Genomic DNA, 69,034 nt, shown 5'->3' on the forward strand with positions numbered 1-69,034 from the left:
CCATCTGCTGAATTAGAATCACAATCCACTAAACAAACACTGTCTTGGGATAAAAACGTGCTGCTTAAGGCAAGGAGGTATTTCTGCTGCAGGTATTGCTATGACCTGGGAACCCACCACGGGGATTTGCGGTGCTATCAAGAAGCACAGGGATAGAAATGAGTCCTGGGAGCTGCATCCTGCCTGTGCGCCTGTGATTATGGAAGCACACTGGGGCTTGTGCTGTATAAAGTGCTGACACTTTGGGGAGAGGCTGCTCTGGATTTTCTGCAGCATAGAATGGGGGGAAAGTGAAATAAAAATAGGTCAAATGACCATCATGGGGGTTTTGGTGGAAGGCAGCAGTTCAGCCCAGCGTGGGAGATCAAAGAGATGGGCAGCGTGACACAGGGCAGCCCTGACTCCCTCCCAGGCATTGTCCTTGGCACAATGACAAATTTTATCCTTGGGAATTGCACCCGGCTTGCCAAGATATCCCTGTGCAGAGCAGAAGCCCTCGCTCCCACACCAAGCTGCTGTTGGTCCCACAGCCTGTCTTGCACCATCAGGGCACAAAATGCTGTGTGGGAGGTCAGGATCTTCCCCCAGTCCTGATCCACCTCAGCACATGCAGGTAATACAATCCTGCACGGACCTTAAAAAAGAGAATCATAGACTGCTTTGGGTTGGAAGGGACCTTTAAAGGTCACGTAGCCCAACCCCCTTTCAGTGAGCAAGGACACCTCTAACTAGATCAGGTTTCTCAGAACCCCATCCAACCTGACCATGAATGTTTCCAGGGATGGGGCACCCACAGCTTCTCTGGGCAACCTGTGCCAGTGTTTTACCACCCTCACTGTGAAAATACCTTCCTTATATCTAGCCTAAATCACCACTCTTTCACACAGCAGGCTACATGTATATGCACCTCAACTCTGCAGTCATCCAGAGGGGTACGTGCAACCCGCAGGGCTGCAGGTGTTTTTTTCCCCTGGGCTGGGGACAGGTACAGCTGCTGTTCACCCAGGGACACCGCGGCTTTTGGCAGCACAGAGGGTCCTATCCAGCCCCTGCTCCCTGGAGCTGGCGCGGCCGCTCCGCAGCTGCGAATCCCGATAAAGCACGTCCCGGCTCTCCGGCCGCCAGCTCACGCCCGTGTGAGCCCCTCGGTGCCGGTGCTTTGTCACAGCTAAGCGCTCACGCCGGGTTTGTCACAGCTGAGTCGGCTGGCACACGCTCCCCTCCGCATTTATCCCTTCCAATTTTGGAGCAACCAGCCGCTCGGAACCGTTCGCCCGACTGCAAACAGCCCGGGGCTGAGCTCGGTGCCTGCTCACCCCGTCCTGCACCGCCCACGCTCCGCAAGGATCCATGTCCTGCAGGCCAAACGGGGTACATGCTAGAACACGTCAAAATCCTGGAGAAACACAGCCTCCAGCAGGCCTGGGGGTCTCCAGGGAGTTCTCTTCTCCCTGGGATACAGCGATGGGATGAGTGGGAATGAATCATAGGATCATTAAGGTTGGAAAGACCTCCAAAATCACCAAGTCCCACTTTTGAATGGTTCAAAGGTGTGTTAGAAATGTTTAGACCGGACATTTGGAAGCATTTCTCTCTGGAGAGGATGGTCAAACCCTGGAACAGGCTTCCTACAGTGGTGATCAGTGCCCCAAGCCTGTCAGTGATCAAGAAGCACTTACAAAGTCACTTAATAACCTGCTTTAGCTTTTGGTCAGCCCTGAAGTGGTCAGGCAGTGGGACCAGATGATCATTGTAGGCCCTTTCCAGCTGAAATGTCCTATCCTATCCTATCCTATCCTATCCTATCCTATCCTATCCTATCCTATCCTATCCTATCCTATTCCATATTTCAAAACTCATTCCCACTGCCACCTTGAACCCCCTTCCTCTTCACATATCTCCCTCCTCCCTATGCCCGAGCTCAGGCTGCTGCGCTATTTCCATCCCTGCTGGACGATTTGTGGCCTCCTGCCACCGCTCAGAGGACGGAGATGCTCAGATGAACCATCCAGCATCTCCCCCACACACCCCCCCAGAGTAAATCAGCGCAGCACAGGCGATTCCAGCCAGGCTGAGCTGATTTATGCCGGCAGAAGGACGCTCCGAAGCACGGCTGTGATTTAGCGTTCCCATTAGGACCTGGCCACTTCTGCAGAAGAGGTGCAGCAGGTCAGTTTGTCTCCTCATGGAGAGAGGGATGCAGTGATGAGCAGTGATGGCACTGGCAGCTGGCTGTGCCGCTGTTCCCTGGCTGACTCCAGCAGGATCAGTGCTCTGAGAGCACGGCTTCATCCCAGGAAGGTAAAGCCTCCTCTGTGATTTACAGCAGGCAGGAGATGCCAGTCCCATCTGCTACCCCAGGCTCTACTCTCTTTTTTATTAAAGCATGAAAGCTAATGTGAGAAACAACAGAGATGCAGGAAAAGTGTCTTCTGTGGGGACGGTTCTTGGGGAGGGAGGAGCTGCAAGGCAGTGGGAGCTGAATTTACCTCCACGGGAGCCCTGAAGAAGATGAGAATCATTTTGTAAAAGGGAGAATGAGGCAGACAAGCCAAAAACATCACCTAGAAAAAAAAAATCTCCTCTCAGCTCTCTCATCCTCCTTTCCTGATCCTTCCTCTGGTCTCCACACACACTCAGGGCATTTTGCCCTATGTGATGCTCTGCAGCTGGTGCTCAGCCACATAAATCACCCCTTGGCCTGGCTAACAAATGACTAAACAACTACAAAGGCACTTTGCAGCATCATTTTTTTTTCACCAGCTTTAGCAGCAGACTGGCTTTTACAGCACAGTTCTCCCTTCCGTTGCTTTATCCAGCCTTCATAATGTACCACCCCCTCAAGAAAAAAGAGGAAAGCAGTTCAAAATCAGGCTATTGCAGAGAAATGGCTCCCACATGGAAAATGGCTCCTTCAGGGGTGCTGCAGCTCCCCATGCTCCTGTGGAAAGGCCAATTATAGCTGGGAAAGCACTCATGGGAGTGCTCAGGTAAGAGGTTTGCTGCTCTTTTGGGGTGCCGAGGCTTGGAGCAGCCAGTGCTCAGCTTGGTGTGGAGTCTGCAGGTCCCACCGGTGGGAAGAGGTTGCTGGAAATGAGGAAAACCTCTCTGGAGGATGCCTCTCCCACCTTTTCTGGGCACCCCAAAGGCTGTTTTACTCCCTCATGGCAGCATTGCTGCTGGGAGCTGTGCATCTTGCACATCTTTCCTTCCTTCTTGTCAGCACCATCACCAGGATGCTCCATCTTTATCCCTGGAGGTGGGGGACCCAGAGGGACACAGTGTCCCTACCACCACTCACCTCACAGGGCCCTCCCAGCACTCTCTTCCTGGGGCAATTTAGTGATGTTTCAGTACCTTTTTGCAGCTTGTTGTGACAAATGTCCCCAGGTTGGTTTTTTAGTGCTTAAACATGTTATATATATGCTGGTGTGCCTGTGTGGCAGCCCACGGTGGGGTTTTGTGGATTATCCATCCTCCCTTTTCTCTCCCTTCTGCTGATGGCAGGATCAGGCCAAGCCACCAGCTCCTATCCCCAGTTGTCCCCAAGCTCAGTGCTGTCACTGACTGTGTTTGGAGGGCAAGAGGGGAGCTGGGGGGGAGAGGAGCTGCGAGTTCCGGGAGGACACAGGGCATCCCAAGGACATCCCTCGCCCCACGGCAAGGTTTGACCTTCACGGGCCAAATCTCCTCTCTTTTTCCACCTCCCTCATCCTTCCATTTCTCCAAGAAAACAAAACTTCAGTGGTTTGTCTCACACAGAGGTTGGGCTGGGGCGAAGCTGTGCCAGCAGCCACAGCCTTGGAGAGCCGGGGACACGCTGTCCCTCCAAGGGAACTCCCTGAAAATTCAAGGCCAGGCTGGCACTGTGTCTGGCATGCTCAGAGGAGGCTGGATTTACTTCTGACCATAATAATCATGTAATGCCACAGCCTTGCCATGTGCCCTTGGTCATATCCCTTGTTCCCGATGTTCCCCAGTGCTGATGATGCTGTTGGAGACCGTGGGTGAAAATATAAGCGTGATGGAGGGATGGAGCAGGAGGCTGCTGGCCACACACTGTGCTCCTGGCAAGACTGGGAGCCGCAGACGTGTCACACCGCTTCTCCCTCGCGGTCTCCAGGATTAGCTTAATAGCACGGGGAAATAACAGGATGAAAAATTCGCTCCCCTCCAAGCACTAAAAGCCAAGTTTCAAGGTTAATTGTCTGCCCTGTAGGAATAGCTTTTACACACTGCGAGGGGCTTAATTAGTGTCATTTTAGCCAAGCAGAGAGAGCGTGCCCTGGGCCCATACTGCATGCCCCCAAGCCTATTTTCCTCTCCATGAGAGATGATGGATTGCAGGCAGCTTCCCTCCACCAGCACTCAGCAGGGACAGTTTTGGGGCTGATCATGGAACCCTGAGATGCTCCTTGGCAGCTGCTGCAGCCCCGAGCCCCACCCCTGCACCCACTGCACCCTTGGGTCTTGCACTGATGTGCTGCAAAGTGGCTGGATCCTGCTTCTGTCCCCACATGCACCCCTGCTCCCCCCTGGTCAGGAGCACCCATCCCCATGGAGCACCCGCCTGGAAGAAAAAGCACATGCTGCCAGGCTTGGCTTTAAGGAGAGTACAAGGAGATGGAGGAAATTTCTCTCCCCAGTTAGTGTTGTCCTGCGTGTCCCTACCAGCTGCAGGAAACGACCACTCTCCACGCAGCCAAGGTTTGTTTTCAGCCCAGCACCAACCCCCAGCAGCCAGAGCAAGGCCAGACATCATCCGGCACCAAGGGAGGAGGAGAGGAAACTGGATACCAGGGCTGTTGCCAGCAGCGGGGTCTCTGGTGGCACAGGGGCAGCCAATCCATAAGGTGATCCAGGGCTTTCCCAGCCCAGGGTAGCTGCTTCCCATTGGAGCATCCTTGGCAGCGGGCAGGGAGCTCCCACGGAGGGTCCCCGTGCCCTGGCATGGATCCACCGGCAGCCCCCGAGTGAGGTTTCCCATCAGCCATCTTCCATCTTTGCCTGGTTCCAGCTTGCAGATCCCACAGGGACAGCCATGACCCTCTGTGCAATCCAGGCCAGGAGGCTCTCCTGGACGCCAGCCCATCTGGGCTGGAGCAGACCTTGGAGAAGAGCAGCCTGTTGGGATTTAAAGTTTTCCCCATGCTGCAGAAATCATGGCAGACCCCACTAAACCCATCTGGTGGAAAAGCTTCCTCATTCCTGCTCCAGCCACACTTCCAGCTGGGCTGTCCTCTTCCCACCCCTGTCGTGCCCACATCCCACACCTTGCCATGGGCCTGGTGGGTGCTGGATCCACCCCATACCCCCAGCCCCGCTCCAGCCTCTCCTTCCCCCTCTGCCCTTTGGATTTAATTTCTCCCTGGCAGACGATGTCCAAACAGGGTCCCAGGGGCTCCCCACCAGCAGCAACAAACCATGGCAGAAAACATCCATCCCGACAGACAGGGCTGGCACAGAGCCCCCACACCCCTGCCCAGGCAGTGACCCACAGCCCAGCTGCTTCCCTTTTTTATGAGGATCTGCAAAAATATCCCAGTTCTTGGCAAGTGGGGGATTCTGCAGGCAGACACCCTGGCAAATGGGACGTCTGGGGTAAGCTGCCTCCAGCCGGCGTGGGAGGGAGGGAATGGAGACAACATCTTTAGCAACAGAGGGATTAAACACCTTAAACCTTAAACAAGGTGCTTTGGCTTAGGTGGGGAAACCCCAGAACTTTTGCTTCAGGTCCTCTTTTCTACAATCAAAGATCAGTTTGGGCTGAAAAGGTGAAGGAAGAGGTAAAAAGTTGGCTTCAGCAGTTTCTTTTTGCTGAAGCCACTTGACACCCAGCAATGGCACCCAGCAAAGACACCCAGCTCCCAGTCTGCCTACAGGGAGGATTATGGCAGCAAAAACTGGTTACTCAGTTTGGGGGGGGGAAAGGGGGGTAGGGGCAAGGGCCAAGGCAGGAGCCCTCCCGTCCTTTGGCCGGGCTGGTGGGGCATCTGGCACTCATGGCTCACCCTCCCCTCCTGCCACTGCAGCTCAGGACTCACGGTGGTGAGGAGTGATGTATTTTTAATTTGTTTAAGGGAATTAAGCTCATCTGTGTCTGACTGCTCACATCACCTCCACTTTCATTAATTTCTGAGCTGCTTGCCTGGATTCCTCTGGCTCTGGCAGGGGTTTGGCATCGCAGGGAGAACAATTTCCTGCAAATTCAACAAATGTAGAATCTGGAGAGCAGCAGGAGATCCCATTTGCCCCATCTGCACAGTGGGGGTACTTTTGGTTGCTCACCACATCAGCTCCACGAGGACATTCTGCCTCATGACCAGCCAGTGCTTCAGGAATGGCATGGGGAATTCGCTGTGCCAGCAGCTGACAGTGCTTGGCCCTGGGCTGCAGCCGAGCGGGACCGGTTCATCCCGACAGAGGAAAGTGTCTGGCCAAAGGTTGGGTGGAAGTGGAGCAGAAAGCTCCCAGGATGCAGCAAGGAGAAAGTGGGAAAGGCTCTGCTGAGCTTCTACACTCCTTCTCTTTTAATATCAATCCAGCCTGGGGCAAGCACAATGCCCAGAGTGGAGGAGCTCCCTGCTCCAGGGGCTGCTGTGTCCCCCACCGGTGGAATGCAAGAGCAGAGCTCCTGCTCATCCTGTGCTCCTGGCATCCCCAGCCTTCTTTTCAGGTCCTCAAACTCCTTCCTGGGGTCCCTGACCCTCTTCCCAGGGTCCCTGACCGTCTTCCCATCTTCCTTTTGAAATGCTTCTGTGATGCAGCTCGTAAACAGAGACAAAAGCAGAGGGGAAAGAAGAGATAAGATAAAAATAACTGCCGCGGGAGTGGGTTTGAAGTAAATAACAGGAAAACATCAAAGAGGAGGGAGAGTGATGCTCTGAGGAGGTATTTATAGCCGACTCTGTGGTTCCTCAGGACAGACCCGTGTGCCCCCCATGGAAGCCTCTTCCCTGGCCCCCACAAGTGTGCGTCTGTGTCCCAGACAAGCACGTCAGCCCTTGCACAGGGTTTTTTCATGTGGATTCAGAGGCAGAGCACATCCCCACAGCTTTTAGAGACCACTCAGGGAAAGGCTGATGCCCCGTGTAGGCTCTGAGCCCAGCCCTCTGTGGCACTGAGCACTGGGATCAGGTACCTGCTGTGGGAGCTGTCACGTGCAGCACGAAGCAGCCTCCACTTCCAGGCTTTTCCCCCCTCCAAGTCCTCGACGAGGGCTTTTTTTTCTCCCCAGAGGCCTCCTGCGTGTCACATCTGAGAGCAAGGCTGATTGCCTGGGAAAAGCTGGTCGCCAGTGGAGTGAGGGATGAGAGATGGCCGTGGAGGGGATGCTGGGTGCGGTGACTCAGCTCCCTCTATCATCCCTGCTGTGCCGAGCATTAGGCATCTGGATGGCTCGGCATCCAAAATCTGGCTGCTCAGCTAATGGGGACACCCTAATTAGATGTCTCTGGAGCAATGCACCATATCCCTGGGCTGATGATGTGCAGAAATGTTTCTGGAGGCTGGTTCAGCCCTCTGCAGCTGGCACCATACGGGCAAAGGCACCGGGGGTGCACAGGGTGGTTTGTAGGTGAACAGAGGACCTGGAGGTGCAGGAAGTGATAGGGAAAGCTGCTCAGCCAGTTTGGATGGATCCAGGGTTGTTCCCACCCCCAGCACGGGACATGACCCTCCAGGGGCCAGGGGACATGGTAACAGTGACCTTTACAGCTGCCTCCTGCTTTGGAAAGTCCCAGCTTCTCTTACAGCATCTGTCCCCGTGAAAGGTACTTTGGAGGGATTTAAAAGGTTTGGGGGATTTAGGGCTTTGGGGGAGAACAGATTGGCAGTAAACCCTCCAGCCAGCTGTGCAGAGTCAGGACCTTGTCGAGAAGGGAAAGCTGGGGGATTTCCACCCTCCTGGAGTCCCAAAATGTCCTCCCTTCTTGCAGCCATCTCCCAGGCTCGGGGAGCAGCCGCTGCTCTGACGGGGCTGCAGTGCCTCTGCACACCCTCGCTGCTGCTCTCTAATCAGATACGGGGTTTGCAATTAAGCGACACAGAGTACCCTGGGGACAGAACCTGCTGTTTGAGCCCAGCTCAGATGAGTTTAGGGAGGGAGAGACCTGATTTCCCACTTAGCAGACAGGTCACGATCAGTGGATTCATTGATCCCAGAAAGCAAAGCCTCCGCTTCATTAGAGACATGCTGGTGATGAACGTGACCTTAGGGAGCAGGGAAGCTGTGTGAATCCTTCCCTAAATGTTATCTCCACAAGGCTCAGAGTGCAGATGTTGGGAAGCTCCTCCGACAGCACGGCTTCTTTAGGAGGGAGCCTGCTCCTTCCCACTGAGCCCATCACACATATGGCTCCAAGGGGCATCGGAGCTCACTGGAAATGCTGAGGCTGGAAAAATGCACCTTATGCCTCTGTGCCTGTCCCGACCCTTTCTGTGGTTTCCTCACTGATGTGTGATGAGGGCAGGATGCCCTGGGTTAAAGCAATGCAAGCTGTGGCTGTGCCAGGGCAGAGCACCTGGGTGAGACCCACGGGGTGCTCCAGAGCTTCGATGTAAGGTGTACCTGGAGTCAGCAGGGGATCCCCAGAGTCAGGGGGTTGGCAAGGGATGTTCACCCATAAGCAATACCTTGGACATGGCAATACCTTGCAGAGCTGGTTGAGGTGCAGGCAGCACAGGCAGGGCAGAGAACAGGCAGCCCTGGGCAATCGGGCACACTGATGCCAGGCAAGACCCCAGTGCAAGGTCCTGCCCGCTATGCTCTCAAACCAGGACCATGTGTACACAAAATGTTCTGGCTGTAACAGCCAGATCCTGCTCTGTCCTCTGCTGCATTCCTGATTTTCCCTCCCCAGGCTGGCTCTCACGGACGGACATTGCCTTGCTGGCTCCTGCCAAGAGTTACTGGCAATAACTTCTCAGTGCCCTTCAGTGCAGCTGCTCGAGGCAGCAGATGGGGAGAGGGGCTGTAGCTGTGCCAGACTGGCTGCTCTGTGAGCCTGTTTCAGGATAAGCTGGGCTTTTATGCAAGTAGCTCCCAAAGTTCCCATTCCCTCTTGTAAATTCCTACTGAGATACTGGTGTAGTTACTGGGAGCACACCAGGAGCAGCTTCACTGAGGTGAGTGCTGCCCACGGGCTGGAGCAGGGCCCTGCACCATCCCCTTCCCTGAATCACGACTCTGCACGATAACAACACCCACAGGCGAAAAGCAAGGGAAGGACTGTGAGCCTTCCACATGGAAATTTTCAAGGTTTTCCTGGTTCTCTGCATGAGGGGAACCACGCAGGGGATGTGGCTTTTAAAGAGGTTTGTGCTCCAGGGAATCACACTGTGCTGCTGGTTCGGGGCAGGGATGTGTCATTCTGTTCCTGCAGGTGTTAGGACTTCTTTTTGCCAGTTCTTCCAAGAAAGCATTTCCCGTGGGCAAACCTGCCTGGCAGGATGCCCCAACGCCAACACAGGCATCCTCAGCTTTGACAAGCCTCCCACGCCGTGACACGTCCCCTTTGCAGGGGCAGATCCTGAGCTCCCAAGCATTTGGCTCTGGTTTTTGGCTCATGCTGATCAACGGACAAGCTGGAAGCAAAGCATCCTCTTCTGAGCTTGGCTGCCAGTTTGGGAGCATCTCAGGCTTTTGGAGAATTTAGGTACATGGAGGTGGTGTTGGTTGTTCTCTGCATCCCTTGATATTTAAGGGAACTCAAGGAACAGTGAGGGCATGGGAACAAGGAAAGGAGCAGATGCCTCTCTCAATTTACTGGGATCAGCAACTGAGTGAGTCCTCAGCATAACCAGGGTGTAACTGGGAGCAGAGTCTGCCTCACATACCATATGCTCCCAATCTACCACCTTCAATCAAGCCTAATAAAATTGATAGGGGAACATTGAAAATCTCGTGATTAATTCTTTATGATCTGTAATAGGGGAGCTGTGTGCCAATTACTCGAGTAAATCATTCATCAGAAAATAAATAGAGCTAACCTCCAGCACAAACACTAGAGGATTTCCACCAGGATTGCAGGTCTGGATTGCAGCATCGCACCGCTGGTGACAGCACGTTATCTGATGGAGGACAAGAGAGTAGCTGCAATTTTGCTGCTTCTCCCCAAGGTCTCATCTCTGTGCTCCAGCACTATTTGTCGTCCTTCACCGTGTGTTTCAATGCTCCATCCTTGATCTCCATGACCCACCAGTCCAGGCCCTTGCAGGTTTGCAAGGGTTAAACCCATAGGGATCAGCTTTATTTCAGGGCACATTTGAACACTGGGACCATGACACAGGAAAGGTGGCACAAAGGAATGGGAAAAAGGCCCCAGACCCATGCTGTGCCCATAGGACTTCTGTCAGCAAGGCACAAAGCTGGGGTGGGACCAGGCAGATTGCAAGCTTGGATACAAGAAACCAAGACTGCCAGCCAAAAGTGGCCCTTCCAGGATCACTGGAGATAGCCAGAAAGCCTGGCTCACTTGGCTGGAGCAAGGGGTGAGAGGGCAGCCACAGGAGCCACAGGCAAACAGGGGAGTTCTTCAGCATGTCCTGCATCAGAGGATGGCAGCAAGAGTCACCTGTGGAGAGTGGAAGCCGTATGTCCTTTATATCCCTCATTTTCCTTTTTTTTTTCCAGCAAGGAAATCAATCCTTTGGCCTGGAAACTTTCTCCTGAGTTTGCAAGGAGACATGACCCTCTGTGCTGAAGTTACCTGGATGCAGTTTCCTGGCCAATGTCCCATTTCTAAGGGAAACCCACCCAAGAGCACTCCCTGCCCTGGATTTCCACATGTTGGGAATTCCCTGGGCTGTGTTTGAAATGCTCCTGAGCAAACTGCAATCTCACCAAGCCAGTGTGTCCTGCTAACACACATGTAGCATCCTTGACCGGACTGATGCAACTCCATATTCACCAGTGACCTCTTGGGACCATGGTGGGATTTCAAAGGGCACTGGGGAGTTCAAGCTGAGAAGAGATTTGGGACAGCTGAGGCATGCCCTCTTTCTGAGTTCAGTGCTTGGAAACGGAGAACTGGATAAAAGGCACGCCATGGGGAGAAGAGGAGGGATGGGGACACAAAGAAAAATCCAGTCCATGAAGAAAGCCCTCTTTATCTCCTTCACAGCTGCAGGGATCTATCTAAGGTGGGATGAAGGCCAGCACGGAGGAGCCTGGCTGCCACAAACATCCCCTTTCCCTCTTACATGGAAAATCTTCCCTGGGCAGGGGATTTGGCAGTGGGAATGGCGTAAGAGCTCAAGTGTCATTTCTTGCCCTAAATACTGCTGAGATGGTGGTAGGACACTGGGTCCTGCAGCACATGCCTCCACTGGGGTGACAGGACAGACGTGTCTGTGACAGCCCAGCTCTGCTGGCCTCAAACAAGGAGCCAGTGAGACAGCTCATCCCTCTGCACCTCCTCACTGTCCTCCATCCCTCAGCCAGACCCATTCCTCCTCCCACTGTGCCACAACATCCTTGTCCTTTCCCAGCTGGCAGCACTGGCATCACCAGGACATCTTCCCCTTGCAGCCGGGAGGACAGTTTGGAGGTTTCTCCCTGCTAATTCCCTCCTGGAGGGGACATTCATTGCTTTCCCCATGGCATCCCCATCACCCTTCCTGCTGCTCCCAGCACCCAGCTGGTGGGACTCACAGAACAAACATCCTCCCACCTGCTCCAGAGGCCCAGCCCGGGAGATGGCAGAGGCAATAATTATACACTTGGCACAGCAGAATCATCCAGCGTGAGGGAGAAGAGGCCGGAAGCAGCCGGAGGTCATCCATGGGAAACACTGCACCCACGCAGAGTGCCTCGGTGTGTGCCTCACCCCAAACCAGCCCAGTTTATACTGTGAATGTGCTTGACAGGCCTGGGGAGGTGGGGGTGTGCTGGTACAGTGAGGTGTTTGGAGCAGCAGAACCAAGGAAAGCCAGTTTCCTGTGGAGCTGAGCTGGGATCCCCTGGCTCTGCTGAAGCATATCCTCCAAGGATGCCATTTTCCTGGGGAGGGCTTCTTGGGAGCCATCACTCACACATGCTTTCAGTACCTGTCAGGGCATGAGCACTGGGACATCCCGTCCGTTCCCCACTCCCTCGAGTCCTTGGGAGGGACACTTGCAGCTGATTCACACCAAATTCTTTTTTGAAGAAAATTTATTTCCTTGCAAAGCAGAGTCTGCAAAAGCAGAGACCCTCAGAGGTCTGCAGGGATGATGCTACCTGATTTCCCAGGCACAGGCGGGTCCGGGACTGCAGCCCAGTGAGGTGCATCAACCACAAACATCCCAGAGAGGAGCAAAGAAGAGAAATAATGAGCAGTAATAATAATAACAGCAATTAAAAATATACCACACTGCCTGAAGGGAGAAGGCTGCAATGAACTGTCCTTAAAATACATCCAGACTTGATGGCTTTACATTTTACCCTGAAATGACAAGTATCAGTCAAGCAACGTTTAATTTCCAGTGCCAGGGAGCCACTGGAGTTGTTTCCCAGCTCCTGGCTCTGGTGGGAGTGCTGATCAGAGGCAGAGCAAGGGATGGAAAGGGATTGGGCAGGGGTCGGGCAGGGAATGGGCAAAGGTCATGGAATCATAGAATCCCAGAATGGTTTGGGTTGGAAGGGACCTTAGAGATCACTTAGTTCCAACCCCCTGCCATGGGCAGGGACACTTTCCACTAGACCAGTTTGCTCCAACCTCACCTTGAACACCTCCAGGGACGGGGCAGCCACAGCTTCTCTGGGCAAAAGGGAATGGAAAAGGGGTCGAGCAGAGGTCAGCAGGAGATAGGGCAGGGACGGGCAGGGGACAAGCAGGGATTGGCAGTGCCTGTCTCTGCCCCTGCAGCAGCGGTGGCCCCTCTGTTCTCGCCCGCTCTCCCCCCGGGGCTGTCCCGCTCCCACTCCCACTCCCATTCCCACTCTCAGCCCCACTCCAGCTGCCCGGGGGGTCGAAGTCCAGGCCCGGCGGCCGGACGCGCCCCCGCACCCGCGGCAGAGGCGAGATCAGCGCCGTGCCCGTCCCGCAGGCCCCGGGCCCGGCGCGGCTCCTCCCGGGGAGGCGGGACCGCGGCTCCGGCAGCGCCTCGGCGGGCCCCGCGCTCGGCCGCGGCCATGGCGGGGCGGCCCGGGCCGGGCTCGGGGCGGCGGGAGGAGGTGGCGGCGGGCGGGGCCCGGCGCTTCCCGCGGGAGTGCTGCGAGGGGCTGGGCGGCCTGGACTACGGCCAGGTACCGGCGGGCCGCGGGCGGGCGGGAGGGCGGCCCCCGGGGAGGGAGCCCGGGGGTGGATCCTGCCCCCTCACCCTCCTCCCCCCCGCCAGTGCCACCGCGGGGCTCGGCGGATCCGCTGGGAATGACCCGCGGGTTGTGCCCGCAGGCGCAGCAAGGCCCGGGGCGCTCGGTGCCCGGTGCCCCACGTGCACCTGCTGCCCTCCCCAGCCCGGTTCCGCCCAAGCCGCGCTCCGGTCGCGCAGCAAGGGCAGCACCGGCACCGCGCAGCACCGTGATGGCTAACGCAGGTGCCCGTGCAGCTCTTGTTTGGGTGTCTGTGCAGTTCTGAGCCAAGTGCCCGTGCAGCTTTCGTTTGGGTTCCCATGCAGGTCTCACCTGGCTGTCCATGCAGCTCTTGCCCAGGTGCTTGTGCTGCTCTCACCCAGGTGCCTGTGAAGCTCGCTTGGATGCCTGTGCAGCTCTCAACTTGGGTGCCTGTGCAACTATCACCCATATGCCCCTGCAGCTCCTGTTTGAATGCCTGTGCAGCTCTCACCGAGGTGCCCATTTATCTCTCACCTAGGTTCCCATTTATCTCTTACCCAGCTGCCCGTTTATCTCTCACCCAGGTGCCCATGCAGCTCTCACGTGGGTGCCTGTGCAGCTCCCACCCAGGTACCCATATATCTCTCACTCAGGTGCCCATGTATCTCTCACCGAGTTGCCCATTTATCTCTCACCCAGATACCCATATATCTCTCAGGTGCCCATGTATCTCTCACCGAGGTGCCCGTGCTGCTCCCACCCTCCCTGACTTTGAGGCTGTGGACAAGCGGGCAGTGCCTGCCACGGTCATTGATTCTCGTCGGGGAGGAGGGGGCAAAGTTGAATGTTCTGTGCCTGTTACGTGGCTGTCCCAGCAGCTCGCAGAGACAGCTCATCCCATTAGGGCTCCCCTTTTATCCCGAAAAGCACACACCAGGCACAGGCCAATCTGCCTCCCGCTGGCAGCAGCCGCGAATTTGGTTGTTGAGGAGCAGAAAAGAAGGTGAGTGCAATGTTAACGATGTTGCCAGCCGGGAGTTAGTAGGTCAAGAAGCTTTTGTTCAACCCGTGCTGGCGGTGTGCTCGGCACCGTACAAAACGAGAGGAAAGAAGCTGTCCTGGTCCTGCAGGATTGCAATTGAAGCAGGATTAGACAGTTCGGCCCCGGTGCCAGCAGCTGTCTGGGTGCTTGGGTTACGGTTTGACAGTTTGAAGGGACAAGGTCTGGTGGGAGAGGGCTGCTTGGGGGTGAAGGGAGGGGAGGAGAGGCTGGCAAGTGTGGGAACAGGGGGAGACGGGTCAGGATCAGGCCCTAGGGCTGTTCCCATCGTTTCTCACCCGCACCCTTGTCCCCAGGGCTCAGATGAAGAAGCCCGGGGGGGCTGGGGTGGTAGTGGTTTGAAGGGGGCTGCGGGCCCCCATAAAGATCCCCCCTTTCCCCGTTGTTGTACGGCCTTTTCTCCTGCACTTTGCACTGTGGGTGGTCATGGCTGGGCAGGAGGCACTTGGAGTGACTGGATGTGCCCTGGGCCAGCACGGGAGCTATTCCCACAGCCTCTTCTTCGGGCTAGGAGCGGTGCTGCACTTACCAACCCCTCTCCATGAATCATGCTGTGGCTCTGGTTCTTTCCAAGAACCTTTGAGGAGCCAGTGGGAATTTCTCTCCCGGATGGGCGAGGTGGAGCCGATGCCTTTTCGAGCCATTCTGTCCCCTGGCATCCAAAGGACTTGCAAACACAGCTGTGTTGGGGAAGCAAAAACCTTCCACGTCTCAATGTTGTCTTTGATTTTGTTTCAAGCAAGGGAAGGGCTTGGGCTGGGCTGTTTTGTCTTTTGTTTTCAAAGTTTTTGGCAAAAAAAAAAGGCCCTGGCTGTTTTTCATCAAATACCAGCACAGGGAGAGGGAGTGAGGAGGGAGAAGTAGCATGGCTTACTGCATGTAAAAAATGCTGACAATGTCATGAGCCATCCTGGGAAAAAAAGCTCTTTCTTATAAGGAGAACAACGAGTTTTAAGGGTTTTTTGTTGTCATTAAGACAGGAAATTTTTTTGCAGCTTCTTACAATGCAAATGCATCCCCCTCGCTGTGGAAGGGGTTTACATCACTATTCTTTCATGGAAGACAAGTTTAAGGCTGACACAGTTCATTGCTTGGAGTTTCCATGCAGATCAGCATCCCTGGGGCAGTTCTCTGTCTGCAGGGACACCGAGGTGCTGTGGACAGTGCTCCTTTTCCTGAAACATACTTGGGTTGGCAGCTGCCCTGTGAGACTGTGAGCAGCAAAGTGAAAGCAGCAGCGTCATTGCAGTGCCCATGTCCTTCTGGGCACTGCTGTGAGTGTGGGGCTCCCAGAGAGCCCAGTGCCCCTGGGGTTTTTGGGGAATGGCTTGGAGGAGCCCCCATTCTCCTGCTGGGCTTTGCACCCTGACACAGTGCTTTGCAAGCTGTAGCATATTGCTTTGGGCCATTAGAAGATTCATCCACCCTTGGGGCAGCTGATGGATTTGATTTGAGGTGAAGTGCCCCATGTTCGGGTGTAATGGCCAGTGTCCCATGGGAACCTGCACTCCAGTAACCATCTCTCCTTCCCCAGGTGGATGTGGCAGCCATGGCACGGCTCTTTGGCTACGTGGATGTGACTGACACTGGCTTCATTGTGGCTGTGCTCTCCATCGCCTTCAACCCACTCTTCTGGAATGTGGTAAGAGCTGCCTGCACTCCAGCTGCTCCTTCACTCTCAGCCTTCCTTTCCCAGCTTCCTTTGGGATGCGCTTTTGGAGGAGAAACCTCTTTTGGGGAAGTCTGGTGGGCTGGGTGGAGGGAATGGTGCTCAATTAGACATTAAAGATGGGTGAGCAAGGAGCTGTGCTGCAGAGTGAGCTCCTGGGGCTGGAGGTGACCATGAGGGATGTCACAGAGGAGGTGAAGGTGGGAGCCAGCACAGGATGCAGCAGGAATTAGGAGCTGAGCTTAGGAGAGGGGGGAGAGCAATCAAACCCGTCCTTCAGCCGCACCTCCCACCCAGCAGACAGGCACTGGTCACCACTGGGTCTGAGCATAAACAGCATTAACCCCCATCAGGGGGCTGCACTGCGTACGTTGCCCGCTGCTTCCCCTTGAAATACGTTGGCAGCTGTTTGTGTGGATGGCAGGAAGGAAAAACACTCAGCCAAAAGTTAACCTGAAAAAACATTCCTCCTCCACCGTGCTGCAAAGCCTGGCAAAGAGCTGCAGGGTTGGCAGCAAGCCAGCCCCAACGGGAGCAGGGTATCTGTGCTCTGGTGGTGTCTGTGGAGGACACAGTGCTCTGGGAACCCTGGCTGGAAGAGTGTCCACTGCCCTGCCACCACTGTGGTTTGCTACCTCCCTGCAAGAGCAGCAGGAGTCATTGCTGGCCCCGTTTCTGAGCATTGCAGAGCCAATGTGCCAAGCAGGGAGAAGCTTTGGGCAGGCTGGCTGCAGGATGAGGGGACTCTCACCCCACTGCACCCTCAGCAGCACAGCTGAAGTGTGGGGTGAAATGTCCCTGCCAGCACTCATGGGGATGGGATGTCGTTTCAGCCATGATTCCGAAATCTGCCCACCGAACCTCCCGACAGGGATTCTCTCCCTGGAGAATTCTCCTTAAATAGGCCTTATTTTTCCAGAGGGGGAGGACTCATCTCTCTCTGAGCATGGGGGCTCTTGAGATTGTCTCACGCTGGGCTTTGGAAAAGCGAGGCTCTCCTGGCTGTGAGTCACTTTGGAAACCTCTGTCGGAGCTCTTTGTTGCAGCCTCCCTAATTTTTCATGCAACTCGTTATTAAAAAGTCTCACGGTGTCTGAAATGCGAGCTGGAATATGCCACATTATTTCGACTGCGGAGTCATCATTTAGCATAAAGAATCAATGAACAAGAAGATTCAGGATGTGGTCTCTGGGGGGAGAGACTGGCTCTGGCAAAAAAACTGCATGAAAGAGAAAGAAAAAAGTACTTTATTAGCATCTGCTGCTGCGCCTGCGACTCGTGGGACGCCTGCAGCTTGGGAAATAGCGTTGCTTTTTGGCTCAGGAGTTTGGCTGCTGTTAAAGGACAGGGAAAGCTGATGTAACTGCAGGAAGTTCGTTGCTCCGCGTTGCTGTTGTCCCCTCCCGGTGGCTGGAGAGCGGTGCCGTTGGCAGCAGGTGGCACTCCAAGCCAGACGTGCAGGGCTGCATCCGGGAGCAGGAGGCATCTCGGCGTGGGTTTGAGCGAGCAACCCGAGCTGGGTGCTGGGGTAAGCTCTGGGGAGGTGAGCGTGGCGTTCCGTGTTTCCCCGGCTGTAACAGGCCGGGTGGGATCTCACAGTCCCTGGGCCTCCACCCCTCCATGCTCTGCCCGAGCACCCGAGCATCTCCCTGGAGTTTTCAGTCACAGTGTGTGGCTCACATCAGGCACTTCTGGAAGGCTCTTGCAGGGGATCTGTAGGTACTGCAGCCCTAAACAAGCCCCCAGTGTTGGCTACATTTCAGCAAGAGTGACCCCAGACATCCCTGATTTTCTCTGACCTGCTTCCTTTACTTCCTCCCCGTCCTTTTTTCCATGTGATCAGTGTCCCCTGCCTGCACCCAGCCAGCAGCTCTTTCTTTCCCTACATCCCTGCACAGGCTCCCTCTGTCCTTGGCAATTTGGGTTCCTTCCCAGCAGCTGAGATCTCTTCTGCATCTGAATTACTCTGGGTTTCCAAGAGCTTAAGTGCAAAGACTGGATTTCTGCACAGCGCCAAGCACTCTCTGCTCTCTCTGCTCAATAAGTAATGTGGGACCATGCTCAAAATCCCTCCTGTGCATGAAATTCCTGATTTGGATAGAAATTGGGTGGGGATGGATTGATTTAGTTCAGTGTCTTAATTCCCTGTTTCTGCTGAACTCCAGCCAGGTCTGCCTCTTCCAAAGTTTGGCGCCGGGTTGTCCTTGCTATGCAGTGCCTCTGAATAAATATGTGGTGGGGAAACCCTGGCTCCATGCGGTGCTTGGATCATGGAGAGGTGCATATCAAGGCCTCCAGCACAGCAGGGTGGCCTAGTAAGCACCAGGCATGTTTCTCTGGGACAAAACCTGCAGAGTTTGGGGATGAAGCACAAACTCTGGAGGCTGTGGAGGAGCGTGGCTCCAGAGAAAAACCTGATGCTTGTCAGGTCGATGGATGTACTTTGGCTAAGAGAACAATTTCAAGGACCAGAGCCTAAGTGGGGCAATTTGCAGACTCCAGCTGGATTGTGCTGATGCTCCCTCCTGTTCTCCACAGGGGAGAAAAACTCTTCCAAAAAGGCCTCGGGACTCCCAGTTCCCACCCTCCTCCCTGTGGGCATGTGCAGGAGGCTACCATGAGTGTCTCCCCAGGGCTGCCCACTGCATTTCCCCACCAAACTCGGGCTTGCACCCCTTCTTCTGCTTCCATGCCCTCCATATATGTTAAAATCCCATCCTTGCCTGGGCAGCCCCCAGGTTATGCTGGCCACAGCACAGCTTGGATGTGTTCCTGCACTATTCTCTGTTTTATTCCGTTTTTTTTCCCCTCTCCTACTCATGCTGTCTCTGCTTTCCCACCCGCCGTGGCTGTTATGAAAGGAGCTGCTGGGAGCTGTGGTCCTGCATGAGGCAGGAACGCAGGTGAGGTCCCAAAAGGCAGCAGTGGAGCTGTTTTGGGAATGAAATCACTTCAAACTCCCCAAGGATGTTCAGTGCAGCTGGGAGACCTGAGGTACCGTGGGGCTGTAGAGGGGCACCCGGCAAGGAGCAGGCACATCTCTGGAGCTGAGCCATAAAACGTTAATGAGGCCAGAGCAGCAGGAACTTCAATAAATCCCATCTGTGTTTGGAAAGCCACAGAACCATGGGAGAAGCTTCCCATCCCTTGGTAACTAAGGAAGGTATTAAATAACAACTCCTCAGGGACAAATATTTTCAAGTCAGGAGAGACAGATAACCTGCATGCAGGAGGCTTTAAAGAGCTGGCTGAGCCTTTTCACAGGGGGACTTTCTAGAAAGCTGGAAGGTTTCTGTCACTCTCAGTAGCAACCAGGCATAGCCATGAGGCCACTAGTCTGACGTCCATCACCACGCAAGTGAGTTTCAAGTGGGAAGTGCATCCATCAGCAATCTTTTCCTGATTTGAGCCTCTTAAAAATTTAGGTCTGGCGTCAGGGACCGATTTAGAAATGGCTCATCTTCAGCTGCCGCCCCAGAGCTCACTCCTCCCGTCACCTCTGGTCACCCCCTTGAGACACCCGTGTGTCTCACAGGAATCTGCAGGGTGAAACCCCAAATGTCACAGTTAGGAACAGGCTTGGCGTAATTTAGCGTGATTTTAAAGAACACAGACCCCGTCAGACAGCGATTTTATTCTTCAAGGTTGCAGCTTTTCCTGTTCAGGGTAGCAAGATCTCTGTTCTAGACCTCTGTCAAGCGTTTAAGCTGCATGAGGTTTTGATTAAAGAAGTAGTAGCTGCACAGGGACCTGGGCTGACAACGCCTGGCTCCTGATGGATGTGTACCTCTTGGTTCATTTATTTTTAATTTCCCATCCTTTTCTCCTTCTTCGGAGATTGGAGGAATCTGCCAAGTGGGTAAGAAGTGCTTGTGCTGGTGGGGAGGGGAGAGATTGCAGACACTGGCAGCCTGATTTCACCTACCTCTGACCACTTCTTGCTAAACTCGGAGGAAGGTGCCTGGCCCAAAATCTCCCCACGCTGCTGGGAAGCAGCTGGAAGCTCAGAAGTTGCTGGGATTCAGACCTCAGTGAGAACCGAGAACTGAAACTCTGAGTAACCTTTTTAGGACAGGAGAAAAAAGCCTGATGCTGGGGGATTTCAGCAACTCTCACTGCCTGTCTTACAGAAGGGAAGGATTGAGCAGTGGTTTGATGGTGGTGTGTCAGCACCTCGCAGGGGAAAGGAAATTGCAGGGTATGAAATAGCTGTGTGAGGGCTGAGATGGCAGCAGGGAGTACACCTCAGTTAGCTGAAGTTTACAGCACTGGGAGATGAATGAGTTGGGGGTGATTTAATGTTTTTTTTCTGGCCTTCAAATTCTGTAAGCCTACGAGATTTTTGTGGGCTCCCCCGCAAACCTCTGCCTGCCTGCAGCCGTGGGGGAGAGCAGAAAACAGCCCTCAACCAGCTTCTGGAAAGTGCTTTTAGACCCCATCATAGAAGCCGCGGCACAGTGGCGATGATTATCTGCTTATAACAGATGCTAGATCAATAGCGGGGCTTCAAGCTATGCTGCAAGGCAATTGACTGCAGAAAGTGTTTCTTTATCGGGGTAAAGCTGGGCTTGCAACGAGGCTCAGATTCGCTCTTACATCTCCGGTCTTAAAATGTCACCACCAGCTCTGATGCCTTTCATCCTTTGTGCAGGGAGAGAACGCACATTATTCATAATTGGACTCTCTACCAGGCAGCAATAGCCGTTTTCATTTCCTACAGTGGCTGAGAAAGAGTGAGGATTAGCCCTTTTTTTTTTTCTGTCTCCCAAACAGCATTTAGTGGCAATTTTATTCCAAGTGACTTGGTAACGCTTTCACTCAGGCAGCGAGGGCTTCGCGTGTGGTGAGCGGATGGCATCGATTCTCCAGCTGTCTTATAACAGGGCAAGTCCTGGCCGGGTGTGTAACACCACCAGCCCTGTTTGTCTCCTAAATTTAGCTTTTCCAGTGTGTTGACACTGCTGTGAGCCACATAACAAGCACCAAAACTGGGTCGCACCCTCCAGTGTGCCGGCTGGAGTGGCACAATTAGGAGCACTGGCACCTTGAGGGAGAGCCACATCCTTTGTCCCAGCGCTGCTTCCCGCAGCCTCCCATCTGGAGGTGGTGATGTTTTCATCTAAATCCTCTTGAAGAAGCTGTGCAATATATTTTTATGATGTCCTTGCAGGCTGAGCTGCCTGAGGTGGGGGAAATCGTGGAGCCCAGCCTGGCCAGGCAGCTGTGAGCTGAGATGCTTCATCTGTGTGTTGAGCCAGGCACGGTCTCGGCCCTTGGGACTCCAGGCAAGGTGGTGGCAATCATTCCAACAGCTGCCCACCCACTGTGCACAGGTACCTGCCAAGACAGGCTGTGCTTGGTCAGCTGAGCCGTTTCTGTACCTGTTCCTAGCATGAATTTGGGATCCAGCTGGTGTGCGACGTGCCTGCTCAGCGTTTCTCAAAACCAAGGTCAGAATCCGTCTCTCACCTCACAGCTGACCCGAAAAGCAACCTCCTTTTTTTAGCATCTGCAGAATGCTTCTCTGAAAACCCAGGGTCTTTGTTGTATATACTGGACTTCTCTTGTTTAGTGTTTTAAAAATAAACTGCAGGCTGCTGGCAGCCCTGCTGGAGTAACTCAGCACACATGCACAAAAGATGAAAAAAATTTATTTAAGCCAAGAGTCTTGTTTCCATATGCACCAGAGGATTACCTGTAGACCCTGGAAGTTGGAAGAGGCCCTTTCTTCTCTAGCCCATGCTATCCCTATCCTGCTATCCTGCTGCTAAACTCTTTCACCTGCTGATGGGGTGCTGATCAGAGATATTAGTCTATGAAATGGCAATTCTGTGACCACCTGCTTCTCACGAGACAAGGCAAAAAATGCAGCTGGAGGCAAAAAAGAAAGTGATATGATCTACCCAGACCGGGAGGCATGGAAGACGTTGGGTCCTCCCACGTGGTCCTGGGCTTTGGCAGTGTTTGTGCATAGCCTGGGGACTGGGAGCTGCTGGATCCCTGAGGGGAGAAACCCACTGCCATCCCCAGGACATCAGCAATTCAGGGGCTGGACGGGGACTTCCCGTGTTGTGTGCCTGCCACAGTCACAGACGTGAGCCGGCTGTTCTCCAGCTGTGCCGTGGCATAGAGTGTTTTGCAGAAGCCTGCCCAGTTCCCAGAAGGATGGGATCTCCCAAAATAGGCTGTCTTGACGAAGAAATGCAGAGACATGCAGTCTGCTGGGTGCTCCTGGGAGGTTATTTCCGTAAGCCCCGCTGACGTGCTCCCATCACAATGCAGTTGGATCTCCTGCACGTCTGGAGACTCATGTGAAGGGAGACATTGGGGTTTCATGGATCCAGCTTGTGGCAGGGTGATGGCACACAGGTTTGGCACCTCAAAGAAAATGCCACCTCATTTTCTCTATTTCCCCCCCCTCCATGAACTCTGAGGTGACACTCTCCTCCAGTTGCTCACATGGCAGCAGCGAATGGGTAGAAAAGTAGATTAGTAAATCAGTAAAGCAAAACCCTCCTTCTCTTTTCCACCTATATGATGTCCCCAATGACAAGAGCAGCTGGAAATGGTTTTTGGCAGGAGCATCCCACATCCCTGCTCTCCTGAGTGTGAAACAAGATAGTTCAGCACTCCGATCACAGCAGCGCTCGTTGGAGACTGGTTCTTAGTAAATATTGGGAGCCTCATCTTAAAGCAAACAAGTATGTGCAGCCCCCTGGGCTGCCTTACATTGCCCTTTCTAAGGCTTTAAAACCCCTGTATCCCAACCCAAGGGAAGGGCTGTGGAGCCACTGCCTGATTTTCCTTTTCCCTGCCAAGCCATCTGAACTTCTGTGCTTGCTCCCATGCGGGAATGAGGGGTGACTTTCTTAGGAAATTAAAAATTTGGTTGCCAGAAAAGCTGGAAACCCCAGGCCTGTCTGTGCACCTGCACGTGGCTTCATCAAACTCCCCTGATCTCCTAGCAGATGTTAGTGTCAGGGAGAGGAAGGCTGGTGGGAGCTCTTGATTTTCCCATACATCATGGAAATTGTGACCCACCGTGGTACAGTGTCTACTCATCTGGATTGGACAATATCTTGTTCGGCTTTTTTTTCCTTGTAGAACCTTTTTTGTTCCCTCTCTTTACTCCCCCAGACCAAGGATGATGCAGCCGTGGGCTTGTTCTGCGGGTTGGGATGTGCGAGCTGCTGCTTTGTCTGGCTGAAGGGTTTTCACTCGCTGTCTGTGTAGGCACATTCATTTTTGGTGTGCTTTGGAGAAGAAAAAGGCTATGAACAGCTCACACCCCTGAAGAGGGTGAAATAGAGATGGGTTTTAGCAATTTTCTATGCTTTTGGCTGTTGTGGGGAAGCCTGGCCGTCAGGGCTCCCAGAACACCTTCGTCACCTCCTTTGTGCAGTGGGAGGTTTGCTCGTTATCTGGTTTCTGCTTCGCTTATAAAAGAAGCTGTAATTGTAGCAGCTCCTTGCCATAAAAGCACAAAGACATTTTCAGGGAAGGAAAGTGTGCATGCAGCTTTTATGATCCTTTACAGTACTCCTTCTGCCCACTTTTCTCGCCTCCTGCCCTTTGTCCGGCATCATCTCTGTGCCTGCCTGCTGTTCAGCACGACCCCCTCTGGCTCGAACCTCTTCTTTGCTATAGAAGTGCCCCCCTAAGATAGAAAGCATCCTCCTCATCAGTCTTCTTGGGTTAAGAGAAGACAGACTCCCCAATGCCCCCACATAGCCAGGTGTTCCAGTTCCTGCCTCTTTCCTCAGAACTGTGAGCCCAACAGCAGATGCTCAATCTGCAAAATCTCAGGGAGGACTTTGAACTGGGGAAAAGAACCTTTCCATCTGTCTGTGACTGCAGTGTACACCCATTAACAGGACTGAAGCAATACCAAATCAGATCACCTTGAGGCACACATGCTTGTTCCTATAAAAAAACCAGAATGACCTCAGACGAGATACAGTATTTTTAACTATGAAGCATTCCTACTAAGTGCCTTTTCCTGTTTATTTTTACCAGGACATTGTTGTAATGACTGCAGACTTACTCATTTCATTCCCAAGGCTGGAGAGCAGCAATGAATTCGTTTCATTTTGAGATTTCGTTGTACAATCATTTTCCAGAGATCGATGTTCTCAGAAGCCAAAGCGAGTGCATTGCCCAAACGAGGAGCATTGCTTTTCTTCCTGTAGCCGTTAAGCTTTTGGTACCTGCTGCAGATGCAAGAGGATCACAGCTGGAAGGACTTGCTCAGCCTCCTTCATCCACCTCTGTGTAAGGACTCTGGTAGAAATTTGTGGAGCAAAGGACTGTGAGAGGGTTTTGAGCACTGGATGCAGGGCTTGTGTCTGCATCCCTGCATTGGGCTTTGAGGCCGCAGAAGGGAGAAGGAGCTCCCCTGGGATGTAGATCACGGGGTCTGAGGATGACTGTTCACCTGGGGTTTGGGTTACATTTCTTGCACTGAACAACTACAACAGGGCACGTGGTTACACCCACCCACACCCGGAGGAACCCCAGCGCCAACCCCAGCAAGGCCGAGGGGTCCGGTGGTTGTATTTAACCCTTCAGGTTGTTGTTACTGGTTGTGCCCCACGGGTTGAACATCTCATCCCCGAGCAGAGGGGAACAGCGCGCGGCTGCCGCGTTACATAAAGATCACATTGTCCCTCTCTATTGTTGGCCGCCCAGACGGCAGCAGCATCGCAAACATGCGTGTCCTCAGTGCCGTGGGAAATGTTCCCAGGGGTGGCTTAACACAGAGTGTGGAACGTGATATGATGAGCAGGGAGAGGACAGGAGGCCCTCCGGCCAAAATCAGTGCTTGCTGAGCGCAGCCAGTGCAACCAATACCTCTTTTCCAGCGAACTCTCACTACTCTGCGAAGGGGTATTAGGTTTCTCTTGCATTTTGTGCTCTGTGAGGCGTATTTATTTTCTTCTCTCCCCCCCCTTCCCTGTCCCCCTCCTGTCACAGCTCCTGCGGGAGCCATGAGCGGGTACACTCTGTCCAGAGGATGGGTGTGTTGGGAGTCCTTATTAGCAGACTTATTCCAGAGAATTAAACCCTAATTTCACAAAAGGGCAGCGAGAGAGCGCCTGCAGCTCTGGGAGAAGCTGAGCTTTGTGTGTTGTTTGCAAATGGCACAAGAAGTCCTGGTCTCAGCCTGCTGGTCCTGGTCACTGGGGTATTGTGACCAAAAGAGTAATTGTTGTGTTTCTTTACTTCTTAAAAAAAAAATTACAAAGTGGTGTACAAGGAAACCAGCCATGCCTCCTCTGCTGTGCTGTCACTTGTGCCTCCACTTGTTTTCGGTCTCAGGGCTTTAAAATGTTTCTAATCCTCTTCCACTTCATCTTTTTACAACCCTGCTGCAAAATGTGCCTCTGCGACACCTGTCATTGTTTCTCCCTGAATTAATAGTTGTGTGTAATTGTGACCTGCCACAGGATGCTGTCTTGCTCTGTCAAAAAGAGAGATGCTAATGAAGAACATTGGGTACCACATTATGGGAGAGCAAGGCTCGACTCGCCGGGATGTGGGACATGTACTTGCCGTACTGTTATTGCCAGCCTGGGCAGAAATGGTATTTCTGTCTCTCATCAGTCACTGGCTAATGATTGTAATTTTTACTTGCTGAGAAACTCTGGATATAATGGACTTCATTAACAGATACATGAGATGCTACCAGACCTGCATTAGGGGGAGAGAGGAAGAAAACAATCCCTGCGTGGAGGAAATTTTATTATTTATCTGTAGCAGTAGAAGTGATGCAGAATTAGTGTGGGATTCGGCAGTGTGGCTAATGAGCTGGGCTGAGCTGGAATCCAAGCAAACCTATTAACGCGAACAAACTGCAAAGATGATGCCCAGGCCTGAAAACCCTCACATCCAACACGAGATCCAAGCAGTGTCTGGGATGGCTCGGTTGCTTTATGTTCCTCTGCATGGGTCCGGGTTGTTGCTGTTGTGTTTGTGTCCCGAGAGGCTGCTGTTTGCTGTCACCCCCCCCAGCCTTTCTCCTTCCCCTTCTCTCCTGCCAGCTCCTTCTTACTCATACACTGGGCGAATTGGAGCTCCTGATTTAATCTTTAAGACAACAGAGCCAAAGTATTTGCACTCCCATGGGCCACAGCTGCTTGAATAATTGCCCGAGTTGAAACATTGTGGTTCAGCCCCAGTTTTCAGTTGCAGGCAGTGGCACATCTGCGGGTCCAGCTGATTGGGGTCACGGTGACAGAGCTGAGTGCTCACGCTGGTACCCAGGCGTGTATCTGCAACTAAATACAGGCCATACAGGAGAGGAAAAAGCACCTGATTTAGCTGACATCTGCAGTATAGCTTTATACAGTCTCTTTGCAATGAATCAGAGGCTGAAAGAAATGTCAGAGTCGTTAGATGACCTCAATCTCCTTTTACCTGGAACCTGTGAAGGCTTGTCTCGGTTTGGGAACAGGGTATTCTTACATAGGATACACTTGCTGAAGATTGACCATTTTCATTCCAGCTAGAATAACTGTTTTTTAATCAGGCTGACCTTATTTGCAACGGCAATAGTGATTTGAACTAGAGGTTTGCAGCAACGTTGGAAAGCTTTGAAGAGCAGAATAGGTGCCTCGTGACACAGATAAAGCTTTATCCCCACATTTAAAACCAAATCCAAGGCGCTGAGGAGAATTCAGAGGGACTTGACCTCAGCACTGCGATCCATTGGGATCCAGGGCCTAATTTGGAAATAACGCAATGGAACAGAGGCGAGAAAATAAAAGGAGAGTCTTAAAAAAAGGAGAGACGTTTGTCTTGTAATGTGGCATTTGTGCTGAGTGCTTGCTGACAGTGTGGTGCAGCAAAGAGCTTGTCTTCCTAAATCGATGCCAGTTCAAACATCGTCAGTGCTATTGTCGGATCGCTTTGTTTGGAAGTGGGTCTGTTGGGTAGACAGCCTGTTTTGGTGAAGCAGCTGTGTAGAAAACTTCAGACACTTCCCCAGCTTTGCTTTTTTTAGGGTTGCATCAGTACGAGCAACAAGGGAAAAAAATAAGCAAATACAGGATGTGAGATGGATCTGAATGTTCTCAGTCACTCGAGACCGACACACACCTTTGCTTCTGGTTGGTTTGGGAAGGTGCCTGCTACAGACTGCCTGAGCAAAATCCAATCTGTTTCACCCAGGGAAAATGCTCCCAGCTTCAGAAAAATGTATGAAAATACGAGGTTTGTGGTTTTCTGGATGGGAACTGTGTGCAGTGGGAAGCTCGGTGTGGGCCAAGTCATCTGGGCATGGAAGATGCAAAGAAATCCGGCAAAATGCTTCCCCGTCCTGCGCATGAGATGCTCATCTGGCAGCACTTACCTTCCCTCTGGTCTCCAGCAGAGCCCCAGATACTTGTGTAGGGGCAGCCTCTGCCTTTTCTTAATCTCAGAAGATTATTTTGTTTGGTTGTATTCATGGTTTAGAGGAGCTGGGTGTGTCCCAGCTGCTCCCCATTCCCTCATGCAGCCCATGAGTCCCTCCCACTGCTTGGCCATCCCCACCACATCCCAGACCGGGACTGGAAAGAGCCTTCCCTATCCCGTGCTGCGCTCTGGAGAAATCATTATTTCACAAATATTTTTTCCATGGGATTTTTTGGCTGGGAGAGTTGGTTTGGGCCTGATTCCCTGTGGCTGGAGCGCATCACCCTTTCCCTTCACTCTCGGGGAGCTGCTCATAAGGGCTCCCCATGCCCACTCTCAAAATTAATTAACACAGCTCATTCTGGCTTATTGAAATCACCTGCCTTCAGCTTCCAGCACTTTGGACATAAATTATGAGCTCTTTGCTTTGAGGAGAAGCTGTTCAGATTCTGTGTTGGAAATTGCTAGCAAATGCAGCCCGTATTCCGTGTCATTTTTGTTTTTATTGAAGAGGAGAGGATGTGGCTCATGGAACATCCATGGACCTGGGCTGCCTTGGCATACGCTAAGCAGGGGCTTGTTTTCTTTGCAGCCTGCTGATGAGATCCTACTCTGACAAATCACATAAACACTATTAGAGAAATGAAATTTTTTATCTAACTGTTTATCATGAGTGGATTCAAGGTAAAGGCTCATATGGAGGTAATCTCAAGGGATAACTCTGAGGTAAAGCGTACCTAGTCCTTATGAAACCCTTATCTGTTTACCTGCCAGCTTGTTTTGTTTCCCCAACTCAAGGCTGTTAGCTGGGGTAACCTGTGCCGTTTCAGTCCAATTACTGGAGATGGATGCAGGGGGGGTTATTTTTTTAGGCTAAACCTAGTGGAGGCAGGCTGGGTTTCTGTAATGTCTTTCCACTTTTAAAGAAGTGGAGTCACTTTACTCTTCTCCCTGTGTCAAAGTGCTCAGACTGGACCCCGTTGACCCCCTCAGCAGCAGCATTCATTGGAAAACAGTCCCTAGAAGAGGCACTCCAGCTTGTGTTTCGTCCTCTTAACTTGCTGTTTTGCGTGATGGGCTTTACAGGCAGTGAGGTTTGTCACGCTGGTTTGTCTCAGCACTGCAGCTCCACAGCCAGTCCCTTGGTTTTGGAGAGGAGCCTGCCCTGCTCTGTGCTTGTAGCTAGTTCTCTTCTTCAACCCCTAGGATGTTCTCCATTTTTTTGAAGCACTTTGTGTGTTCCAAACCAACTGTTCCACTGTGAGAGCCTGCAAACGTGTGGCTTTTCCCTCTTTGTCACCTGGGTGCGCAGCCCCACCGTTCCAGCTGGCTGTTCCACGCCACAGTGTCCTTGCACAGCCAGTCCACACATTGCCTTGTCTCTCCAAAACCCTGCTCCTGTTTCTTTTGGCTGGAATGAACAACAAACGCCCCATCCAGAGCCCGTGAAAGGCAATGGAAAAATCTTCCTTGCGTCAAATCGACGCTTTCCTTTCCAAACTGAAAACCCTTGGCAGACACGGATGAGCTAAGCCTTGCTGCTCGGCAGCTGTTACTGCCATGCACCAGTGGGGAAATGGGAGAGGGGAAAAACGAGCTGGTATGGTATCCTGGAGAGACCTTTTGTGGCTGAGCTGGCCCATCCCCATCTCTTGGGACAACCTGTGAGGTCTCTGCCCTCAAAGCCTCTGCCCAGAGCCTCCAGTCTCTGCCAGGAGTCCCTGCCCTGCTCTGGCTCCTCGTGCACGGGCACAGGCTGTCACCTGTTGTCCCCAGCGCCTGTTGCTCATCATCAAACCATCTCTGGGTGCATCTTTTCCTGGGGCATTACGATGAAAAAGCCTTTACAAGCTGCGTGGGCGCAGTCTCTGACCTGCTTTGCCTCACAGCCCACATGAAACTGTGGTAAGACGGTGCCTGTCTCTTCTCATATCACTTTAGTGTTTTAATTGCATGAACTGGAAGCTGCTGCTCCAGTACTTGGTGGGGGAACTTCGCAGAGCTTTAATCACTTGCTAAAAAGCTTTCAGGCTGCATTACCATCTCATGGCTCTCTGTAATGGAGAGTCTGTGCCCTGAGAAACCTTCAGAGAAATAACTCAGTCTCTGGATCAGGTAGTCCAGAGCTGCTGCAGTTTTTCCTGGTGCAGGAAGCAGCTAAACAAAGTGGAGCCCACTGGGGTACTGACAGGAGCTGACAGGAGCCTGTGACCACCTCCTTCTGGGCACTGCGCTGGCAGGAGGGACTTGTAGTCTCATGGTGGTCTCATGGTCACCCCAAGTGCCAACCTCTCCTGGAAAGTGTGCAGTTGGGAGAGCTCAGCCTGCAGCTCTGCAATGTTGGTTTTCCATGATTTAGTGCTTGCCCTGTGGCACCCACTCCCAGCCAGGCCTGGAGCCAGTGCCCACCTCACTTGTGCCTTGTGGATGCATCCTGTGCCACGGGCTGTGCTGGGAATAATGGGGGTGAGCAGCAAGGGACTGCTGTGCTGTGGCAGGACAGAGGAATGGGTGGGATGAGGGCTTTGTGGAGTCTGGGCTGCTCAGATGGGCAGAGGTGATGCTGCCATCCTGCCAAAGGGATTGCAAGTGATGGCATGGGGGTTAAAGACTGCTGAATAATCTGCTGGCCCAAGTGGAGAAGCAGAGCTGAGAACTGGTGTTTCATAGTATAGAAGAGGTGGTGAATGAGGAATGCTGGAGGGACTGGCCTGCTAAAGGCTGGAAGAGGGAAGACACCAGAGTGTGCCCTGTGTTGGGAGTCACCAACTAGCAATGTGGGTGCATGGTGGTCACCACAGCCCAGCACACCATTACCTGTCTGCCAGACCCTGCCCATGGGCTGGGTTTAAAGCCCTTGTGGGTTTAGGATCCCTTCCCAGGGCCATGTTTCCATCTGGGGCTGGCCTGGTGCTCATGGGCAGCACGGGGAAGGCAGTTCTGTGCTTTGTATCTCCAGCACTGCTGCGACGGGAACGTGACTGCAGGGAGGTGACGGCTAATTGCTGCAGCGAGTCAAGGACTGTTTAAGCAGCTAATTAATTCCTCCTAATCAGCCCTTGATCTGTTGAAAACTGCATGGCATTATCTCCTCTGCTGCAACACCTTGATAATTCCTGTCTGAATGGCCTTCACGGAGAACATATTTAAATAAACTCAATAGAGATTTCAGACAGATAGCAACTATAATTACCAGCTTGTACAAATTAAAACCATGGTTTGTTCTGTTCTTTTTCTCCTGCCTTTGCTGCCCAGAGCTCCTACTAATCATGTTCCTGCTGCCAGTGGCACGCCAGTCCCCTGGGCATTTTCTGCACATGCCTTCGGAAAGCCCGTGCCGGTGCCTGGTGCCGGGATGTGCCGATGTTTCGGATGAGCCTGCACGTGGGCACATGCCAGCCTTGGCTGGTGTCTTTCCTGTGCCAGGGGCTCACTGCCGTGCAGGGGAGCTGCAGGAGCGGCCCCCACACGCCCCTCGAGGTTGCCAGGCACTATCCTCCCCAGGACCAGTCCTGCAGTTTTCCCCCCCCGTCGCTCCTAAGGTTTGCAACCTCCTGGAAATATAGAGTTTTTCTCACCTAGGAGGGGCACAAGCATTCAGACATTTGGCCTTCAGTGGCCACAGGAGCCCAGGCTGGAGCTTTCAGTCATGGTGTTCAACCAGTGCTGTAGGTGCTTCCCTACATCACTTTGGCAATGGATTGCCTGCACTGAGCGCTGCTGGCTGCAGCAGGGCTTGAGCACACTTTGTTAGGAGGGGTAAGGTCAGGCCACACTCTTTTCCTTCATAGTCACTTGGGACAGCCAGAAGGGCTGGCTCCTCTGACATTTGGCAAAGGTCAGCCAGCCCTGGTGCTCGCATTTCCATTCCAGCTCGCTCTGCTTCCCTGCCTGCTCCTGGGAGCACCAGAGCCACGGTCTGGGTGCTCAGGTCTATCTTTTAGGTAAATGTAATAGCTGCGAGGAGGGTGGGTTTTCAGCATCCAAGCAGTGGGTAGCAGAGAGAAGAGAATGTTGCTCTGCTTTAATGAGGGATTACAGCGAATCAGAAAGCAAAAGTGGGTTTTTAATAACAGGAACAGGTCAGTGTCTCTGGTCCCCGTAGGTGGAATAAGGGTGATATCAAGTTTCCTGCCCATTCAGCGGGTTGTGAGCCAACTGGGGCACATCTTCCCCCGCGGGAGGTGCTCTCTGACCCATACTTGGACAATGAATCTTTTTATGCCAACAATTTGGCCAGGGCTGGAGCATCCCTAGAAGTGTGCAGAGCATCTCCCCAGGTAGACCCAGCATTTTGCAGGATGTGGACACATCCCCTCTACCCTGCTCCTGGGAGAGCTGGGAAACAGGCACTGGCCTTAACCCTTCAGTGCCTCAGTTTTCCTTGATTGAAGGGAGCTGCTAATCCATCCCAGCCTCCCAGCAAGGCTAAATTCACTAGCTCCTGCACGGTTTTCTTTGGATGCCATGGCAATAGGGCTGTGTGAGGACATGAAATGACTGATTTGCATCGAGATGCAAAATGTCCCTTTGTCCTGAGCCTTTGGGTTATCTGGTTTCTTTGCCCATTTCTGGGGCGAGCCAGATATAGCAGTGGAATCACACGGAAGAGCACAAAGGCTCTAATTCAGAGCTGGGACTGAGCAATTAAAATGTAGTGTGTTCCAAAGCCAGGTTCCCTGGATGGCAGACAAAAAGAATCAATTTCCTTCAAACAAATACTAAATATTAATGAGAGGCCGTGGTCTGCCATGCACAGGGAGCTGGAAAGAGCATTTCCTGTCGATCACTGCAGAGGCAGGTTCATGGGATGAAATTGCTTTTCGAATGGTTATTTGTGGCCTTTCCCGAGGTGGCTCAGGATGGTTTGCCAGCCCGAAAAAAAAAGAAAAGCAAACTCAGAGCATTTCCATTTTCCATCCAGGCAGGCACTGGGAATGCGTGCTGGAGCTTTCATTTTTGTTTACGCACTTGCCCGGGTGGTTGGGGAGATGGTCGGGATTGGTTACGTAGAAATCAACCCCGAATTTACGTCTAGAAGGAAGCAATTCCCTGGGAACATCAGCCAGCTGAGCCTGCCCCCGGAATGGCCTGCCAAAGGCAGAACATGGGACCCAAGAGCATCCCCAGCTTTGCAGCCACATCCGCTCACTGATTTATTTCAATAATGAGCATTGGGGGAAACATTAAAAAAATGAGTTACAGCACTCACCAAGTATCCTAAAGTGAAAGCAGAGGGCTGGGAGCTTTGGAAAAGGAATTTTTTCTATTGCTTTGACCCTTGGGTAAGTCAGGAAACCTTGTATTAACTCCATTTCCAAACTTGGAAGAAAAATGAAAAGGCTTCTTTCCCTACCTTGCCAGGACACACAGCTGTGGTGTGGGACTTTTCTCCCCAGTGCTGTGCTCACCCATGGGCAGCACAGTGCCAGCCTTGGCTGGGAGGGCAAAGATCACAGCAGGAATGGTCTCAGCCCTGCTCTGTCCCACACACAGCCATGGAAGCTGCTGGAAGCATTTTGCATCCGTCACGCAGTAAATAATAACATGTCGGCTCATGATTTTATAAAACCATTAAGGCAGCTGCGTAGCCGTGGGTCGATCGGGAGCTAATATTAGCTCGAAATGACTAAAATTAGAAAATTAGAACCAAGCCAGAACTAATTAGTTGTTCAGGGAATGGAACCAGAACCGGAACTAATTAATTGCCACTGAAATATCGCCGCGGGGCCCAGTGGGTGCCGCCGCTTCCAGCTCCGCACCAGCTTTGCTTGGGATGACTCCTGTGTGGGCTCGGAAAGGAGCCCAGAGTCCCATCTGAAGGCTGTGACAGCTAAATAAGAGTTGGCGGCTCAATCCCAGCTGTGTGATGCAGCACAGACCGGGCTGTGCTGGGAGCAATCCCATCGCAGCCGAGGCAGCTGCTGCCGGAAGGGCTCGGAAAAGCGTCCCCTTGCCCTGGCTGCCCAGATGTGCCTTTCCAAAGGTGAGGGTAATTACAGTGACCACCTCGAGGGCTCCCAGCAGCACACAAGCTCTTCCCTCTGATCCCAGCGACTCTGCCTTCTCCTTCAGCTCCAGCTCTGCCGCCACTGTGATGCTCTGCAAAGCTCTCTGAGCGAGCCAGGAGCTGCCATCCGTGCAAACGCTGCCAGAATAATTTCCAGGGAATTAGGAAGTTGGTACAGATAACTGGCACGTGGCTGCATTTTTCCATCTGCGACTCCGTCACCTGTATGGTCACTTCTTTTTACTTTCCAAAGGTGGTAACTCACCCTATATTTCTTTTTTCCTACTCTCTCAGCACTCAAACAGCAGCTCCGATTTTAGCAGCAGCATGACGCACGGTGTTTTAAATTCAATTTAGAATACAAACTATTTATACCAGCCAGAAAAAGGCAGTGAAGCAGCTCTCTCTGTCATGAGTGGATTTGTAATTTCGGAGCAATCATTGCATAACTAATTGAATCAGCTCTCAGCATGTGAAATCAGTGCCCTGCTTATCAGAGGTTTTCATCGTTCCCCCCTCCTGAAGCCATCAGTCCCCCTCCACCAGCAGCACTTTGTGCTTCTGCAGCAGCCTGGGAAGAAAGCGAGACCTGCAAAGCTGCCTTTTTCTGCTCAAATTGAGCCAATAAATTACCAAATACATTCAGAGTAGATGAAGAGCTGGGTTGCAGGTGCCCCCAAAAGCTGCCCAGGCTCCATGCGAGGGAGTGAAGTGCATTTGAAGCTAATCAAGTGCCAGCCGTGTCTGAGAAGCAAATTGGTGCCGAGATGTTCTGCTGACTCCCACTTCCTGCTTCATTGCCCAGGTGTGCTCTCCTTGGCTGGAATTTTGGGTCTGATGTCTGATCCAAACCTCCGGCTTGGCACCTGAAAATGGAGCCTAAGAGGGGCGATAAATATAGCGACAGCTTTCCAAGGGGTACAGGAAAGGCAGAGAACAAAGTATTTGTAAGGATTTTTATCAGCTGGGAGTGCAGGGCCTGGATTTGGTGGCTGGGGTGGATCTGGTCCTGCGGATTTTGGGAGCAGCTCCAGCCACCTGCATGCAGCAGCCTCCTAGGGTTAGAGGGCACTTCCTCATCTGTGGGGCGGTTTGGGCAGGGGCCCATCAGCATCTGCAGAACACAGAGCTGAACCTTGCAGCCAGGGAAAAGTGTGCTGTAAGGGATGTTAATGCCTCCTCAGGGATGCTGCCTGTGTACATGTGAGTCTCAGGCTGTCACTGCTGTGCTGGGATGGGTGAGGAGGGCAGATGAGCCCTAATGGCTACAACTGCTGAGTGCTAATGGAGGCCAGGCTGGTTCGGCTGGTACAAATGGAAGCAGTTCTCTGGGCAAGGCTGGCAGATCTTGTCTTGGGCAAGCTTGAGGGAGCACTTGCAAATTTTCTGGATGTGCACAGCGAAGGGTTCTTCCTGGGGTCAGGTATGATCCCTGAGACCCAGACTGGACATAGGAGGTGATACATCCCAGAAAATGAGAGCTGGGTGTCCCTGTGGTGCATCCCCTCAGGGATCTGTTTTCCTTCTTAGCAATGCTCTCAGCTTTGTTGAATACCAGGCGTCATATTCCCCAAAACTAATGTGTAGGGTGGTTTTTTTTATTTTTTTCCATCAGCCCGGGCCTTGATGCTGCTGGCTGACCTGGTGTACAAGGGCATGTGCAATGCAAGCAGGGTCTGGCATGGGTAGGAGAAGGAGCTTTCACCCCCAAACTTGGTTCAAGGCATGTCCCATCAGTGGCCTCCACTTGCTTCTTGCACAAAGCCACACAGACAAAGTGTCCCCAACATGTGAGGCCAAGGCTGTGGGATTCGGGCTCCTGGGGCAGCATGTGCCAGGCATCCCCAAGCACCCACTTTGTTTTCTGTTGTCTGTCCAGGTGGCCAGATTGGAGCACAAAACACGAGTGTTCAGCCGAGTCTTCGGCTCTGCACATGCTGCCTGTTACTGCCTGGGCGCCGTGATCCTGCTGCTGAACTGTGTGCGGAGCCACTGGTAAGGAACTCGCCCTACTGACGTGTATCTATGGAAAGAAATGCCCCTATAGAGTGGGGGGGATGAGGGATATTTGCTCTGCAGTGCCGAATCCAGCCCCAGTGCATTGCTTTTCCATGGTTGAATAACTCCAGTCAGCAGCAGATTTATTCCAGGGTTTGTAATAAAGACAAGGGATGTGGCAGGATGGCCAAACCCATCACTTTCACCAGCCATTGAGTGTCACAGGTTTCCTTGCTCTGCACCCTGGGGATGTTTCCTCTCCCCTGTGAGCAGCCCAGGTGACAGGAGGGCTGTTAGCACAGGATGGATCATATGTAACAGCAGGATTTTTTAATTTTCTCATAAAAATCGTAAACAAAATTAAAGCTGCTTTTAAGAAGCTGCAGTTTCCTGTGCAGAAGAGCAGGATTACCTGTGCACTTAGCAAACAGTCTCTTGAAACTCTTATCTGCCATCTCTAAACACTACCTGGGCTTGCTAATAGTATTGTATGGCTGATACACCGTACACCATGGGAATACGTCCTTTAGCGTTCCCAGTGCAGCAGAGAGGTTTTACTGCAGAAGATTTCCTCAATGCCAGCAATTTATCTGTGATCTGGTAGGCTTTATCTTCACTGCTGTTAGTCGAGACAGACTCACTAAATTCCCAGATTCAATTATACCAGGGTCAGAGCTAATGGGTTGTTTAGTACTCTGGGTAATTTCCCAGGCGCAGAGATCTCTGGTTGGAATTTGCACATGTATTTAAGAGCTATGCCTTCCTGGAAATGACACCAGGACCTGCCCTTGCCCTTCTATGTTTGTCCCAGCTACTGCTGATTGCAGAAACTGTAAGAAAGCGTGCAGTGAACAGGTCTGTAATCGAATGCAGGCAATTCAGAGGGCATGTGTATGTGCTGCTGATGTCTCAGTGACACAGAAGGCTTGGATTTCGCTGGGGAATGTCTCAACAGTCTCTTGCACAAATTACATAGTCATTTGTTGTCTGGGAAGCAATGCAAAGCCTTGTCCCTGCCTTTAATTAAAAACATGGGTGATGGAAGGACAGTCTCCATTCCTGCTGGCTCCTGGGTCAGTGAGGCTCGCTGGGTCACTGACAAAACACTGACTGGGAACTGCTGGGAGAGCCAAAGGGGCCTGGTCTGTCCCAGCACTATGTCCCACATTCCCCCTGTAGAGCCCTCAGAGCCCCACCAGGGCTGGCATCACTGGCTCTGTAGACTCACTGAGTTTGGCTCTGCCTGCACAGCACAGCAGTCGGGCCCTGAAGAAACAACAAGATCAATTCAGGGGGCTGGAAAAGCCCCATCTAGACCTTGGTTATGGAGGAGAAAAGATGGGGCAGCTCACCCCCAGCAGAACACAGATGAGATGCCAGCCCACCACAATGGGCCAAAGCCTTTCAGGTGACTGCAATGGGAGGTTGATTTTGCCCAGATGTTTCAACATGGTTGGGTTATTCTCTCGCCTTTCCTTGGCACTGAAGTTGGCCTGGGTGATGGCTAGCAGGCTTTGGAGGCTGTTCAAGCAAGGCAAGCTCTTAACTGTGGGAGTAATGGGACAGTTTCAAGGGGATTATCAGAGCAGCAACTGCTGGACTTATCCCAAAACACACCTGGGAGACTTGCTGCCTTCATTCCCAGCCCAGCAAGCCCTCCAAGGCTTACTGCTCAAGCCTGGAGAGCTTTTGCTTCCTGGGAAGGATTCATCCTGCCCCTTGCCCTTGCATGAAGATACCGGCCAGGTGCAAAGTGGGGTTCAGCTGACCAGAGGGGTTTTGCACCACACGGGCACCATCACCTCAGCGGGCAGGGACGCTGCAAGGGACTCGTCTCACCCGCTCTTGCTATTTTGTTTTTCCCTTCATTTTATTCTCTGAGTCACTTGTACTGGGCGTGCTGGTGGGAGCAGGTTTGCTGCTCCTCAGCCCCATGGAAGCTGTGCTTGGCATAATGGTCGGGATTGCTCGTGCAGAGCATGCAGGCTGCTGATAGCGAGCAAAAAGGCAGCCTCGGGGGTCCCTCCACCCCCAGTGCTGTAATCCAGCCTTTAAAACTCCTCTCTGCCTCCTCTGGGGACTTGTTACGTGGGTGGGGGCTGCCAGGGAGCGATGAGGAGCCCAGGGGATGTCTCTTTTGGTTTTAAAAACCTGCTTCCTTTTCACAACTGAATTTTTGAAAGGCTCCAGGCTGGGGGCGGAGGAGGGGAGGGCAGAGCAGACAGAAACTTCGGGAGTGGGTTGGAATTTCGACTGACAGCACCCGGGAGCTGGGCTGTGCGGCTGCTTCACCGCCCACCCCACGTGGGGTCTGTGCCGTGGTCCTGGACATGATGCTCTCATGCCAGCTTGGCTCCAAAGGGATGCCTTGCATGTAAGAAGAGGGATGTCTTTGTGCTCAGTTAAGCAATTAGGTGCTTCCCAGCTCTGAGCTTCATTATCAGCTTGCAATCATGGCTTGCAATTTGGAGTGACCTGTGACCAGGTGGGACCTGCCTAGTCAAGTGCACAAGACAAGCATCCTTAATTGCGTTGGTGCAATGATTATTTTCATTACAGCCTTTTCTTTCTGCAAGAAGCGGGGAACTTCCATCGCTGAGACTCTTATCTGTGAAAACAATTCCTGAACTTCTGAACCATCTGCACCACTTGTGCTGGCGGTTTGTGACTGTTATCTGTGTGACACGGGACGTGACAACCTTCACTGTCCTCCAGACTTGCATCCAGTGTCGGTCTCGCTTCCCTCACCACCTTGTTGATATCTTTCCCTGCATCAGCTCTACAATTAGTTGCTGGTGCTGCCTCTGAGCCCTTCTGTGCTGCCTTTGGCACACGTTGGCACACTGCCCACCTCAGGGCAGGTACGTGGGAACTTCTGAACTTCAGGTCTTGGGACGTTTCCTTGAGCTTAAAGGCAGCACCCACGTGCACACCCTGACAGGGGGTTGCAGGGGGTTGGGGTACCCAGGGCTGTGATGTCTCAGTGGGAATAAATCCCGAAGAGGCAGTGCCACTGGCAACATGTTCAGTGGTACCACACTGCTGGTTGGCCTGAAGTCCTGTATGTATTGCCTCCTGTGTGGATTTCTCACTTGGAGATGTCGCTTCCAGGAAAATAAATCCACCTTGGGATGGGGTTTTGCCCAGGAAAGGGGCTGTTTGTCATTGCCAGGTAGTGCCTCTCATGACTGAGTGTGCCGTAAACGGCATCAATCCCAGAACCACGTGGCCCTGTGTGCAGAAGTGACCAGGTTTGATGATGGGAATCGAGCCTCGCCTGCTGGAGCTGATGCCCCTCCGAGCCGCGCTGCCGGCAATCTCCAATGGCTGTTCGGGAAAAGCCCCAGGCAGCCGACGGCACCTCCTGCCCATGGCATCCGCATGAGGAAACCAGGCAGCTGAGATGTGAGGTGGGGGGAGAAGCTGCCACAGCCCCCAACTGACCGAAATAACACACACACACACACACCAGTGCTGTCAGAAAAGCAAAGTCATTATTGGCAAAAGAAGCTGTGAAGATGATGGCTGGGCTGACAATTGCCGGTGCTATCCGCAGGACGATTTCAGTGTTGTTGAGGTTGCTGTTTTCAAATGAACAAGATCTTTTGTTGCAGCATGCGCTGCTGGGCACTACCCGGTGGTTTTTATCCCCGTTGCCTCCTTTAGCTGAGAGGAACAAAACCTCAGGTGTGGGGATGAACCGAAATCCCGCACGGTGACTGTGGCACCTTGCAGTGGTGGCTGTTGTCACTGAAATCCTGGTTGCCTGCACCACCACTAATTCCTTACTGCCTGCTGGCCCCTGGCCCAGTTCTGCCCCAATTGCACTTGCTAGCCCCAGTTTCCAGGCTGATTTTTGGGATCAGGCAAAGGAAGCACTGCTGGGCTGCTCCCCGCAGCGACCCAGTTTGCTGGATGAGGTCTTTGTCCTCCTTTGCAGGAGAGGGATGACAAAATACATTTGCTGGGGGTCACCGAGAGAGGCCCCAGCAAGACCTAAAAAGCTCAGTTTCTCTCTTAGTACAATATTTCCAGGCTTTCTTCTTCATGTGGCCTTTGGGGATGTGTTTTGGGCTTGGTTTGTTAAGTTTCTGGTTGAATAAGTCAGCGCCTGCATATGCAAACCTGGCTGCAGGTCCTGTCAGTGTCTCAGCCAGAGGATCTGCTGCCGATTTCCTTCGCTCCCACTTTCTTCCTGGGATCCCACCAGCGTGACTTGTCCATCCCCACACTTCAGAACCATTTTGAGTGGTTTTCCAGTTCATGGGGTTTATTATGTGGTGAACAGGAAGACAAGAGATTCAGACTAGACATAAGGAAGAAATCTTTTATGAGGAAATGTTTTATGGGGAAACACAGGCACAGGTTGCCCAGAGCCACTGTGGCTGCCCCATCCCTGGAAGTGTTCAAGGCCAGGTTGGACAGGGCTTGGAGCAACCTGGTCTAGTGGAAGGTGTCCCTGCCCATGGCAGGGGATGGAACTGGATGATCTTTAAGGTCCCTTCCAACCCAAACCAGTCTATGATTCCCATGGAGCAGCAATGTAGTGGCTGTGCCTGAGCTGGTGCCTCTCTGTTTTGGGAAGTGTGGGCAGAACAATGCCCTCTTCCCTGACTGCTCCCATCCTGCCAGGAATTGTCCATATCTGCCAGTTTGCCCAGAGCAGAGCTGATGGATTTGGGCTTCTCCCAGCTGGTGGAGAGTGTGTGGCTCTGGTGTCATGCTTCACACTGGCAAGTGTGGGGAGATGTCAGGGGAAGCCCCATTTCCCCAGTTTCTCTCTTCCAAAGCTGGGGGCACATTCCAGGCCCCTCCCTGGTGGCAGCCATCCTCACGACAGCAGCCAGGTCTGTGATCAAAGTAGGTCGCAGCCCCCTCCCCCCTCCCCTGTGCTGGTACGAGGGGTGGATGCTCCTCACCATGGCAATCGCTCCGCTCGGCACATAAAGCAATTCCAGGTACTGGGACAAAGCATGGATTTAATTGATGTCCTCTTGGGTGCTGAGCTGCGCCACTGCCTTGTTGTGCAGCCAGAAATAAATGCTGTAACAAACGTGACTTAGAGGCACATGAAGGAAGGGACTGGCTGCACGACTGGATCTCTGACAAGGGAAATGCCCAAAACCTTGTCTGTCCCTACCAAGGAGGGAGAAACATGGCCAGGGAGGCTCCCTCACCATCAAGGAGCAGTTGTAGATGCTGGAATAATTGACGACTCTGTGCTGCTTGTCATGGCCCAGCACCATAAATGCTTAAAAGGTTTATTTACCAATTCCGAAAACTCCTGAGCGCATCATGTTTAATGCAAATAGAGAGTGTGTTTAGGAAGATATAAACCATTCCTAGAGGGAAAGGCAGTCCATTATCTCCGTGCAAACACCTCCTTCTCTAGCTGTAAGCCAAACAGCAGGGAACCAAGTGAGACATGCTGATGAGAATAACTAATGCAGGCCTATCCGACCATGGAAGGGAAGGATGTGATCATCTGGAGCAGGGGAGACAGCTTTGCCAAAACAAACCGTACCATGTGCTGGTTACAAAACTTCCAGTGCTGATTCCCAGTCAACCAGTTCATGCTCTTGAAGCCACCTTTGTTCCATGTTCCAAGACAGAGTCGAGTCACCAGCATCAGATAGAGGAGCCTCAAGGATGTGAGACAGTGTGAGTCCAGCTTATCCAGAGCAAGAAGCCTCCAAGGGCTGTCCTCTCACTGTGCCTCTCTGTACTCTGCCATCTCTTCACCAGGGCCTGGGATCCAGGCAGATTCCAGCTTGGCACCTGCCTCCCCAGGGATCAGCAGTGGTGACTTTTGATTGCTCTGAGATACTTCCCAGTGCTGCTGCCCTCTGGAGAGGTCCTGGCCAGATGTGGAGCCAAACCCCACTGCTGTGAAAGGCATTAGCATCCTCCTCTGTGTGACCAAAGAGCTCCAGAGCATCCCCAGGGATGTCACAGTGTGCTGTGAGTGCACAGGCAGGCCAGGATTCCTCAGGCAGACAGACACATCCCTGCAGGGGGATTGCTTTCCTCCCAAACCCAGGCAGTGCTGGTATCAGGGACATGGATTTTCTTGGCTTCTTCTTAGAGGAGACTTGTGTCATTTAAAAATAAACACTGGGGAAATGATGCAAAGGGGTGTGCAGCTGCTGTTGCTTCACAGTGCAGCCAGATTTGTGTCTTCCCATCAAAAAATGATTTTAAGCTAAGCCAGTGTGAGCCTGGTGATTGCAAGGAGCTGTGCTGGGTGCTTGAGGAGGGCCAGCCTGGGGACACCATTACATCACCTGGGGCCACACTGTCGTCCTCTGCCTGTGCTTGGCTCCCTGGAAATTTCCAGGGTGTAAATCACCAAGATGTGTTCTTGCTCACTCCCAGGCATGTTACATTTATTCCGTGTTTTGTTTCCTTGCTTCAGTCCAAAGCGAAGATTAAATGTCTTGCTCTGGGGTCCTAAAAACCTCTCAACAATGGAAAGTCCAGTAGGAACAAGCTCCAAGGAGAACAAGAAATATCATCAGGTCCCTAAACCACAGAGTTTAAATATTATCCCGGACTTGCTTGGTGCTTTGAACTTACCATCATTTGAACCTTCAAAAGATTTCCAGCTGCCTTTCCATCAGCCATGAAGGCAGGACTGGCTGTCTCTCTCAGTTTTTATTTGGGCAACAGAGAAAAAATCCAGGGATTTGCAGTGCTTAGAGAAGAGGGACATCAGGGAAAAAAACTATCCCAAGCCCTGCAGATAGCACCATGGAAGCACTTTCCAGCTGAGGAGCCCGGGACCGCAGGCAGGAGCAGCACTACTGGCCCGCCACTTACAGGCAGCAGTGGCCAGAGGCATGGGATAGCTGTTATTCCGCTTGAATTTCAGCCTCCAGGGTGCTCATTAAAAAAAGGCTCAAAGTTTCCTACCTCATGTGTCAACAACATGTGGAGAAACACTGTGTAGAGCTCTGCGGGTCTGTTATCTCCTCTCGCTGTTATTAATGGTGTTTTTTTAATCACAGCGTTGTCTCCTTTGTCACCGTGCGTTTGTGTCGGAGCCATGTGCGATGCTGAGCCTGCCAAGCCTGGCTCTGGGCAGAGTTCAAGGGGCTGAAGGGAGGGGTCACCATTATTCCAGTCACAGAGGAGTGTTTGGAAGGTCAGACCCGAAATGCCTGAGCCAGCCTGGAACGGAGGAGCTGTGTTCGCACTTGAAAACGCCTTGTCTCTCGTATTTTCCTTTCGCCGTTCCAATCCTCCCCCTGACTGTCAGGCTGCAGCCGTGAATCACTCCTGGGCACGTGGCTAACACATGAACGCTGCAAAATATTTTGATGGAGGGGAACGGGGGTGGGAGCACGAGATAATCCAGCCGATTGTTCCCAACCCTTCGAGTCCTGTGCCGAGGCATCGCAGGCTCCGGCATTTGCAAGGGCGTCTGTCCCAGAGCTCCCAGTCACTGGGAGCTGGGATTTGGTGAACGAGACAAAGGTGTCGATATCACAAGTCAGGGGGGTTGGTATTTCCAGGAGTGAGCAAGGGTTGTGAGTAGAAATAGCTGCCCCACGTCAAACCTTGGCTGCTCACAGGCTTCAGCTCCTTGCTTCTGCTGTTGGAATGCTGAGTAGGTCCAGGCGGGAAAAGGGATCCAGAGAAGGGACCTCCTCAGCAGCATTCTCTCCCAAAGCTCCATCTCTCAGGGAGAGGTGGGTCATGTTGGTAATGAGTTGCTGTTTTTAATGGCCCTTATTGTCTCTCCAACAGCTTCACAGAAGCCATGAAGAGACAGCCAAAGCTGGAGGGCTGGGACTGCCACTGGACCTATTACTCAGGCGTGGCCATCTTGGCTGTGGGGACCTTGTTTGTCATCTCCAGCTTCTTAGCTCTGGGATTCACTGGGACATTCTTAGGTGAGCACTAAAAGTCCAACAGCTTAACCAGAAAGTGCATTTAATCCTTGCAGGGATCTCTTGCTAGGGCAGAGTCCTGTAGGAATTCCCTTGTCCTTGCCTCCAGGGCTTTATGATGCAAAGCATGATCTAACCATGCAGTTACTTCACACGGTGCAGTGGTTTTATACAGCAAGTCCCATCACCTTCAGTGTTAAGCCTGAAAGTCTGGAGCACAGCTGGAGCCAGTCCAAACACCCTCCAGAAAAGGTGCAAGTGCAAGACCCCACGAGCAGCACCGGCACAGTGGGTGTGAACTGTCCAGCAGCCTTGCTCTGAGCACCCACCTGCTTGTCACACGTGCCAAGGCAGGATCTGATTTGCTCTTCCCTCTGCAATAAACCTGAATGTTCGTTGACAGATCCTTTTATCTGCCACTTTATGGCAGAAGGCATTTTCCACTGCGCCTGCTTTCACATTTAGAGTGTAATTCTGTTAGCGTTGTTGGCTTTAAAAACATGCCAGTATGTGTGGAATTCATAAAAATAAAGTAGAGACAGGAACAATAAATATCCAAGGGAAGGGGCAGCTCCCGCTGGCTGAAATAATCACAGCCCCAGCTCTGACACCACATTTAGGCTGTGCTTTTGCAAGTGCTTTACAAACCAAATTCAATTAGCTCCTGTGGCGTCGCTAGGAAGAAGAGAGGGACGTAATAAGCCTTCCTGGTTTCAAGTGGAGTTGCAAAGAAATGTGTTGAGTTGGCCAAAATCCTGCTGCCAGAAATAGAGCTCAGCAGTCCTGAATGCGTCCCCTCACCCTTCGTGTGCAGCCCTGTATCACACCCCTGTCCCTCAGCTACCGGGCACCAGCATCCTCCAAAATCACCTGCAGCCTCCCGGAGTGATGCTGTGCCTGTGGAGACATGTCCAGAGAGGCTGGGCACAGGAGCACCCGCCAGCAAGAGCTGCTTGAATGCTCCTGAAGTTCAGCCAGGTCTGGAGCTGTTTACGTAAAGCCTGATTCATCCGACCAGGAGGATCCACTGGACTTGAACTGCTGGGAGAAAGCAAACAAGTGAGTCAGGCTCAGCGTAAGCCGTGAGAGGGGCCCTGTCCCCTGGCTCTGTGTCCCCCAGGGCAGGGAAGGGATGGGTGTTGGTTGTCCATATGGGGCATTTCTGCTCCATCCACTCTGCCAGGAAGGCTCTCCCTGGAGTGTCCCGGGCTGAGGCTGCCCGGCCCCCAGCCTCTCATGAGGCAGCAGGGACCAGCTCCCTCTACCAGCAGTGCATGGCAGGTAACAGGGCAGAGCTGAGTCGGGGTGGGGACTTCACAAGACCACATGCTAGTGCAGCCAGGCTGGCTTGGGACCTCTGCACCACCGAGGCATGGCCCAGCTGGAGCCCCACGGAACATCCGTCCTTGGACCAGTAACAGCTTCTTTGTTGAGTCCAGGAGTCCAAGTCAGCAAACTCTTAATGGAGAATGCCCCTCAGCGTGGTTTCTTAACCAACCATGGGGAAGACAAGGGGTTTGCAGGTCTCCGAGGATCTCACATGGGATATTCTCTTGCTCAGGACTCACTTGGGACTGTATTTCCAACATCCTGCTGTATGCAGGATTTTAGTGCTGCGCTGGCACTGCGGGAGGAGCAAGGACTACAGGTAGCAAAGGGCTGAACTGCTTTGGCAAGAAGGGGCATCCAGCTGCTTCTCACTATTGATAGCTGAGCTCAAGAGAAGTTTTGAGAGAACCTCTGACACGTGAGCACTTCAAAAATTACCAGAACAGGATTTGACCCTTACTTTTTCAGTTTTCCTACAGCAGCGAGGGCTGAACCAGGGAGGGCACAGGGACCACATCAGGGCTGCCTGTTGGATTCCCTCCTTACAGCACATTTGAGCTTTGGAGCAGCTGCAGAACACTTTGTCTCTGAAGTGTGCGCTAAACGGTGCAGTGGGAGCCGGGTGAGTCACCCTTCTCCAGCAAGCCTTGCTGTGCCACCCCATCTCCTGAACAGCAGCACCAGCACCAGCCTCTGTTTGCAACAGCTGGATGCAGGTCTACCTGGCAGATCCATCTCCTGGTGCCCTGTGTCTGTGCCATGCCCGTGCTGGGATTTGGGCATCACTTCAGCACCCTCCACCTCGCTGTTTGCCCTGTTTCCCAAAAAAAACAGTGACAAGGGCTTGGAAATCCTGAGGCCGAGGGCACAGAGAGTCGGCTCTGCCTGCCTGAGCCCATCTGTTTTGTACCCCAGTTCTATTCCTTTCAGCACTGACCAAGAGTTCAAGTCAATCTGACTTGACCAAAGTCTGTTACTGGGCTTGGAGAAGCTGATGGATCTCCAGAGTGCAGTGGAGATGGATTTTCAGCCTAGGTCAGGCTCTAGGGACAGTGGAGGACCTTGTAGAATGCACCAAATGGCTTTTTGCTGCTGTGATCCCAAGTGCAGTGAGATGGTTATACAGATCTCCAGCAGAAAAAAACCCTCCAATTAGCTGCCAAGGTCCCTCAGCTTTACAAGAAGCTGATTCCTGATTTCAGGGCTTAATGGAGGCTCAGGAGAGCCTGGGCAGGCTGATGCTGCGCAAAACAACACATAGTCCTTTCCTGTGAACATAAAAACATATAAACCACCTCTCTGGTGGTCATGCTCATTGAACTGTGCAGGTTTAGAGGCAGAGATTACATTGGAAAAACTGCCAGTGTGCTCCTGCTTGTGGGGAGCCTGCCAGGAGGGTCTCACAGCCCCACCAGTGCCGGGCACAGAGAAGCCCCTGCCAGCCCCATGGACCCAGGGCTTTGTGTGAACCTCCCCAGTGCCAGTGCCATTTGGGGAGCGAGGTGTTCAGCCCAAAGGCAAGGGCGGGCAGAGGATAATGAAGCATTTTGACACATAAAAAAGCACAGAAATGGGCTGTGGCAGGGGGTGATGTGTTCTTTCTACCAGAACAATCTCAGAGATGTATTGCCAAGTAACTGTGAGAACATATAGTATGAATACGAGGCAATTATCTCACTTAGTGGCCTGTAGTTAAAGCCCAAAAGCATTGTGTAATTGGGCAGGGGCTGTTTATCCTTAGAAATAAATGTTTTAGCACCATGTGAGGTCAAAGAAATTACACTGTGATCCAGGTAATAATAATAACCTTGAATAGTTTGCTCTCCTGTAATGCCTTTCATCTAGATTTGCGAGCACTTTCTCACCATACATTAATCCTCACCACCCTCTGTGCTCTAAGAAAGACTGATATTATGATCGGTGCACAATAGCACCGGGAGGGACGGAGGAGACTTGCCCAAGGTCAGGGAACAGGCTGGCAGCAAAGCTGGGAACACAGCCCGGGGTGGTGGCAGTGCCCTGGGTTGAGGGACCGGCACTGCTCCTCACGGATCAATGCCTGTCTTGTGCAGGGGACGAGGAACATGGAGTTGTTACAGTGGACATGGAACATGGACCAAAAGGGCTGTCCAGCCCTGGCACAGGCTGTCCAGGGGCAGTGCTGGAATCATCATCCTCGGAGGGATTTAAAGCAGTTGTAGATGTGGTGCTTTGTGGTCTCATTTGTAAGACCAACACAACCAAAGATCTGCATCCTGGCCCTTTACACCCCCCCTCCCCCCGAAATGCTGCTCACGAGCTGCACATCTTCTTGCTGTCATTCCTTTTCCAAACTCCTTTCGGGAGGGTGGAAGGATCGCTCTGAGGTAGATGGGAAGCTGGTTGGATTCTGACAGTTCTGAAAGCTTTCCTCATTACAGATGACAATCACCTATTATCATCATCATCATCGTGCCGATAATTGAGTGTTTTGTAGGCAGAGGTGCTATTTTCTGAAATTCTGAGAAATGCTCTGAACTGCGAGATGAGGGTGGCACTGGATGAGGGCATTTGGTGGTGGCTGTCGTGATTATAACATCTCCAAACACCATTACAGGGCGCTGGGCTTATTTTCCCATTAAATGGATTTGATCCTATGCACTTACATCCTCGTGGAGTGGCATCCGACGGGCAGTTTTCAAATGAGAAAACCAGAATTAACCATTTAGGACCTCGAGAGCTGCCTCCTGATGAGGGATGTGGCTGCCATAACCTCACTGCAATGCAGGAACTTTCCTCACGGGCAAAGAGCCATTCCCGGAAAAGCTGATAGGCACAGAGTAAACAGGCCACTTATTTGTTGCTGTTTTCTCAGCCTGGAAGTCAGCAGTGAAACCCCTTTGCTCTGCATCCCTGGCAGGGATGCCCCGTGGCACAGGGAGGGTACCAGGGTTCCAAAAGCCCTCTGTGACTCCCAATTTCATGGAGACCAACCAAAAACTCTCTGTTTGCTCTTAGGTGATTACTTTGGGATCCTGATGGAGGCAAAAGTGACCAGCTTCCCCTTCAGCGTCCTGGATAACCCCATGTACTGGGGCAGCACAGCCATCTACCTGGGCTGGTCCCTCATGTGAGTACATGCCCCTACAAACACCTCCTGTTGTAGGGCGACTGTGGGGTCTGTGTCTGGCAGGGCATGAGGTGCCAGGCTGCACCGGGGGTTGAAGGGGCACTTGATGATGGCAGTCAGCAATTCAATTGCAGGGAAAGTGCAACATGCCCTGACATCTGGCCTCCTGGCTATTTTTGTGCGTGGAAAATCTTGTGCTGTCATAAAAGACTTGCAGCTTTAGTTTGTAGAAAAATAAATAGCGGACAAGTGCTGGGGAGAGGAGGCATCAGCAAATGCTCTGCAGCTGAACGAGTTCCTTGGCAGGCTCTGCACGTGGAAAAATCAACAGTCAGGGCCAAATTCGTGCAGGGTGTCACTCGGCAGGGGCAGGGCATTGATATGGGGAGCAGTGTGACCCTGTAATTACTCTGAAAAAAGTCAAAACAAGCCAAGCCACCCTTTTCCCCCACTGCACGGTGATAACACTTCCGAAACACTTCTCGTGTGATACAACACAGCTTAATAGCCTGCTTAGGAGGAAATGAATAGGCTGTAATTTAGCAACAAATGAGCAATATACTCTATTCAATGTAACAAGTTTGATGTGGTTTTCATTTAATATCACATTTTATTTATTTGCCCAGGAGAAAAACACCCGGCTGTGTTACTTCAGGAGCCTGTGGAGTGTTGTGGGCTGCTATCACTAGATATTTTGCACTGGCGCTCCTGACTGTGACCACCTCTCTTCTACTTGGGTGGAAAAAATGAAGTGCTTTGCCACTTTCTAGTCATTTTTTCAGCCATGTGTGCAGCCCCTGGTAATAAGTAAAGCTGATGGTTTCTCTCCTGTCTCCACTGAGCTTGTTGCAGTTCGTTCTGCACTTGAAATCACCCCCGGTGCCATCAGGGCTGGTTGCATGAGGCTGTTTCCCTTCCTGGCAGAGCCATGGCACTGGATGGGGTCTAAATCCTGGGAAATGGTGCACAAGGGCCAGAGCGAGCTCACTGCTGACAGTGCTGGGCAGGATAGTTGGCCACAGGGCTGGCAGCAGCACAATGGAAGCATGGATATTGCTGGGGAGGGTGGGACAGACCTGGGGCAGGATGACCCACCCCATACCATACCATGACCCCCACAGCAAAGCAGAAGGAGGAATTAGACTAGGAGGAATTACAAGGAGAGTTTTATTTGTTTTAAGATCAGCAACCATCAACTACTTCCTAGAACCTTTGCAGAATCCACAGAACCCTCCTGAGCTGTTTCTGTCACAGAATCCCTTCTCACCCCTCTCACCAGGTGCACATTGTTCGGTCTTCCACCAGAATTCTGGGCAAAAGCAGCTCTAAGCAGCTCAATACAGCAGTGATTGCTTCTTTTTCTTGTTAAAAGGCTGCCACCATTAAGGCCAGTGAGGCATGACAAATAATTGCTGTTAACAAATTGCTGGAGCTGTGCAAAGTGGCACCAAGACACCGCCCGCCTGCCCGGGGGAAGCTCAGCACAACCCTTCTCACGGTGGTTTTGGCTGTTTCTCTTCCCTGTGATCTCAGTTCACAGAATCATGGAATCATTTAGGTTGGAAAAGCATTCTAAGATCGAGTCCAACCATTAACCCAGCACTGGCATGTTCACCACTAAACCATGTCCCCAAGTGCCACATCTACACAGCTTTTAAATCCCTCCAGGGATGATAACTCCATCACTGCCCTGGACAGCCTGTGCCAGGGCTAGCCAGCCCTATTGGGGAAAAGATTTTTCCTAACATCCAATCTAAACTTCCCCTGGCACAACTTGAAGCCATTTCCCCTTGTCACCTTCTGTGGGAGCAAAGACCAACCCCCACCTGGCTCCCCCCTCCTGCCAGGGAGTTGCAGAGAGCAAGAAGGTCCCCCCTGAGCCTCCTTTTCTCTAGGCTGAGCCCCCCCAGCTCCCTCAGCCGCTCCTGGTGCTCCAGACCCTTCCCCAGCTCCATTTTCCTTCTCTGGACACCCTCCAGTTGCTGAGGTTTTTTGGGGGAGTCACAGCTCTCTCCTTAGGTCCCAGGGCTTGCAGAAGTTGTTGGTGTCTGCCCTTGGAAGCCAGAGCTAAAGTCTCAGCTTTGTGGTAGTGGGAGGGATGCTGGAGGAATGTGTTTGCCATCTGGTTCTGGTCAGACCTAAAACACAGAGCATGTTTGTTCTCCCTTGGTGATGTATCACACTCCACATCACGGTGTCAGAGCCCAAAGGATTGATTATTTTCATCCATAAGGTCATATAAACACACCACATAAACCAGCTTGCCCTCTGACTTCATTCCAGCCTTAAAAGCATCAAGTGGGGCAACAACCCACTTGCCATGGGAAGCTGCAGCAAGGCTGGGGATGGACAGACTCCCTACCCAAAAAAAAGCCCTGCCAGGACCACAAAACCTTCCTGGCTGATTCATCATTGATGCTGCTACGATGAGTCCTTGCCCAGTATGTAGGTTGAGCTTGTAACAGTTCACCCAAATGCTGCTCATCACCTGCATCCAGCAACCTCATTTCTTCTGCAAGACAAATGGAGCATTCACTGTTTAGGGACAGCTTTGTGTGTCTCCGGTAGGGAAGTGTTCTAACTCACAGCAACAGGCTGCATAAATCAGAGCTGGAGCTGCAGCCAAATGATGCAATTAGAGGTCTTGCTGTCAACAAACAATCATGTAAATTTGTTCTCTCTGATAGGAATCAAGGAGGAGACATGACTAAGCATGTAATAGCAGGGGGTTGGGAGAAGAAGAAGTTGCCCGAAGCTTCCTAATGAGGGAAAAGTTATTGCAAAATGAAAACAGTGAAAAGGTGAAGATTTGTGGGTGCCTCTCCAGGAAGTGATGAGGCCAGGTGGTACCTGAGCAGGGCTCCAGTAAGAGGTTTAGGTAGCTCAGTCCCTCCTCTGTAGGCATGTTTTCCCAGCAGCACGAGTCACAGAATGGTTTGGGTTGGAAGGAACCTTAAACCTCATCTCCTTCTCACAGCTCCTCTATGTTTCTGTGACACCTCTCTTTAGAGCAGAAGGTGATGGGGATTTTTGGTCCCAAATCTTTGGCCTCAGTGCTAAAAGCCACAGCCATCTCCATTGCATCCACAGTTCTTGATTACCTTTGCCCACAACCAGACAGTGCAGAGCAGTGGGTGGCATCGGCCCCCTGTGCTGTGCCTGGTGACATCTTGCTGGAGGACACCATTCCACTGGGCCTTGGGAGGTGACAGGACACGTTTCTAAAACATCTTGAAATGGGTTTAGAGGTGAACCAAGCCCCCAGCACCCAGCCCAGATGCAGCACCCACCCCAGCACCCTTCAAAGGGTAGACATGGACCTTACCATCCCTTGCCATCCCTATCCCTGTGATGGCTCAGGCCCCACTTTGATCTATAGGGTGCCATACACTGCTCTCTCTGCCAAGAGTCCCCTGCACCCTGGGTGGCCCACCTTTCTGGGACATCAGGCACTTCCCTTAGAGCACGGGCTGGGAGCCACAGCCATACTTCAGCAGCTGCTCAGCCCTTAAACATCCCTATAATCTCAGGATTTAGCATCAAAGCAGCAGCTCTTCTAGCAGAGACGTGCAGGGATCAGACTTAAAATAAGTCACCGAAATAGGCTGGCGAAGAGTCTTTGCCAAGTAACATCTGCCTAAGACAGTTAACATTGAGCACAAAAAAAACCCCAGCCCTTTTGTTTGCTTCTGTTTAATGAGCGAGAGCTCTCATGGAGCCCAGTGTCTCATTTCGCTTTCTCAGCCAGGTCTTGCATAAGCCCATGTACTTACCTGATCTTTTCCTTCTCTTTCAAAACAGGCACGCCAGCCCAGCTGGCCTTTTGCTGACAGCTGTAGTGGCAATTTCCTACACAATCGCCATGCTGTATGAGGGGTGAGTAGCTGTGCAGAACTGGAGAGCTTCTAATTATTTCTACCAGCTTTAACTCCCGAGGTTTCGGAGAACTGCACAAGTAGAGATGATTTTTTCCAATTAATTCAGCAGGGGAAGAAGGAAAACAGAGGATTGTTTTTCAATTGTTTTGATAATGGGCAGATTCCGCTCTCAAACTATTTGCTGAGTTCTAGGAACATTTGTGCATTTGTTTGTTTTTATCAAAATGAGATCTTTTTTCCTTTCGGATGCCTGGTTTTGTCTATAGAAGAACAATAAGGAAGGCAGTGAGACAACTCATTATGTCCTCTGAAGAGTCCCTACAAGAAGTGCTCGCATTTTGTAGTTCTTTGGATGGGCTTCTCTGATATTTTGCACCACAATAGCCTGGCAGCAGAGGATGGAACAGACTGGAATAATTCCCAGAAGTAGCAGTTGTACTGCAGCAGTGAAAGGTCTTTTGTGTTTGGAAGGGAGGAGAAGATGCAGAGTGGCAAGGTCTGCGTGCAGGGGAGTCTGAGTGTGTGCTGAGCCTTGTCCCATGCAGCACAGAGATGGTCCTTGGTGGAAGCAGCTTGTAGCTGCTCCACAATCCAGAGAGACTGAGACGAGGATTGCCATGGCACAGGAATAGTCAGGCTGTGCCAACCTGTGAAGGACAGAGTTTCTCGGTGCACAGTAATCTTGATTTTAATTCTTCCTCCCTGCTTTTGCCCCTCTCTTTTGTCTCTGTCCCCTCTCTCCCCAAATTCCCATCCTCCTAACTACAGGCCTTTCACAGAGGAAATCTACCGGCAGAAACAGAAGGGAGTGAAGAACAAGTAGCCACAGGTATGTTTGCTGATCGGCAGTTTCAGCTGCTTTGCCAGGCTCCCCCACCTACGAGCACCCCTGCCCAGCCCTGCCTTCTCTGGCTCCTCCAGAACCCGTCCCACACTCCTCAAGGCTTTTGAGCCTCAAACCTCTGCAAAAACCCAGGCAGGAAGGCTTTTCACAGCAGCAGTTTTGTCCGCCTCCTGGCACCCAACCAGCAGCCCCCAAATTGTTTTGATTATACACTTGAGAATCAGTGCGAGGCAAAATTGCTGGGAAGCTTTGAAGCTCCAGGCTTAGTCTGAATCAGGCAGAAAAAAGCAGCTATTGGCCATGGCAGGTGCTCCAGTGAGTGGCAGGGATGGTGTGAGAGGGCACGTGTGCCTGGTCATCCCTTAGGGAAATCAGGCATCCCTGCTCCGACTGCCCCTTGTCTGAGCCGGGAGCACTTCTGCACATGGGCTCACCCTAAAAGCTCAGCCCAGGCTTGTTTTGGGGGCCAAAGGCTTCTGCAAAAGCACAAGTTCCTGGCCAGGCTCCTTTCCCTGGGGTTCAGTGCCACCCTGTAACCCCCAGTGCATCTGCCCACTGGTGGTTGGAGAGTTGGGACAATCCCACGGCACTGCTGAGGTTTTGGCAGCCCCGTAACTGCTGCTCTGATGGAAATGCTGTGGCACCACTGAGGTCCCTAATGGACTCCTGTCCCTTTGCCTCTTGCAGAGCACTGTCTCAGGTACCTCGTGCCTCTCTGGTCCCCGCGCTGTCAGATTTCCCTGTTTTCCTACTGAGATGTATCCTACTAATTAGCCCAGCAAACCTTTAATGAGCTGACCAAGCTCCCTGCGGCACTGGAAGTGATCAGAGGAACAGCCCGAGCGTGGTGGCATCTCCTCACCACAGCCCACGGGAGATGGAGGTCCCTGTCCCCAGGTCTCTGTCCCCAACTCCGGGTCACTGCAGCTCCTGATGCTCTCACGGGAATTACACAGTGCGGAACCTCCTGACCTCTTCTCCCCCAGCGATTGTTGGAGATCTTCAGGGGAAAAAGCAATTCCCTCTGGACTGGAGGGACATTTCACAAGTGAGCTCTGAGCATGGGGAAGCACCGGCTCCAGCTGTTCCTGAAGAGCATCTGAAGGTGCTGCCAAAGAGCCATGGGAAGCAGACAAAAGCTCAGGTGAAGCAACAGAGAGGGTTCAGGAGCCCCTGAGGATTCAAACAGAGCTGGGGAAGGAAGAGGGGAAACTGCTGCAAACTCAACAACAGCAAAACATGCTGCAAACCCAACAACAACCCCCCTCTTTTTTAGAAGAGGGAACCTCCCCATCCAGAACTGCAGTTTCCACTTTGCAGAGGTCTCCCGCCACAGAGAGCCCTGCAGTGTCTCTGCACAGTTGCAAAGACTCAGAGAAAGGTGACTGAAAAGCACAGAGATGTGAATGTATGACCTAACCCACTGCCCAAGGGGGATGGAGGGACGGCAGCTGTCCCGTGGGGAAACCCTAGCATGGAGAAGACCCAGGGGAAGAGCCAATCCCTGTCTGCACCCTGCAGATGTCTCACCCCTGGCCCTGTTGATGCCCCGGCCCCCTCCACACCCACCCAGTCCCTCCTTTTCCCTTATGGGCCACATGAGGGTCCTTCTGCTTTCCCCTGCACCCAGTGCCTTCCAGCTGTTTTTCACTGCCTTGCAGGGACAGTGGGTGGGAGGGAGAGAAAGGGCTGCTTCTGCCTTCCACACCGTGCAGCAGCCAGGTACAGATCTGCCCCTCCGCCTCTGCCACCAGCCTCAACAGGTCCCAGATCCTGCCTTGAACAGAAAGACTTCAGAGGTGATGCTCCAGAGCCAGGCTCTGTGTTTACAGATTCCCAGAACAGTTTGAGAAATAAACTGTAAATGACCAAACAAGCAGCAATGGCATTGGAGAAGGAGCTGCTCCCGCACGGGCGCCGGGATGTGGTGCCACATCTCAGCATCACAGAGTCCCCTCCATGGAGGGTCCTCCCTCTTCCCAGTGTCACCTCCACCAAACGGTTCCATTTCCTTTTGCTTTTGCATGTTGTAATTCACCCTCCAGGCATTGCTCAGCAGGAATTAAAAGTGTTGGTCTCTTTTCAATCCGGCCTCCCATTTCCTCTGGACAGGCTCACGGACGCCTTGTTTGTGTTTCATCATTTTAGGGCCATTACACATAGATTTATTTTTTATTGCCACCTCAACAACCTTCCTCTTAAAGATTTGGGCATAGTATTTTATTTTTAGATAAGTTTCCACATCCCCTTCACAGTTAATGTTTATAGACAGAGGCTAAACCAGCCCAGTACCCATAGCAACCAGTGAGGAGAGGATACATTGCATTATTCAGACAATTTATGTCAGAGTTGCCAGTCCTGGCTCAAAGTCTCTGATGTCAATAAACTTGGATTTGTTGATAAGTGAAATCAGTATTTACCGGAGAGACACGTGCTGGGTCGGGAAGAATTATTCTTCATGAGAAGGCAGCGAGGGCCGTATTTGTGCTGTCTCATTCCCCGTCTGTGGACCATGTGCGCCCTTTCCTGCCACCACTGCAAGGCCAAGGGGGGACCCCAGTTGTACCATTCCCCTCCCCAGCCAGCATCAGCCTCTTAAAAATGTGTGTGTGTCACTATAAATCCCAGTGATGGAGCTGCTTCCCATCCTGTGCCCACAGCATCCCAAAAGCACAGGGGTTTGGTGCTGCACCGGGACCGGCTTCATGGACTACTTTCCCATTGATCTGCCATTTCCAACCCTTCCCACTTCCCAGCTGTTCTGTGTTGGCTTTGCATTGCACAAGTGTTTTTCTGGGGTTATGCCAGATGCATCCCTGCTTTTAGTAGCTCTTCCTGCAGCAGCCAGCACGGATTAATGTGTCGCTGCCTTTGTAGAACTGGTTCTGGCTGCCATAGAGCTGGAGTCTGATATTTTAGAGGCATCTGCTCTGTTCCCTAAAGCAATCTGAGGAGCTGGAAGGTGATGTTCCAGCCCATATCACGGGGCCCAAGCCCACCTTTCTCCCTTGGGCAGGGAATGGCCCTGGCCAGGACCGGTCCTGGGTGGTGCCGTGCTGCTCCCCAGGGCTGCAAGGAGGGAAACACAGACCGTTGTTTATGCTGTTTTATGGTATTTAACAACAAGAGTTTAGGGGACTCTCTTTGGTTATAGGGAAAAAATTGTGATTCCAATTACCTACTATTTCTAAGAATTTGAGATTCCAGAGGGAGGGGATGAAGCCTTCAGGCTGAGTATGAAGCATTGGTAGTGTCACAGCCGTTTCCCCACTTCCTAGCTGCAGCTGGGGCATATTCTACATTGATGCAGGGATGGGCCTTGGGGCCTCCAGGTCAGAATATGAGTCGTGCTGCTTCCAAAGGAGAGACCTGCACTGCAGGACCCCCAGGACCAGCCGGCTGCAGCCTCAGCTCTGTGCTGGCACAGGCGGGTGCATCCCTCCAGCTCTTGCAGAAGCATTGAGGACCAAATGAGGTCCCTGGAAAGGGGGTCATGGAGCTATTTTCATAACTTCATGCCTTCAAAATACAGTGTGGGGCTTGCTGGGCCCACTGGAGGTTGGCAGGGGGGTTGTTTTTAGCCTTGGGAATTGCTTCACATGAGGCTGTGTGCTGACGCCACAGATAACGCTTCCATTGAAGTTTGGGATATTTCTCCAGAGCAAACACCAGGAAAGGAGAAACTAGTTAAATCACAACTGCCTGGCAGGGACAGCTGCGTCACCGAGGCCATTGCTCTTCACTGCCTCAGGTCACCCTGTGCCACTGCACAGCCCCCACAGCAGCTGGGCCCACCCTCGTGGAGGTTTCCTCCCTGGGGTCACTTGTGTGGCTCCTCCACACACGCCTCCCTTCCATGAAACTGGATGTTTGGGATGAGGAGATCACCTGTACAAACCCAAACATCCCAGCAATGCAGGGCCAGCTCCACACTCACGGGATACTTCATCCAGGAACCCTTTGGGAGATGGAGCCTGCATCCTGTGGTCCTTTCCCTGATGGTGGTGACATCCAGGACCAGGGACACGTTCCCAAAGGCCCCTCCCTCTGTTGTGACCGCCCATAACCCCGTGTTTGCTTTTGCCCAGTGAAGCTGTGCTGCCTTGCCCCGGGGGAGGGACAGCCAGGGGCCCTTACGTGGCAAACAACCACGGGAATAAACAGGGAATAAACACGTGGCGCAATCGGGGCAGCACGTGAGGCACTGGCAGGATGGGGAGCTCGCCATCCCCACAGGGCTCCTGCTTGCTGAGGCTGCACTTTTGCTATTTGGGAAGATGGAAGGGAAGGAAATGGGGGTCTCAGGGCTCTGGTGGTGGCTCTCACACCCATCCCAGTGCTGAGGCTCAACCTCGGCTTTTTTGCCCATGGTTGGGATTTGATGTAAAAGCAAAGATGAGCTGGGAGTACAGGTGGTACAGGAACAGTTTGGGCACTTAATCCCTTAATCCAGAGAAGGTGGACAGGGGACACAACGGGACTTACATTTACAGGGGAATATCCAGCCTCTTCTATCCCCACTTATAGGGAAAACAGTCTAGGCTTTAAATGGTCACAAAGAAATGCAATGGGAAGAACAGCCAGGTGGGAAACTATTCCCAGGTGGGAATCTATTTTCGAGTGGGAAACATCCAGAGCTGGAGCCCAAACAAATGTCTGGGGCAGAACCAGGATCCTGGGGCAGAGCCACATAGGCAGCTGGCTTCTGCTCAGGGATCTGGGATACAGGCCGTTCCCAACTCATGGGTGCCCAGGGGATGCTTTGAAATTCCCCACAGTGCCAGGAGAGCAGCAGCACCCCATGCCCACTGTCCCCCTGCCCATGGCATCCCCCTGCCAGGGACAGTGTGGAGAAGACACTGTCCAGCCCATCCCAGCCCATCTCCACCCTCACCCCGGGGGCTGTTACGCACGGAGCTCCCACCATGAGCCAGAGGACAAGTTACGGAGCTCCCGCCATGAGCCAGAGGACAAGTTACGAGGCTGTTTTCCTTAATCTTCACGCTCAACAGCGGCCCCGGGACAGCCCGGTGAGCTGGACACGCTGTGCCGCATCCTCCTTGGATCCTGTTTCAAAGGAAAAAATGGTAGGAATGTGCTGCTTTTTCCATGTTGCGTGGTCTTCAGAAAGGAGCTGTTTACGGAGCGTGGCTCCTTTCCCAACCAGGGTCGCAGGAGGTCGCAGGGCCAACAGAGCCCCGAGAAGATGTCGGGGCCAGGCTCTCCCTGCGGTTCTGTGCTGCTGCACCTGGGCTGGGAGCCTCGAGGGTCCTCTATTTGGGCACCAGCTCAGCCCTTGCCCAGCCCAATCCCCCCAACACCTCCACCCCTGCGCCCTCAGCCCCTCTGGACCCACAGCCAGAGCAGCAAGAGCAGATGTGGGACCTGGACAGAAAACACCTCCAGCCTCCAAGCCCTCAGCACCACTACCCATCCCTCTGCCAGCTCCAGCCCAGTGATGCCTGCCTGGCTCCCTGCCTCCTCTTGGGCTTTAGTTTTTGTCCTACAACCCTGGCAGCCATCACTATTTCCATGGGAACCTTCCTGAAATGCAGCAATGTGTCCGCTGGGGTCACTGAGCCTCCCTCTCCCCTGTGCCTTATATTCCAAGCCCAGTTTCTGCCCATCTCCAGTTACAGGTGACATTTCTCTCTAATCCCAGGGAAGCTGCTGCTCTTTGGAAAGGAGCAGAAAGTGCCAGAGTTTGGGAACACATCCAGGACATGCAGACACCTTTGTCCATGCAGGATGCTGGCAGGATGCTGCTGCATCCAAGTGAACTGTGGGCAAGAGGATGGCATGAGAGGGGATGGGAACTGGGAGCAGGGGATTTCCAGGGTGCTCCTGGCTTGGAGCTGCATCGTGCTGGACACAGGGATGGCGTCTCTGAGGGAGCTCTTGCCACCCCTTGCCTGGATGACTCAAGGAGCTGGGGATTTGAGACATGTCTCAGGCTTTCAAAGTCTCTGTTAATCAAATCCCAAAAGCTAAAAGTAATCAAGAGACATGAAAAGTGTTGCTAAAGAAGCAGAGAGTGGGGGAAGGAAACAAATAAAGCCACCCCCCTGGTCCCCAGTGACAGAGCAGCCCACTTCTGCATCATATCTCATCTGGGAAAAATTATATGTTGGGAATTACGTGCTTCTTCTGAAAAGCCTTAAAGGAGATTTAATAAAATGAGACAAGCTAATAATATAGGGAATTAATAGCAACCCTGGATGCTGCATCTTGATTTAATCAGATGCTTTTCCCCAGGGGGACAAGCAAAAGCTATGGCTAAAGCCTCCCTTCCCTTCCCTACCCAGCTGCTCCCCTCTTTCTCTGGCTATCCACTCCTTCTCCTATCCCAGGAGAGCAGCCAGGGTAGGATTTGGGGTCCCACAAGACCCTGCTGTCCACCAGCAGCTGCTGGGAAAGACACAGCCCACGCTGGTTCTTTGGGAGCAGGATAAGGAGACAGATGCCAGCCTGCTGCACACCCACCAGGGAGAGGGTCCCTGTCTGAAGAACAGGTCCCTGTGCTGGGGAAGAAAAGCAGGAATTGGGGAGCTGGGCTGGGGAGTGGACTTGGTTCCATGTGTGTACTTTCTCAGGAGCCGGGGAATGCCGCGCGCTGCTGCGTCAGGAATGAGCCCTTGCTGGGACATGAAGCACCTTAACGGTGATGATAACGAACTCATGTGGGATTTGCTCCTCTCCGTGGCCCCAGAGAGTTGCGGGGTCTACGTGAGCTGGGTGGGAACGGCACAAACAGCCCTTCCAGTCTTGGCTGTTTCACCGCTTGGACCCGCAGGACCCAACCGTGAACTGAGGCCAGCCCGGCCCCGGGGGGATGATCCTTCCTGGCTCCGCAGCACACTCGGAAACCAAACTCATGTTCTGATGTAATTGTCCTTTTCCGAGTATCCTCCACTCGCCTGTCCCTGTGCTGGGCACCCTGGTGCTGCTCCTGCCTCCTGGAACATTTTGCTTCCTATATTTTAGCTGTGGCTGGTGCCGTGAGCTCTGTTTTGCTTCTGCACAGTTCGTCCAAGCCGGGCCCTGGGGACCCACATGTTCTGTCGCTGGGATGTTTGTGTGACTTTCGTGGAATTTCCCTTCCTCAGCCACTTGCTCTCGGACACAGGGTGTTTGGCAGGTGGCTGGTAAATCCATGAGGGTGCAAATAGGGAGAAAAATAGCAAAAGAACAGGGATTGATCAATGCTGTAGGGTGATTCCTTTAAAGGTGTCGCTGGGGTTCATGCAGAGCATCCTGTCTGCAGCCCTGGCTGTACCAAACTGCTCCATGAAAGAGCCTGTATACTCCTGAACCAAGCAGGGAGCAAAACATCCCACAAATGGCAGGGGAAAGCTCTGGCAGTCGTGGGGGAAATGCTCTTTTACCTGTTTCTGCTTAAGGCTTGGACTATTTGCAGTCAGGCCAGAAATAGGTGGTGATTTTTAAGATAGTCATAACCGTGGGAAGGCTTTGCCTTGCAGCAAAGTGGATCCTTTTTCATCAATCACTGGAAGAAAATGTGCTCTGCTCCTACCAGGAGATGAGTTTCTAGATGAGCCTGGGAGGACTCAGCCTAATGGCATGTAATGCTCCTCTGCTTGGGCTCTGCGTGACTCCGTGAGGAGCTGGACTCTGGGATGGCACAGGCAGTGCCCATGTCCTCTTCCCTGGGAATTCCTGCTGCTATCGTCTCTCCTCCACCCATCCAGGGTCCCTGACACCCTGTCCTTGCTCTCAGGGGGTCCCTGGCTCCAGTCCCACCCCACCGAGCCCACAGGATCCCAGGGCACATCTGCCTCGAGGTGTGCTCTGCCCAAAGAGCTGCTTAGAAGGAATAAATGGATTTTTTTCCTGTTAGCCCAGGAGCAGGCTTTGAGCAGGCTATTTTTACCTGTTCCTGACACTATTAATAGTTGTATGGTCAACAGTAAACGCTGATCAAGAGATTCGATTTGTCTGTCCCCCAGAGGTTGGCACTTCCTATTCCCCCCGTTGTTTTCCATCAACAGCTTCAATTAAATGATCTTTTTGTTATTTGGGGGTGATACATTTGGGCTTTGTATTCAGCTATTAAACTTCTTTGCTGTCTCACACACAGATTACTAAACATGGGAGACTGTCCCACTTTCTCTCCTCCAAGTGTCCTTGTGCCTCCAGGCAGGATGTTTCCCTGCAGGCAGAGATGAGGCTGAAAAGGGATGTTTAAGTTGCTGCTCTCTTCCAACCCACAGACCAGCACAATTCCTACATAAGTCTTTGAGCAGTGTTTAAATTAATATCCAAGTGTAACACCACACTCGGGGGGGAAGGGGAGGGAGGTGAAAAGTTCAGCACCAGCCACTTCCCAAGTGGAGCTGATGAATTGCACCACTCTGCACCAGTCTGTGTGTTCTACCTGTCACTGAGGTCCCTTTCAGTGCTGTAGGTGAGGATTCTGCTACCCCAAACCTTATTAAAGCATCACCTTTTGTTAAGTTTTGGGTTTTTTTCTAATAGATCATAGAGTCACATAATGGTCTGGATTGGAAGGGATCTGAAAGCTCATCTTGTTCCACCCCCCTGCAATGGGCAGGGACACCCACTAGACCAGGTTGCTCCAAGCCTCATCCAACCTGGCCTTAAACACTGGGCTTCGATGCTGCCACAGCTTCTGTGAGCAACCTGTGCCAGGGCCTCACTACCCTCCCAGAGAAGAATTTCTTCCCAATATCCCATCTACACCTGCCCTGTCAGTGCAAAGCCATTCCCCCTTTTTCTGTCGCTCCACGTCCAAAGACCCTCTCCAGCTCTCTCGGAGCCTCTTTAGGCACTGGAAGGGGCTCTAAGGTCTCCCTGGAGCCTTCTCCCCTCCAGGCTGACCATTCCCGGCTCTCCCAGTGCGGCAACATTCCCATTCCCACTCCCATTCCCCCCGTACCTGCCCTGCACGCGCCCCCGGCCGGGCTCTCTCCTTCCCCCTAGCGGGGGGAATCGGCGCTGCAGCGGCACCGCTTGGCTCCCCGGCACCGGGACCGGGATCGGAACCGGGATTAAGGGAAAGTCGCCGTGCCAAGAACCTCCGCCAAGGGGGCACCGCGCAGCCCCCAGCCCGCGCTGCAGCGCCCGGACCGAGACTTCCCTCTGCTCCCGGTCCCGCGCACCGGAGCTCGCACCGAACGGGGGGTCTTTTCCCCGGTCTCACGGGCGCTTGCACCGGGCAAGTGTAAACTGGAGCAAAACCACTGCGGGAAATAGGGTGGGACCTTCTGCACCCCCCCGTCCCGGGTCCGTGCGTCTCGCGGTCGCTCCACTCCCGGAGCCCCGGAAGCCCCGAGCCGGCTGCGGGGCGCCGGGAGCCCGCACCGGGCTGCGAACAGGACGGATAGAAATCACCGGGGGCCCGGGCTGAGATGCAAAGGGGTTCGTTTACAAACGGGACCGGGAGCGCAAACGGGGCTGCCAAACACCGGGAGCGCGAACCGGGCTGCCAAACACCGGGAGCGCGAACCGGGATGCGAACGGGGCCGGGCTGAGCAGCGTCGGGAGTCCCAGCCGGGCTCCGAGTGGGACCGGGCTGTGAAGCACCGAGAGTGCGAGTGGGGCTGCCAAGCACCGGGAGTGCGAAGGGGACCGGGCTGCCAAGCACCGGGAGCCCCGAGCGGGACGCGAATGAGGCCGGGCTGTGCAGCACTGAGAGTCCCAACGGGGCTGCGAACGGGACCAGGCAGCCAAGCCCCGGGGGTGCGAACGGGACCGGTGTGCGCAGCCCCGGAGCGCGGCCGGGCAGCGGCGGGGGGCGGCGGGCGCGGGCCGGGCGCGGAGCCGGGCGCTGACTCAGCCGCCACCGCCCCGGGCCGTGACGCGCCGAGGGGCGGGCGCTGCCTCCTCCATATAACGCGGCGGCGGCCGTGCAGAGCTCACACCGACCTTTCCTGCGAGGGGAGAGGGGCTGAGCAGCCAGGCAGGCAGCGCCTTCCTCCTCCTCCTCCTCTTCCTCCTTCTCCTTCTCCTCGGCGCAAGCTGCACTTTCCGCCGGCTTCAATGAAACTGGCAGCGATGATCAAGAAGATGTGTCCCAGCGAGGCCGAGCTGAGCATCCCCGCCAAGAACTGCTACCGCATGGTCATCCTGGGCTCCTCCAAGGTGGGCAAGACAGCCATCGTCTCGCGCTTCCTCACCGGCCGCTTCGAGGAGCAGTACACCCCCACCATCGAGGACTTCCACCGCAAGTTCTACAGCATCCGCGGCGAGGTCTACCAGCTTGACATCCTCGACACCTCAGGCAACCACCCCTTCCCAGCCATGCGCCGCCTCTCCATCCTCACAGGTACTTGTCAGGGGGTCCCTCTGCCTGATTCCAGGTGTTCTCGCCTAGTTTCAGGAGGTTTTTCTAGTCCTGGGAAAAGGGAGATGGGATTTTGTGTGTTCAGTGGATGGGCAGCTCTTCTTGATGGATGGGAGGACCCACGTGCTGCCCTGTCCTTCCCTCCCAGAGTCTCTATATGGCTTAGGCAGTGGGTTGCTGTGTGTCCCCATCCCTGCAACCATCTCATGTTCCCTCTTTGTCCCCAGGAGACGTGTTCATCCTTGTGTTCAGCCTGGACAACCGTGACTCCTTCGAGGAGGTTCAGCGCCTGAAGCAGCAAATCCTGGAGACCAAGTCGTGCCTGAAGAACAAAACCAAGGAGAACATAGAGGTGCCCCTGGTCATCTGCGGCAACAAAGGCGACCGGGACTTTTACCGGGAGGTGCAACCCCGGGAGATCGAGCAGCTGGTGGGAGGGGACCCCAAAAAATGCGCCTACTTCGAGATCTCGGCCAAGAGGAACAGCAGCCTGGACCAGATGTTCCAGGCGCTCTTTGCCATGGCCAAGCTGCCCAGCGAGATGAGCCCCGACCTGCACCGCAAGGTCTCGGTCCAGTACTGTGACATCCTGCATAAGAAGGCTCTGAAAGGCAAAAAGCTGCTGAAGGAGGGGGGCCGGGGCGGCACGGAGGAGGCGTACGGCATCGTGGCCCCCTTCGCCCGGCGACCCAGCGTCCACAGTGACCTCATGTACATCCGGGAGAAAGCCATCGGCGGCGGGCACAGCAAGGAGAAGGATCGTTGTGTGATCAGCTAGGAACCTCTGCTCCCGACAGGAAGGAAGGAAGGAAAGAAGGAAAGGAGAGGGGAAAGATGCTCGTTTCCGAATTGACTTTGGGCAGGCAGGAGGGTGGGCCGGCGCCCACCCGGGCAGAGAGGGGGTCGCCTCTCCCCCAGCCTCCCTCCTCCCGCTTTCATCACCTCTCTCCCCCGGGGGTGCATTTTGGGAGCGAGGGATGCGAAGGGGGAGGCTTTGGAGGGCAGGAGGGGGCTGTCACTGGGAACAGCCTCCTCCTCTGGGCAGAGAGACAGGGAAAGGGTGAACTGCTGTTGGCCAGGTGGGAGGATGCATGTGGAGGGCACAGACCTTGATGTTTCTTTCCCTCCCAAACCACCCAGCCTCGGGCACTGCACTCAGAAGGGAGGGCAGGGCCTGCCAGCACCTGCTTGGGGCTTTGGGGTTGGTTTTTGTTGTTATTTTTTCAACTTGAGAAGCTGTGCACGGACTCTGGCTCTGTGTCGTGTGTTCGTCTGTGTCTGCAAACCACATGCAGAAGACACTCCTGAGGTGTTGCAAAGACATTGCAGAGTTACAGCCCCGATGGACCAAAAAACTGACTCTTGTTTACATTTGTCTTGTTTGATTTGCAAGATTTGGGGAGGGTGGGGGGGAGCGGGAAGGGTTTTTCAAAATAAAATAGGCACTTTATGTAGGTATTGTATGTCATTGACATGAACAAAAAAAAAATCTTCAAGTGTTTCTACCGTGGGTGAAACTTGATGTTTTATTTTTTCTACAAATTAATAAAATCTTTTTAAAAACGACACTTGTGGGTTTTGCCTTTGCTTCCTTGCCCCGTCCCACAGCAAAACATGTCAAACAAAAGACCTGAGGTCCAAAACCAGCCTCTCACTCAATCCCTTTATTGCCTCATTTTCTCCCGACTCCCAGTGCAAAGGTTCCCGCCTCTGCAAGCCGCCGGTTTCTTGCCACACGGGGTAACGAGGGGCCATGCAGGGAGTTACTCACTCCAACGGGTCACTGAGCCAGGACTCTTTCCTCACTCCACCAGTGACGATCCTGCCAGCCCCACAACATGCCGGGCACTGGCATGTCATTCCCAGCAGTCACCCAGCAAACTGACATCAGCCCGTTACAAAGAGCTGATTGTGCTTCGTGCTCTTTTCTGATTAACTAAGCACACTTTAGTGATGTCAACACAGAGTGATTCATTGGCACCCCGGCTGGGATATTGTTTTTATTTTGCAATATGAGTAAAGGAAGTACTTTGCTCAAAAGGTCACCTCTGAATCTGATGGTTTTTAATCTCTTCCCAATAACAAGTCGCAGTAATCATTGCTAGAAGTGAAAGGGAAAGGGGAAGAGCCCTTCCCGGCTCCAGTTTCTGTTCCAGTTCATTTTCGGTCCCCGTTCCCCCCCACACAGCAGCACAAATCTGTGTTTAATACATATTAATGGCAGGAAAATCATACTGCAGTCATAAAACTAAGGTGGGGGAGTGAGACTGCAAAGCAAACCGCCTCAGTTTCGCTTGAAACTTGGATTCAGGTTGACAGAGTTAACTTGTTCCTGCGCCGGGTGCCAGACATTTCTTTGGCAACAGGTTGTTTCTTCCAGCTCTGTGAATGCCTGATTTCATAGGAACAGCGACTGGCAGAAGAATGGAAAACATCGTCCAAGCATGATACACAGGAATTTATTGAGCTGGGACAGGGTATTGGTTGGTGGAAAGGCAATTTCAGTAATAAATAATGTGTACATTGTGCTTTGTTTATCGTGGTGTTCTGCTTTACTCAGAGTTTACACATTGGCAGCTTCCCAAAGAAAGTACTAGTACAGTATTCCAGTGAGGACAGAGTAAATCTCTAAGCTATAGGTGGGGTGCAACAATCCCAGCTCCCAACGACCAGAATTATCTGTTCAAGCTGCTCAAATGCTTGTGGTTGTGGGAAGCCCCTGGAGCACTTTGGGTGTGGAACTGACCTGTACTGTGAGGCCTGACTTCAGTATGGAATAACCAAAAGCTCTTATCATTTATGTCCTTTGTTTTGGTTCTTGTCCTTCCTTTGTTTTCACAGGAAAAGACATTGGAGCTGGGCCCAGGCTACACACGCCCTCTGTGCTGCCAACATCCTGCCCCTGCTCAGCCCACATCCACCCAGTGAACACACAAGAGGGGCAGTTTGGAATTCATGAATCTTTACTTGACTCATCTCAAACACAACCATCAATTGTTTAGAAAGAGAAATACAGAAGTAATTGAAAGTAATCACTCCTCTTTCAATACACAGAAAATGGAAAGTGTTCCAGAATCACTTTCCAGGAGCAGGGCCAAGCAGCTCACGCTTCCCTCTTATGTTCCCTTTTGATGTTTGGCCATTTTTAAGTAAAAAACAGTGCAGAAAATGCCTCCATTCTCTTGTTGAAATTAACCAGGAGGTACTTTGACCCTTAGCGAGGAGAAAACATAATGTCTCCTTCTGGTTTGAACATAAAAAAGAAGAACCCCACCCCGAGAGGAAACAGGAGATGGATACATAAATGCACAGTCCTGCAGCAGATCAAAGGGAATGAGCCGCTGCAATCACCCCAGGTGAGGCACTCAGTGTTCTGTTCAGTGTCACTCACCTGTGGTTCAATGGCCCACACAGGCACAATTCCACAGCAGTGTAACCAGAAAACCACAAGGAAAGAAAAGTAAACTCCTGCCACCCTGTTCAGCCTGGAGAGGAGGTATCTCAGACCCGAGGACTGGAGCTGTGCCCATCCTACTCCTTGGGGATTTCGAACATGCAAAGGCTCTTGTACTTCTGTAGCAGCTCGTTTTTGGTCCGGACCTGCTCCCGCAGGTTCTGCAGCTGCTGCTGCTGCTGCTCTGGGCTCACACCAATGCCAGGCATGGAGCTGATCAGCTTCCTCATCTCCTGGAACTTGTTCTTGAGCTCATTCAGTACCTGGTGAACATCCTGGCTGTCCTTGTCCATGCTGCACAGGAGAGAAAAGTGAGACATTGTTGAATTCTCCTACTGGAAACACTAATTTCCAACACAACCAGGGTTTAAACTGGACTTCACTGGGAAACTTGCTTTTGGTATCTAGCTACACACACCCAATCCCAATAAAATGGACACGGATATACAGACTGGGTAACTTAGGGGCAAACTGTTTTCCTGCTAATTTCCAGCACACAATCCAGTCACCTCAGGATGCATCAACTGGGTTAGGGGCTGGTCTGCAGATTTCAAACATGACCCTAGGGCAGGCTAAATTCTCCCTCTGAACTCCAGTACCTCTCTTTGGGGAAGGAAAGACTGTATGTGTGTTCTGTGTAGGCACCTGGAAAAAAGATCTCAGTCTCACCCGTGACCTGTTGCGGCTGTAATACAAAAAAAAATCAATGCAGTCAAACAGCTTGACAGCAGAAAATAGAAACTGTTCCCCAAAGCTTTAGAGAGTGTCCAAAGGCAGAGAAAATTGTACTTTGGAGTTTTAAAAGGACTCTCTGGGGATGTATAACTAATAAAAGAGAAGCGGTGGGGGTTTTTTGGGTTGTGGGTTTTTTTTTTTTAAGAGCAGCAGAATTGGTTCTGCAGCCAGCTCTGTGCTTTTCAAGGCTCAGTGTTGTCTGAGGCAGTGTCTGCCCTTGAACCCTCATTAGTATCTGACTCAGCTTTGTTAGCACCAGCGAGAAGCTTTACCAATTCCAGGCAAAAGCCAGTCCCTGCTTCCAGGGCGCCTGTTAATAGGGAGAGCGGGATTCTAATGGTCTTTGAAAAACTGGGAGCCTGTTCAATAGACAGACCTAAAAATAAATCTGTTTGGCATGACCAGAGCAGAGAGGTGCTCGATTATAACTTTGGGGAATCGTGACATGGCTGAAAGCAAAACTTTTAACCAGATGGTCACTGCTTGTTTCAAAGGCCTATTGGAACAAAATATTCATTATTCCCTTCTAAATAAAACTGCAGCTGGTACTATAATGTCTCCCCATTATACAGGCACTCATGGTCAGGTCAGCAGTGGAAAAATACAGTCACACACACAAGCAACCCCCTGGCACATCTGGAGAAGGATGGGGTGACACTGCCTTTAATCCACCAGACCTGCAGTCTGGCTTTGACACAGATGTCCTCCCTGTTTCAGGGCTCCCCAGGTCAAATTCCCTTCCCCACGCAGAGAGAACTGACAGCTGTCTGTTGGCTGGTAGATCCAAGGGGATAAATATTTCAGGCTTGGTGGCTTTTTCTCCTCATAGGTGGTTTTTCTGTTGGATCAAGCTACTGAAGCAACTCCCTGTTTGGGGACATGGGAGCAAGGTGGGAGCAAGGAGGTGTGGGAAGAGACTGAGCTGCCTGCACTAATATAGGATCCAATGCAACATCCAATGACAGCCTGTGCTGATGGACTGGGCATAAGACCTGCCTTAGGGCACGAGTGTTCTTCACTACACCAGCACAACCCACCACCGGTGGAGCCACACACTGGGACCTCAGCAGTGATGCCATTGGACTGTACAAGGCTGAAAATACCCGCAAGCCCTGTTTAGGAAAACTTTCTCCGGGCCCAACCAACAGGAAAGAGCACGTCCTTGAATGTAAGCAAATTTACGCGACACATCCTCGCTCCCGAGCACAGAGTCACCTTGGAGATGTGTCTTCACGGCTGAGTCAGTGTCAGAACAGCAGGGCTGGGCTCTGCGACTCACGGCAGTGTTAGAGGACAATACGTTTGCCATCTGTCAGGGACATGAGGCAAAACATCCCACCACTTGCCTCTGTGGTCCTGCCCATCTGCGGCACTGTTCAGAACCCACGTCTGCCCGAGCCGCCCGGGAAGTGCCGCGTGCGAGGCCGGGCGAGGAAACTGGGTAACAGGAGTGGGTGGCTTGGTGGGATAGGGCACAAGATATCCCTGGGACTGTGATCTATGAGTCACTATGACCTGCTCGGTGACATATCGGAATCTGGGAGGCCTCAGCCCACGGCTACTGCCCGCTTTGCTGAGGTACAAGCACCTGGCAGTGGATTTAGCCTCATTTCTGGCACAGATCACGGAGAATCAGGTCAGGGCTTGCCCATCCCAAGCACAATGGAAAAACTGAGGGAAATCAGAGGGTTTGTGGTTTTGTGCCTGTTCTGGACCAGTGTGTCAGGGGTGTCAGTCCTTCCTTCCTTTTTTCCTTCCCATGGCTCAGGCTGCAGAGCCATTAAGGATGAACCTCTCTCACCTTTCAGATATGCTTGATTCAAGTGAAACATCAGCAGGACACAAACCAGCCTCAGCTCCCCAGTATGTGCACAGGGAAAGGGCAGCCAGGCCCACAGCCAGAAACAAGGGAACTCATACTTCCCACGCCCACTGCCTCACCCTGCAGTGTGCCCAGGTGAGGGCATGGAGCTGGCCTGGATGGATTTCCATGACAGAGCCATTTCCTTCCTGGGAACTCAGGCAAGCATCTCTGGAGGAGTAATCCTGGGCCAGAAACACGTCAGTTCTCAATACCCTTGTA

The 69,034-nt window shown here is 52.6% G+C and overlaps 3 protein-coding genes across 5 annotated transcripts in view; 2 read left to right on the top strand and 1 right to left on the bottom strand.

Annotated features, from left to right (window-relative positions):
* Window positions 1–13,151: 13,151 nt before the first annotated feature.
* PEMT (phosphatidylethanolamine N-methyltransferase) lies at window positions 13,152–54,841 on the top strand. 2 transcript variants are annotated; one of them, XM_027683705.1, is made up of 8 exons: window positions 13,152–13,228; window positions 15,850–15,957; window positions 35,268–35,383; window positions 43,136–43,281; window positions 47,605–47,716; window positions 51,518–51,592; window positions 52,363–52,423; window positions 53,126–54,841. In XM_027683705.1, exons 2-7 carry the CDS (start codon window positions 15,865–15,867, stop codon window positions 52,415–52,417), a joined length of 597 nt encoding a protein of 198 aa, XP_027539506.1. In that variant the 5' UTR covers window positions 13,152–13,228; window positions 15,850–15,864; the 3' UTR covers window positions 52,418–52,423; window positions 53,126–54,841. The 2 variants fall into 2 exon arrangements, with proteins under 2 accessions (XP_027539506.1, XP_027539507.1); XM_027683706.1 differs by lacking the exon at window positions 13,152–13,228 and adding an exon at window positions 14,074–14,258.
* Window positions 54,842–62,327: 7,486 nt separating this feature from the next.
* Window positions 62,328–64,328, top strand: RASD1 (ras related dexamethasone induced 1). Of its 2 annotated transcripts, none has more exons than XM_027683708.1 (2): window positions 62,328–62,744; window positions 62,990–64,328. In XM_027683708.1, exons 1-2 carry the CDS (start codon window positions 62,459–62,461, stop codon window positions 63,538–63,540), a joined length of 837 nt encoding a protein of 278 aa, XP_027539509.1. In that variant the 5' UTR covers window positions 62,328–62,458; the 3' UTR covers window positions 63,541–64,328. The 2 variants fall into 2 exon arrangements, with proteins under 2 accessions (XP_027539509.1, XP_027539510.1); XM_027683709.1 differs by having other exon boundaries at window positions 63,061–63,468.
* Window positions 64,329–65,707: 1,379 nt separating this feature from the next.
* Window positions 65,708–69,034, bottom strand: part of MED9 (mediator complex subunit 9) — a 4,543-nt gene continuing 1,216 nt past the window's right edge. Inside the window, exon 2 of the mRNA XM_027683710.1 lies at window positions 65,708–66,510. Coding sequence (XP_027539511.1) covers window positions 66,294–66,510 — 217 coding nt within the window. The 3' untranslated portion in view covers window positions 65,708–66,293. The remainder of the gene's footprint in view (window positions 66,511–69,034) is intronic.

Source organism: Neopelma chrysocephalum, unplaced genomic scaffold (genome assembly GCF_003984885.1).
Source record: "Neopelma chrysocephalum unplaced genomic scaffold, ASM398488v2 Primary Assembly neopelma1_65, whole genome shotgun sequence".
In the NCBI taxonomy this organism is placed as follows: Eukaryota; Metazoa; Chordata; class Aves; order Passeriformes; family Pipridae; genus Neopelma; species Neopelma chrysocephalum.

Bases quoted from the DNA above. Each gene is read 5' to 3' on its own strand.
- PEMT (XM_027683705.1), top strand. From the start codon at position 15,865: ATGGCACGGCTCTTTGGCTACGTGGATGTGACTGACACTGGCTTCATT. The intron at 35,384-43,135 runs GTAAGGAACTCG...TCTCTCCAACAG, and splicing joins AACTGTGTGCGGAGCCACTG to CTTCACAGAAGCCATGAAGA. The intron at 43,282-47,604 runs GTGAGCACTAAA...GTTTGCTCTTAG, and splicing joins ATTCACTGGGACATTCTTAG to GTGATTACTTTGGGATCCTG.
- RASD1 (XM_027683708.1), top strand. From the start codon at position 62,459: ATGAAACTGGCAGCGATGATCAAGAAGATGTGTCCCAGCGAGGCCGAG. The intron at 62,745-62,989 runs GTACTTGTCAGG...CTTTGTCCCCAG, and splicing joins CCGCCTCTCCATCCTCACAG to GAGACGTGTTCATCCTTGTG.